The 65,650-nt window shown below is 32.8% G+C and overlaps 3 protein-coding genes across 3 annotated transcripts in view; all 3 read left to right on the top strand.

Moving 5' to 3' along the window:
* Positions 1 to 4,193, top strand: part of LOC128164379 (uncharacterized) — a 4,694-nt gene extending 501 nt beyond the window's left edge. Inside the window, exons 2-3 of the mRNA XM_052828171.1 lie at positions 2,552 to 3,139; positions 3,560 to 4,193. Coding sequence (XP_052684131.1) covers positions 2,552 to 3,139; positions 3,560 to 4,026 — 1,055 coding nt within the window. The 3' untranslated portion in view covers positions 4,027 to 4,193. The remainder of the gene's footprint in view (positions 1 to 2,551; positions 3,140 to 3,559) is intronic.
* Positions 4,194 to 9,559: 5,366 nt separating this feature from the next.
* LOC128163076 (uncharacterized) lies at positions 9,560 to 15,491 on the top strand. Its single transcript, XM_052826547.1, has 3 exons — positions 9,560 to 9,752; positions 12,282 to 12,869; positions 14,956 to 15,491. The coding sequence occupies exons 1-3, from the start codon at positions 9,599 to 9,601 to the stop codon at positions 15,420 to 15,422; spliced, it is 1,209 nt and encodes a 402-aa protein (XP_052682507.1). The 5' UTR covers positions 9,560 to 9,598; the 3' UTR covers positions 15,423 to 15,491.
* A 21,345-nt stretch (positions 15,492 to 36,836) lies between these two features.
* LOC128163074 (calcitonin receptor-like) lies at positions 36,837 to 64,574 on the top strand. The gene is made up of 12 exons (XM_052826543.1): positions 36,837 to 37,549; positions 49,322 to 49,435; positions 51,496 to 51,605; positions 52,130 to 52,230; positions 52,731 to 52,857; positions 54,667 to 54,820; positions 56,596 to 56,662; positions 57,329 to 57,392; positions 58,969 to 59,048; positions 59,684 to 59,822; positions 62,980 to 63,021; positions 64,014 to 64,574. Exons 1-12 carry the CDS (start codon positions 37,441 to 37,443, stop codon positions 64,167 to 64,169), a joined length of 1,263 nt encoding a protein of 420 aa, XP_052682503.1. The 5' UTR covers positions 36,837 to 37,440; the 3' UTR covers positions 64,170 to 64,574.
* The last annotated feature ends 1,076 nt before the right edge of the window (positions 64,575 to 65,650 follow it).

Raw genomic sequence — 65,650 nt, 5'->3', positions numbered from 1 at the left:
TCCCGAGTAAGTATGAAGGCCTAAATATGTGATACAGGGTTTTAGTAAGCCCTTTGAGGTAATGCCAGGTATGTGGTATAGATGTATATGACAAAGCTGGTATATTTTTCACGAAATCATTTTTTAACGTTTTGCCCATTTGCTTGTCTCATTGCAATTTCCTCACCCAGGTCCGACTTTTGATTCACTGTGACTGACTGTACTGACTTGCTAAAATCTGAAATGGGCTAAACATGCATTTGGTACAAATTGTGGCTCCTACCGCCATTATTAAAATCTACATCCTCTATCTTTCAGATAAGCTTTCAATAAATGCAAAGCCTTCATGTTGCTTTTTATGGTTTCCTTTGAGTTGATTGGTTGCTTCTTTTTTGTATCTACTCTGCGTCTAATGATGCGTACTGTTTCTCCATTTTTTGTTAACAAAGAAGGATAACCCTACTGACCATATTGGTAACCGGTTATAAGTACTGCTTTCCACTCACGTGACAGACATAAACCAATCATAACTAAGAATTTTATAAAAAAAATTTAGCAGAGGTTGGGTAATGTGTGTCAATGTTTGTGTTAATCAAATTCTTTTTTAGGGCCATTATCAACTCGACTTTTCCTGGTCCCCATTCTGACCAAATATTTTTATACAGGATCTTAGCCAGCCCCTTGAATGCTTTCACCACTAAAGCTTTGCAATAATGCCACAGGTACATTTGCTTCCTCTTGATGACTTTTCAATATAACTTGTTAAAAAGAAAGATGTAAATATAGACAATGAAATGCTATCTTTAACGAATCACGCAGATCATTGAAGAAAAAAAGTACATAACGTGGGTTAACATTTATCTTCAATGCTCGTTACCTTCTCATCTGCATATATCACCCTTACCCCCCCCCCCCCCCCAGAAAAAAATGCATGCATTTTATTGTGTAAATACGACAGCATTAAAATTTTCATCATATAAAATTGCTGATACACAAAACTTTTTCCTGCACTATACACAGTAAATGATGTAAGAATTATTCTTTTATTTGTCGGATTTTATCTTTAAAATCGAATGTAGAGGCAATAAATAAAAATCGTAAGCTCAATTAGAGGCAAAAAATAAAAATTGATAGCTCAATTAGAGGCAATAAATAAAAATTGATAGCTCAATTAGAGGCAATAAATAAAAATCGAAAGGTCAATTAGGCAAAAAAATAAAAATCGATAGGTCAATTAAAGGCAATAAATAAAAATCGATAGCTCAATTAAAGGCAAAAAATAAAAATCGATAGGTCAATTAGAGGCAATAAATAAAAATCGATAGGTCAATTCTTATACAGAGGGTTCGATGGCGGTGGCTTTATTTAGACAGTGTTGATCTCCTTAATGATACTGTGTTTTCATTAATATTCAAGGATATCATTTTTAATAGTTAAAGTGAAAAACACAGTTTCAAGGACACGTAAATTCGTGGCCAATGATCCTAACAATACAAAATGTTAGTAGAAATTGCGCTTCAATGAACAGATATATTCATGGATAACGTAACAACGAAATCCACGAAAATTGGTATACAACGAATATTGATAAAACCAAAGTAGTAAAATACCCAAATTTAGAAGGTACAATATATGGATTCTAACTTAACTAAATCATAGTTTATTGCTAAACTTAAAATTGAATGTAAATGTGGTGGCTATTTTGTTGACTATCCTGTCTCCTTACGTTTAAAAACGTGTTCTGATGCAATTGAAAACAGTCTTTTGTTTGAAGTTTGCAGCCTAAAGCCCGCTGTCTGTTATCTGAGATTCCGGAATAATACTTAAACTTCTGAATGCCTTAAAGTTCAAATTATCTGAGTTTGCTTGAAAAATGTGATGTTTTTACCAAGTTGATGAAAAGACGTCATGTGGCAATATGCATTTCTCACCCCCTCCTTCCCACAAAATAAAGTTCTATTATAAAGAGCTTTAAAAATAAGGTTAAAATAATTGAAATTATGGTCCTAAAAGTAAGTGCGTTAAAATGTTTACCACAGTGACAACATAATGTAGAAATACCATCATCAATACTGTCTTGTTTTGATAGATTTCTAATTCGGAGAAAAATATGAGTGCTTTCCGATGGTTTCCGACTGAGAAACATCGAACGCATGCTTGATTAATTACCAATTTAAAGAATGATGATGATTGAATATGATTTTCTGAACAAAAACCTTTGTAAAATTCGTACTTGAGCAGGTTGTGATCTATATTTCCAAAGACAAAATATGAAGGAAAATGACAATATTTTCTTTTTTTGCTAATTAACGGGAATTATACAATTTCAGTGACGTCAGAGATAAACAGCTATTAGACAATGGTAAATTAAATCAAGATTGCTCTGACAGACATCCCCTCACAATATATTATAAAGATTGAAGAGAAACAACAATTTAAAAAGTTTACTGGAATATAAACGTGGTTGAAAATGTGGTTAAATCCTGTGAAACAAGAAAACCAAGTTTGACATTTCATCATTCAGCTTTGTCTTGATATATTTTAATCCAATATTTTATATTTTCCTTACTAGAAATAATGAGGACCACCATTTTAGCTGAAATAAAATCGGACAACGCCCTATACGCAAAATACATAGTCCCATACAACAAACTGAACATGTGTCAAACTATTCCAGACACAAAGAACTGGACATTTCAATGTGCTGTGCAGTGCAAGGAATTAAACCTGGCGGACATCCCAACAACCAAAGTGGATGTCAATGCGTCTTGCTCCAAGTTGAAGGAAGGGGTATCGTGGTCACTCGTTGCAAATAGGACACTGTTCCACGTCCCATTCAAATCAAAATGTCTGAAAAAATTGATCAGAGACTATTGCTCAAATATGAACGCTGTACCAAGCATTGTCCATTATGTATGGTTTTCAAAAAAGGAAATGAACTTTTATCATTTTCTAAGTTTCATAAGTGCTTTAAGATATATAAAACCTTGCCTACTTCTGGTCCATGGAGATGAACCTTTCGGATTGTACTGGAAATATATAGTGGTCATCGCAAATAATGTCATTCATGTTAAAATGAATCCTCCATCGACAATACATAATAAAACCATAGGTCCCATACAGCATAAATCGGATGTGGCCAGACTTCTCATCTTGCAAGGTAGATTTTTAAAATAGTTCAAATATGAACAAAATAAAAATCAACTAAGTTTTGTTTATATTTGACTCTATTTTACGATTTACCTAAGATTGATTGGTTCGGGAAGACCAAACCTTATCAAAATATGTGTTGTAACAACAATCATACGATAAATATGTTTGCAGTGACAATTAATCGCGACGACGAGACTCTTACGAACCTCGCAAAAGTTTTTGGCATGCAAATAAAAGTTAGTTTTCAGAATGTATCTCTGTCACAATTGAATTTACTGACCGGCAGAGCTTAACCGGTGACTACATAAAGTTTGATGCAAAAAATCTTATACATTTACTAAGAACATATTAATGATATAAGTAATCTTGTTATATTTTTTATTCATTCTAACTCTTGTACAAAGCATATTTTTTTTTCTTTTTGCAGAATATGGAGGGATATACCTAGATACAGATGAAATCATTTTACGACCTTTTGATAATCTTATGAATTTCACCTTTACGCTCAGTCACGAACTGGACGACAATCTAGGAAATGCGCTTATACTTTCATCGCCAAATGCAACCTTTATTTCACATTGGCTAAACGGGTATAAAACATACAACAGTGCTCAGTGGGGTTACCATTCTACCTTTTTACCATGTGAACTTTCTAAAAAATATCCACATTTATTGCACGTGGAGGGTAAAACATTTATTCGACCAAATTACAATCAGCTGCCTCTTATATACCAAGGAAACTTTAACTGGTCGCGGAATTATGGCATACATTTATACATACGAGTCCGCAAAGAAATATTTACATTTAGTGACGTCAGACGATTGAATACAACCATGGGCTCGGTTGCTCGACATGTTTTATATGGCACAAAAGAGCTTTGTTATGATGACTAGGTTGAACAGTGCTACGGTCAATATATATACCACATGTGTGCTCAGATATATAAAACATAACGTTCATTTATGGAAGGGAGCATTATTATACACTATCTTTATTATTGAAACCTAATTCATTTAAAATACACGTTTGACAAAGTATCATTGAATTTTAAAGCTGATATCAATTTACATGCAATAAAAGAATTTTTGTATAAGTATATAATAGATTTAAGTCGTTTTAAGCTCAGGTTCACGCATGTCACGAAGCCATCCTAGGACCGAGGTGCGTCCTAAGTACGTCTTAGGATACGTCTTAGTCTTAAGTCTGTTTCACGAAGCTCTCGGAACTTCAAGAACCGTCATAACTTTGTCCTAATTTTTGGACATCACTTACCGTGTCCTAAGGTTGTAAAAACATTTTTTTGGGGGGGGGGGCATTGGAATTGTTGTGAATCTTTTTCTTAAGACCGGTAGAATAATGCAATCTTTTCTACAGTTCCAGCATTTCCGGCAAACCTCAAATTCCCAATCAGTCATTCTATCATGTACGTGTCATTTAACATAATTATGTGGAGAAGGATCTCGAACTCTCCAATCCCTTCCCTTGATTAAAAAAATATTTTATTCAGAAATATACACAGAGTATGATATATAAATGGATATGGATCGAACAGCTGGCAAAAATAGCCTATATTAGTTCTCGTTATATCAAAGACCATGGTACATATACATATATATTTATAATAGTAGCAGTGTATACATTTTAAAGATTTACATTATACATTTGACTAACTTATAGAGAATACAAAGATAAATCGACTAGTTAACAACAGATTAAAGGACAGAGACGAGGAGAAAAAAATATATGTACAGCAGCTATGATGGGCTCAAGAATAGTTCTACATTTACATGAAGAATACCTTTAGCACATTGATTATTATTGGTAATAAGTTACATTCTAAAAGTGTATTCTTTTCTTTTTTTATATATAAAATCATGAACTTAGTACATGTAAAAAATGACATATTTTCTGAGAAAGATCTATTAATTAGAAAGTGAAAAAAGTTATTTTTGCGTAGGTGGGGAGTGATTATGTGAAAGTGGTAGACATTGTTCAACCATATCATACTTGTATTGTTTAACAAAATGACTTAAATGTTGTTGGTTTATTTAAATCCTAAAATTTTACAAAGAAAATTTCTGAAGTTTTAATAAATGTAAATCACTACATATATCACGAAATCAATGGATAAAAAGTGGTATCATATATATGTTAAAGATATGTTTACAACAGATGGTAATCAAGATATAAATGATATTGAAGAGAATTATCAATTTAAGAATTAAAAAAAAACTATTAGAAAGTTGAATGTATATTATTCCAATGTTTACAATACTGATACATGTATTTAAAAGCTATACTTCCTTTTTGTGGAAAAATACAACAGCCTGAACTTGAAAAACCAGGTTGCTATTACAAAATTCTATAATTTAAAAAGACACAATACAGCATTGAATGATTAATTTTTGACGTCGTCGTGTCAATAAATGCGGTCAGTTGAGCAGACAAATTGAATAACGCACGTTAGCGCGTTATTATAATTTGTCTGCTCAACTGACGGCAGTTATTGACATATGACGTCAGGGGAGCAGACAAATTGAATAACGCACGTTAGCGAGTTATGATAACTTGTCTGCTCAACTGACGGCAGTTATTGACATGACGACGTCAAAAGTAAATCATTTAATGCTTATATTTACATTCCCTTAGTGATGAAATCAATTATTTACGTAAATAAATCGATATAAATTGCAGATCACGGAGGGAGTAAGTTACAGCAAGAACAGCTGTTTTATAAAGCTGGTTTAAACTGGTTATCACATAGACTGTTGTATATTGAGATCGACGAGCTTAAAAATATTATCAATGAGAAATAGCTCTTAAAACTTTTTTGTTGAATAATTTTATAACATGGTGTTTCGACAACATTTATGAAATATATATATATATTCTTAACCGATAACATAGAAATCACTGTTTGAGAACTACTTATTTAAATTACATGTAGATTCATACGCAGTGATTAGTTGTTGCATTTATAGACATTTAAAGATCACAGAATTTAAGAGAAAAAAAGAGTAGAATGTAACTATGAAACAAAATAGTCAACAGATATCAATATAACCTTCTACACAATCAGTTTAATTGTAATGGAATAAAGATGTTGAAAAAAACCTGTAACATGTTGGGAACAGATAGAAAATATTAAACATTTAACATTTGAATATCCCGAAACAAAAACAATGTTAAAAAGAGCATCAGGAAAATTAAAGTTTATTTAACATGTAAAACAATTTTCGTAGGACGTTTTACCGAGTTAACAGATACAACAAAACCTTTTAATAAATTTTAATAATTTGTAAGATACAAAATATACAAATTAAAAAAAGAACAAAAGACTACGAAACTTCGCTGCATCCTTGCTCTTTTATAATGTTTTGCTGTTCAATTTTACACCTTTTTTCCCTCTCCGTCACAAAGGTTTGAGCAAATATCGAGGCTGCCATTTTATTCTACCCAAGACACAAAGTTACGTCAATTCAAAGGAAAACATTTGAGAACTTAAGGGTGTATAAATGATGAATGAGTAGCTGACGGACATATCTTTATCCGGCATACACGTATCATGTTTTCACCCAAAAAATTGTCATATTTCAGTCAGGGTAACAAGTATGTACATGTATATATGTACCATGCTTTTGCGTTTATAATATTTTGTACATTTTAAATATATGATTCATTCATACAAATTAACATTACTGGCCAGGGGGCCCTAACACTCCAGGTAAGGTACCAGCATATCTTGAACGCCTCTGCAAACTCGTATGCATGGAGATAAGAAAACATATGTGTGCATGTGAAAGAGAGATTACTACAGAGCACAGTTTTATCTTCCCCTTGGCTTGATTGGCGATCGATATAACAGAAAGGCCCTAAATATAAATGACGTTTACTTCATTTTACCATCTTTTTATAAATTCTAAAATTTACTGTTTTGTTGCAGCATACAGACTTGTAATTTCCTTAAGAGAGCAATTTTCGTTAAAGGGCATGGTCACGATTTTGGTAAATTTCTATTTTTTTATTTTTATTGTTTACAAAGGTTTAGTTGCATATCTAATGATAAAACGGAATTTGAATGTAAGTAATAGAGTGATAAGATATAGACCTCAAAATTCTTTTTGTATGTTTATTATATGTAAATAAGGTGTGTGGCACTTTTTATTTGCATTGGCCAAACACACAGGTGAAAGTTATTTTTCAAACTAATTTTTCTATCTCTTTATTCATTTTCAACTCAATTAAATAAGTTAAATAAACAATTGATAGCATCTGCTACATTCAACTTAGAGCTAAACCTGAGATTAATTTTGATTTTCATGATTCATCAAGCCGAAACCTCTCGTCATGCATTTTGTAAACATGATTTGTATCAGATTTCCCGTTAAAAAAGATGGAAAGATCGTTGAATGATCGGGGAAAAAAGTACATTGCCTATTAGTTAGCCTCATACATGGACTTAAAGCACCATCGTGTAGAAGTAACAACGTACATAAAATATGATACGGACAAAACAGATTTAAATAATTTGAAAGGGTCTTTATGTTTTTATGTTGGTCGTCGTCATTAGACTGCGCAAAGTAACAGATGTCTACTCTTCAAACACGACAAATCAAAATTTTGGATCAATGTCTTTTACTTTGACAAATATCTATAAATCTTTTTTTTTTACTTTGACAATGAAATTCTGATCATGTTCTTAACTGCGAAGTATTTCTTTCTTTTTACAAAACAACGCCAGCCGTTATATAAAAAGATTATGACATCACATTCCCTATAAATCTTAGTTACATGTAACTCGTTCAAAGTTTGTACGTTTACCAAGCGGGTTTCCGATTTTCGTTATAATTTTCATTTTCTATTCCCATACATTTTTTTAAAAATATCTCAAGCAACTTTTTGGGTTGAATTAAAATACCACATGCTCACAGTCTTGATAAATATAATGAATTTGCAAATTTTAAAGTTAAAGAAAAATCTGAAATTGTGCTCGAGATATCTCTAATAAATTTTAACACTTTTATCGCCTTACCGAATTCGATAGAGTAAACATAAAAAGAGATAAATGTTTAATATTTCTTTTTATACTGGTTTGTTTTACGACTTTTAGAGTCTAGGACAGACAAATGTGCATATATTGCATTTTATTTTTTGTTATCTTAACAATATAATTAAATAAATGCATCATTATGATAATATTTCATAATATAAAAACAAGTTTGAACAAAATCAATTTCTAAAAATGATTTTTGGGAGTTGATTTTTAATCAACTCTCCTATGCAGTCACTCGGACAAACCGAAAGTGAAACAGTGTTTGGACCTCAGCACAATTCATTGCTCCTGACAAGACTTAGTTCTTGAAAATTATTGGTGAATTCGATGTAATGTATGCTAAAGCATTGTTTTTCAAGGAAACTTATTTACAAATACCTTAAAAATAGTCAGATTTTAAATGGTACGAACAATTTAAATATTTTTTGTAGTCGTATGTATTCCTACGCCAGAGTTCAATATAGTCTCGTTCAACTCGACGCTCGGCTGTCTCCGTAAACCCTTGTCGGAGATTTACGGTGGCAGCCGAGCGTTTGGTTGAACGAGACTAGAGTTCAATATTGCTTGGATCCATACAATTTTCGAGAAATATTTCTACCACTGATACATAGTTTGATTGAATTAATTTTATCTTTAAATTTTATTTAACATGATTCATATGGAGGTTTTTCGACATTCTAGTCGAAAAAATTCAAAAATTCATATTATAAAAATATGCGTAATTCAAATTACAAACTACGTATACATGTTCTTGTCATGCAAAATAACATATCATTGATTTTAAAATAAATAAACATCGAGAAAATCAACTCCCGTCAGTTCTTCAGTACTTTGATTAAAGTAAACTTTAAAAGGTTTGAGTCAAGCCTCCGTCACATAATATCTGAAAATTTCGACAAAATCCAATGAATTGTTTTTGAGATATGTAGGGTAAAAATGTCAGAAAAATTAAGTAAAAAGTATTAATATATAAGAAAAAAGAGAAACAATAGAATAACAAAAGGGTCTTCCGTTAAAAAGGAATACTCAAATAATAAATTCTTTATTAATTATAAGAAAAAGAAGAAGATGATGAAGAAGAAGAGACTTTCGTTGGAAGAAACAATAGAATAGTGAGAAGGTTTAATATGGCAACGAAAGACTTTACAAAGAATAAAAGGGGCTATGTCACTTTTTTGATCAAACATTATTTTTTCAATTTAAATGCTTACAATGCTACAGGATGGTAAATGGTAAATAATTAAAAACAGAAAAATAGAATTTGACCAAAATCGTGACCATGCCCCTTTAACCACAGATTCAGTACAATGTCTTCTGTTGAAAACGGAAGACATTAATAATGACATAGTAGTTATACCGTTCACTCCCCTGACGAGACACCACACTGAACTGTCAGGTTGCTAGATTAAGCCATGGATTTGCGGGTGGTTTTCTCAACATTAGTGTTGATCATCATGACCATTTTCTTTCTGATCATTCGTCTTGACTTTACAAATGACCATCATTTTCTTGGATACAGAGTGAAGAGTGCACACGCACGGCCAGCAAGCCGTTACAACTCTGAAGGTCTGTATTGCTTTCTTTTTTTTTTACCCCTTCATTATTCTTTTAACAAATGTGTCTACTACTAATACCATGTTTAAGTCATATGTAAATTGAGTCTATTTTTTATTCAATAGAAAAATTGTAAATAGAACCATTTTAACGAGACCTTGGACTTTCGATTAGATGAAACTTTATTTTTCTTTCATGAAAACAAGTTAAATTGACGCTTGTTTAAAGTGACACATACACAGATTGCGTAGTCTTTGCTCAAAAGCCAGACAAATATTGTTGATTTTGAAGAGCCATGGCTAAGTGACCAGCAATGAAATAGACAGGCCTAGCTCACATTGCTGTTTGGCACAACTGCCCAAAGTCCAAGCTCCTGTTCAAATGATTCTAAGGCAAACGTGTAGATATTGTACAAATGTAACAACACACTACAATTTTACCAAGAATATTTGCTAAAAAAGAAAGTAGCAAAATACATACTACATTTCTGTTTTAGACGTTAGTGGTAACAACGTTATTGTTGACAAGCCAATCGTGTTAAATAGTTCGTGTACCGTGGGTGATCGTTCGTGTAACGTGCGGGGTCGTGCGTGTCAGGAGAATTGGTTTGCGTTTTTTACCGTGCGCTATCGTGTGTTTTTATCGTTTTGTAACTTTTTTTTCGGAATGTCAGGGCTTTGTAATCAGAATGTTTTATCAAGCATCCGTGCTATCTTGAAACATAACTTAAATAATTTTAGCAAGTAAGACACTTTGAATGAAAGCGGTCAAGCTTGCCCATCCCTCGTTCAAAACTTAACAGTTATTCCGTAACTTTTCTTTAAAATGAAAATACGATACGCGTTCCTCTCTCTTGTATAAACATTCATTAGAACAAAAATCTATTCAGGCGCTTTAAGAATTAGATTTACAAAAATAGAATTCAATCAATTCAATGTGTAAAATCGAAATTCTTTGGAACAAGGTAACTTGTATCTCTCATAATTAAATCGTACGTAATAGAAACGGATTATATTAACATTAACTCGTATGTAAATAATTTCGTGTAGTTTATGCATTATCTTCGTTTCTTTTGCTCTTATTTTCTTTTACTTATGATAGAAGTTACTATTTTTGTGGACACAAAACAATTTAATTGGTATATAAGATCATTACTTGTTAAAATAAAACAATGGATGGGTAATGTTCATTCCGCTTTTCAATAAAACACAAGCATATCAAAATAAAAGGGAAGCAATGCGTTTTCTTAATTCTAATCTTAAAAAATTATTTTGATTTTGCGTGGTAAATGGTGTAGGATCGTTCGTTTGCGTGTTTTATCGTTATTGTTCGTGTATCATGAAAATTCAGCAAGTTAGTGATCGTCCGTGTATTGTGCGTGATCGTTCGTGTATCAGAATCGTTTGTCAACAATACAGTTCTGCTTATTACTTAAAGGGGGAAGGACAGTTTAAAAAAAATAAGAACACTAAAAACAAGGTTAAGATTATTACATCTTGTCATGTTGTCTTGAAAATAAACTTCACATTATATAAGTTTTAAAGCACGTATAAAGTTAGAGATGTTGCCATTTACCTTAGGATGTCATGATGTAAAACTCTTTTGAATTGAAAAGGAAACAACAAAAAAAAAAATAATAATTTTGACACCATTTATTCCGGTTTGGGTTACATTATTCAATATTCTAGATGAAACGCCGATTTACGCCTTTCTGTTACTTAAGTAATCAACTGAAAAGAAAATTGATAATTTTTTGTTCACACGTCAATCTAAACAATAAAACCACGCATACATAAAGATAATAATGCATTCTTATTGAATAAATGACAGCTGTTAAACCTCTAATAGACATGGATGTTAGCAATGGTATGCATTTATCAATATTTGTTGTAATTTAATACATGTAAGAAACAGATAACGCCCTAGCAGGGACCTTCACAATTTAATTTGTATTATTGATGTATTGCCCATCTTCAGTTTATTTTACCATATTTCTATAAAACAATATTATATTGACTTTCATCAAAGTCAGTATCAATAGATTCAAATGAAACAAAGTTGAAGTGATGAAGTGGTACTAGATTTTTCAAAAACTGATAATGATCGTTATGCTATCGGAAAAAGCAAACCAAAGCTAATAATAACGCTATACAGCCATACCGTTCCAAAATGTCAAATGTTCAGGAATTCTGCAATCAGCTGAACGAAATACAAATGCTGCTTTCTAAATATTGTCATTTTGCAAAAAATCATTTACATATAAATGTACAAACGTTAACAACTTAAAAATAAAAGATTTTCTAAGCAATATAACAAATCGCTTTTTAAACAATAGTTTTTGCAAGCGATTTGCGTAAATCATACCTTTTTCATTTTAAAACCACAGGACAGATTTATTACTCATGTGCAGGAGAGATTAATGCATATTTTTGTAAGATTCTCAAAAAAACCCCAAAATGTTCAATTAAAACCAATTTTTGAAAATTTTCATCTAGATTCGTTTCGATATAGTTATAATATAATATATATTTTCCTTAGTAGAGATAATGAAGGCCGCCATTTTAGCTGAGAAAATATCAGACAGCACCTTATTCGCAAAATACATAGTCCCATACAACAAACTGAACATGTGTCAAACTATTCCAGACACAAGGACCTGGACATTTCAATGTGGTGTACATTGTAAGGAGTTAAACCTTGCGGACATCCCAACAACCAAAGTAGATGTCAATGCATCTTGCTCCAAGTTGGAGGAAAGGGTATCGTGGTCACTCGTTGCAAATAGGACACTGTTCCACGTCCCATTCAAATCAAAATGTCTGAAAAAATTGATAAGTGACTATTGCTCAACTATCAACGCTGTACCAAGCATTGTCCATTACGTGTGGTTCTTAAAAAGGGAGATGAACTTTTATCATTTTCTAAGTTTCATAAGCTCTTTAAGATATATAAAACCATGCCTCCTTCTGGTCCATGGCGATGAACCTTTAGGATTGTACTGGAAATACATAGTGGCCATCGCAAACAATGTCATTCATGTTAAAATGAATCCCCCATCGACCATACATAATAAAACCATTGGTCGAATTGAACACAAGGCGGATGTGGCCAGGCTTTTTATCGTGCAAGGTAGATTATTTCATATGCATCCATTTACATTTTCCAATTTTGTATTTGTCTGTATTAATACCACGAATCAATTTTGTAATGCATAGTCAGATACATCTGATCTATTACTATTTTAAAATATTAAATCGTACAATTACTAAAAAACATATAAATATAAGATAAAAGGAATCATTCTTTGAATATTATGAGGTGATCAAATACATTCGGGCATTATTGGATTTGATCACCTCCGACCGTATAAATCAATCCTTCTATTCTAGGTGCAAAGACAATGACAATATACGGTCGTGTAATAGATATAACCTAGAACGTAACAATGGGTAAATTGCCAATGTGACAGCAAACTGGGTTTTCTTTTGTGGGAACAGTATTCGTAATCCATTTGTCAACCCGGGATTGATTGTAAAATGTTACACTACCTACATGTAAAGCCGATCGCGACCCGAATTAATCATGGTCATAATTTCGTTTCAGATTTTTTCATACTTATCAAAAATCAAAGTATGATGCTTATCTCTATTGTGCATATCTGTACCATAGAACTGCAAAAAAACTTCATATAATAAAAACTGCAAGAAACAAATTATGCACAAATTTGTACCTTATGTGCAATATAATGGGTAAAATTGCTACCTGTAATAGCTGGCATTTCACAAATACAAAATACATGTACAATCAATATATACACATCTTGCATATCTGTACAAAAGAACTGCATAAGGCAAGTAATTGAATCAATTGTAAATGGAAGGAGGAGTTATTCGGCCAAATGAGTAACTCAATTCTTATGCAACACTTTGTTAAGAAATCAACAGCTTGTATATTTCTCACGTTTCCTCAGAAAATAACACACAAGTAAATATGAACATCTTTAAAATATCTAAAAAACTGATCTGTAAAATAAAAAACATCTTTTGAAAAATGTTGGAGGATGAGTTATCCGGACAAAAGGGGTATCCTATCGGCAACATCAGCAAATAAAATGACAAATTAATTCAACAACTGGTATTTTCCGTATGAATTATTAAAATCAAAATCTTTGAATATGTTCATCTCTAATAATACCACATAGGCAGCCTTCCGCCCGCCAGCTTAATAACCGGATTTTTTTTAATACGGAAAACTCGGTTTGAAATATAACAAGTCCACCTAAATATCTCTGAAGCAAATCCCGCTTTTTATCATCTAAATCGTTTATATCCTAAAAACGTGCCAGTCAAGAAGAAAAAAAACCCACAAACTGCACTAAAATGTTTACAATTTAAAAAAAAAAATAAGTATCTATACTTAGTTATCACTTTTATACAGGCCGAGAAGAACATCGTATATCAATAAGAGTGTATTTATTTTTAACGAGAGTATTTACATATGTATTTAGCTGTCTATCTAAAACTATATTTCATCTATAAAGTTTAGGGACGCAAAATATTTCCATTTATTGCTTTAGTGCTATTAAGGTTTAAATTTATCCCAGTTGGAAAAAATGTCGGAAGTAAAAGAATTTTTTAAATAGATATCTGAGTTCTCCTGTGTATAAAATGATGTCTCACTACGCATGCGCATAAACACTTGCCCCAATCTCGAATATAAGTATGGATCGCCTGCATCATGAAGTATTGACTCTGGAACTATCCAACATAATTATAAAACGTAGTTACAGAACTAAACTTTTGGGTTGACAGAACTGCAATTTAGGAAAAATATGAAAATTAATCCAAAGAGTAAGAATTTTGGGTCAATATACACCAATTTCTAAACTTCTAAAAGAAAAAAACCACTTTAAACTACCGTTTTAAATGCTGTCTCTACATGATAAACTATAGTTTATTGCGTGTAAATTACAACACAGAGGGAGAAAATATGAAATACGACTTTTTAAATTATATTATAGCCTCTTTAACACGTAGCTTTTGTGCCATTTATTATTGTTCTCACATACACAGTCATTTGTACATTTATTTACATAAAATTTAATGCAGAAAATGCCATGCAAACTACAAAGATCATTATAATGATATAATCGATCTTGTTATCCCTTTATTCAATTCCCCTATTCTACAAAACATGTTTTTTTCTTCTTTTCCAGAATATGGAGGGATTTATCTAGATACTGACGAAATCATTCTACGACCTTTTGATAATCTCATGAATTTCACATTTACCCTCAGTCACGAACTGAACAGCAATCTAGCAAATGGACTGATACTATCATCGCCAAATGCAACCTTTATTTCACATTGGCTAAACGGGTATAAAACATACAACAGTGCCCAATGGGCTTATCATTCTACCATTTTACCACGTGAACTGTCAAGAAAATATCCACAATTATTGCATGTGGAGAATGGAACTTTCATTCGACCACATTACGGCCAGCTGCCACTTATATATCAAAGAAACTTTAACTGGCTGCAGAATTATGGAATGCACTTATACATACGATTCCACAGAGGAATTTATACATTTAGTGACGTCAGACGTTTGAATACAACCATGGGCTCGGTTGCTCGACATGTTTTATATGGCACAAAAGAGCTTTGTTATGATGACTAGCTGGAACGGTGTAACGGTTAATATATATACTGCATCCGGGCTCAGATTTATTAAACATAGCGGTATTCATAGAAGAGAACATTATCATAAATTATCCTTATTACTGAAATCCTAATACATATTAAATACATGTGGGAAGTAGTATTATTAACATTACAAGCTGATATCGATTTTCATGCAATAAATAAATCTTTGTATACAAGTACATTATGTTAAGGAGATCTTAGCTGTTTTAAATTCAGACGGCACAGGTGAGCTTTTCTAACCAAAAAAGGTTTGCGTTAATTAAGGTCAAGATCTAGTAAATAAATGGTAGCTACAAGTACATTATATGAAATTTAAGATATAAACTCTTTTGATAATGCTTCATATCAGTAGCTTTATTTAATAGGTGTACCGGGGCTTTAATATTTGGTAAATACTCACGAATTAGGCAGGATATTTTATGAAAACGTTAATAAACTTGATTTATAATGAGTATAGAATGATTTTATTTAAAAAATTCCGAAAATTGAAAAACATGCGATATGTCCTTTAAGGAAACTCATGTTTTAAACTGCCATTTTCAATTAAATATGAAGCAAATAAGGAACAATTGTCAAGAATTTTGTCAATTTTTGACTGAGGAAATATACCTAGAATGCCTACAGTCTCTTCAAAACGGAATTAAACTCTTGGCTTCCTGTTTAGAATGATGTCAAGTTAAAAATTGGTTTCAGAATTACTTTTCCAATAATTTCAAATTGAATGTCAAGAAATTGTTTCATTTCTACATAATTCCTTAAAAGTCGTTTATTACAAGAAAAGGACACACTGGAATCACTCACTTAATCTAAAGGTCAAGATCTAGTAAATGAAAGATACCTACTCGTTGATAAATTTTAGCCACCCTTTCAAAGAAAACCATTGTTATAAAGCATTATTAAACGAATTCATGTCTTAAATTTCATAAACCTGTATGCACCTTTTATTTACTAGATCTTAACTTAAAGGTCAAGATCTAGAAAATGATTCCAAAGTGTCTTTTTGATAGATAAACCAATGTGACGTCAAAATTGATGTTTTTATTTATTTATTTTTTTGTCGTACTGAAGGACGTTATAGAAATTTTGTCGTAATGGAAACAGCTTCTTGACATTTTTATTAAATCGTAAAAAAGTAATCCCGATACCTATATTAAATTTAACATAATCTTAAAGAACAGGTCAAGATTTTGTTTGTTATCGTTTTAGGAGAGATTGTAGGCATTTTAGATTTATTTCATCAGTCAAAAATAAACAAAGCTGTTGCTTATTTCGTATGCAAATTGACAATTAAAAACATGATTTTTTCGTTGTGTTTTCAAAAAACAAAAACCATGATACATCCTACCAAATAAAGCTATTGTTATGAAATATCATTGAAAGAATAAATAACCTAAATTTCATAAACCTGTAGAAACATAAAATATTCTCTATATTTTGACCTTAAAGGAACTATAGAAAATGAATCAATTTATTGAGCTTCTATAATAAATCATGAAAAAGTGATCCCGATACAAGAGATTGTATGCATTTTAAAAGTATTTCACTAGTCATTAATGGACAAAATTCAGAGATCTGTGACTTTTTTTCCTCAAATTTCATAAAACAACGACAGTTTAAAAGTTTTTCTTAAAAAATCAATAATCTAATTCTGGTTGTAACGCGCTTTCTGATTGGCTAAAAAATTATTTTATATCGTATAAAGAATGTTGCCTACGTCATAGTAAGATTAACGTCAAAAACGTATCAATACGCCTGACTTTACGTTTGAATTTTGTACAATTTTGCGTCATTTTAAAGGTCAAATAACCGTTTTTATCTACAATGAAGAGTAAAAAAAAAATTAATCAGCCATTTTTGGCATAGCACCACGGGTGAAAACAATGGAGAGCAATTTTGTTTGATGAACTGTAGGTTTTGCTCGTTCTTTTTCCCGCACACACTGGTTCTTAGAGCTCGCTTCGCGGTTTATAAAACGTAAAGTGCCCCAAACCATTTTATATCGTATAAAACAAATAAATATTGAATTCATTCCTTAAATAAAATTGACCATGGATATTGCAGAATTTTAGCTTTTCAAAGATGTTTTTCTTTATTTCGATATCTACCATACTTTTTATAAACAAAGTTGACAATATGGCACTGTTTTGATAAAAGAAATTGTAAGACGAACTTTATTTTTTCTAATGGAACGATAAAGTAAGGATAAAACTTCGCATGACTTGATTTTGAAAAAAACTGAAGATTTTATTATAAAATCAAAATGTAACGGAAAGCTGAAATTCAGTTATTTTTTAACATTTCTCAAAAATACATGAATCGTTGCTTCATTGTCAATGATACATGTACATGTATGTCGTTGCATTGAAATACGTCGATATTTTCTGCAATCTTAAAATGCATAAGGTAAGCTGAGCGTGTGCAGTGCTTCATGGGGTAAAATAATTGCTTTTATCACCGTATTTTCATAAATGCTTTTAGTTCCTGTGCAGGGCCGACAACTTGTTCATGCTTGTTCGTAGTCAAGCGTTTTTGAAACCATGAATTTGATGTACATTGCGCTTATAATCAAGCCTCTAGACAAAAGTGAAACTGATTCTTCATATATATAGTCAATCTGCAAAAATAAGATGGCCGGACGTCATGTTAATTGTTTTCAAAGATTAAGATCATGCCGCTCTGTTACAACGCATTTAAAAAATTACGTACTTTGAAAAACAATTTTCAAAGAGCGTGAATTTTGGAACCAAGTCAACGCACTTTGAAAAAAAAAATATATGTTTTATTCAAAGTTCGTTGATATCGTCGATATTAACGAACTTTGAAAAAAATGTTCATGGTTTAGTGAAAATAGTTGATAGTTTTATATAAAATAAATGTTGGTTTTTACCTTGTTTAGCTTAATATGATATATTTAAAAAAAAAAACTCATTGCATTCTCAGCTAACGCTTGATAAACAGTTTCTATATGAGAATTTTTTTCTTTTCTCATAAAACAATATCGACAATTTACACCAAAAAAAATTTGGGACGTTTCAATTATCCAAACATGACGTAAACTTCATCGCTTAACAACTCATTTTCCTCCTTTTTTTAGAGTATGCAGCAAACTTACCTCTTATCTGGTATATTGGGCTATGCCCGAACGAATATCAGTGCGAGAAAATTAACCCACATCCTAACGCTTGTTTCTAAGTTTATAATTACTTAATGTTCGTAAATGTTAATATTCTTTTATTGAAGTGATTTATTTGATTAGAATACGAAAAGAGGGTTAATTTTGAAACACACAGATTCTTTAACATACCATTGGAAAAATTATAATTGTTCTGCCAGCTCGTTTTTTCAACACTGCATGTTCTAATACAGTGCACATTTCTTTCTCCGATCCTAAATGTTCACCCAAAGTTACACACAGATTCTTTAACATACCAATGGAAAAATTATTATTGTTCTGCCAGCTCGTTTTTTCAACACTGCATGTTCTTATACAGAGCACATTTCTCCGATCCTAAATGTTCACCCAAAGTTACTTAATATCATATGTTTTGGAATGGAAAATGAGGGGTAAGGGACCTTCTTATTTTTCAAAGTGCGTTGCCGCACCGCTCATATTTAAACAAGAGATGTTTGTGAAACACTTATGCCCCCCTCCCTTGGAAACATCCACAAAGAAAATGAACGTAAACTGCAAATAACTGGAATTTTTCCAAGTCCAAGGAATATAACTCTGTCGAAAATCATACCCAAAATCAAACTTGATTTTAGACTAAATATTATTTAGATAAACCTGTAATAGTGTATACCAAATTTCATATCAATGTGTGAACCATATGCGAAGAAAATGAGCAGAAACTGCAAATAACTGGAATTTTTCTACGTCCAAGGGCCATAACTCTGTCGAAAACTGCTTGATCGTACCCAATATCGAGCTTGACGTAGATATTATCCTGATAAATTGTATACCAAATTTCATTTCAATATGTTCATTCTCTGCGAAGAAAATGCTGTAAATAACTGGAATGTTTCTACGTCCAAGGGCCATAACTCTGTCGAAAATGGCTCGATCGTATCCAATATCGAACCTGACCTAGATATTATCATGATAAACCTGTATACCAAATGTCATTCCAATATGTTCATCCTCTGCGAAAAAAAAATGAACGGAAACTTTTGGTGGACCGACCGACTGACAGACCGACCGACAGACAGCAGCAAAGCAATATGCCACCCCTTCTTTAACAAAGCTTCGAGGCGATGCGAAACAAAACAACGGACCCGTGGACCAATATGTCAGCCACGAGGCGGTCCGGCAGGACCAAATCACAACTGCAGCACTGGGCCCGTCATCGTTTTAACTGATACCGTCCAAAAAAATTTTGTCTTCTTACTAGGTAATCACTCCTATCATATGAAATACATAAGAGAGGAATCAAAACTCAAAACAATCGCTATTTCGGGTTTCGTTTGCCTTGTGTTAATTTTTCTTGAACGTTTAATCTTGCATGCAAGGTATTAATAGATCAAGAAAGGACAATAGATTTAGTTTTTAGAAATACCTTCACCAGTAACCCAGGGATTAGCTAGGTTCTTTTTTTTGTTTGGTTGGGTCTGAGCGGTACTGTATAATAATGTTTAAAATCTTCTGATAAAGAACTACACTATTACAGAATTTGTGATATTACACTTTGCAAGCAATCCAAGATGGTGTACTAGATTTTAAATTGTAAAACCCACCACGACGCCCGGACAAAAACTGGATTTCAAGTTTAACATAGAAATATGTAGAAAAATGAAGTTAACGGGTCTTATTCTAAGCACCATGCAACAAAATATCATTATTGATCATTATTACCTGAAGTCTTTATTGATAATTCGACCCAATAAAATAAACAATCACCCAAAATATGTGCACATCGAAGACAAAATTCATGATCAAAAATTCATGCGTACTCAATCTAATTGAAATTTAACAAGATTTAACTAGATTTTGAGACATCGACATATTTGCATACAATATTTGCTATCTGTTTACTTTTATTGACAAACCAATCAGGTAAATGAGTTGCAAGGCATTGTGGGCTTCTACAAGTTTCAATGTGTACAAAGCGTATTGAAAATACATATCATTTTGAATTGTTCTTTGGAAACTCATTTCAATTATTTTTCAGAATTAATTAAATAAATATGGAAAATCATGTCTGATCTTTCATTTCTATACTCACATTTGAAAACTAGTGCCTATGAAGCCTTATATCAACATATTTAAATACCCCATTGTCTAAGGAGGGGGGGGGGGTACGTTCTAATATAATAGAAGCAGTGAGTACGTTTTTCATGTGATAACCAAGGTTTAATTATTGAAGAGAATTCATTTTGCCTTGAGCCTTTCCTTTTGAAAGTAAAAAAAAAACCAAATGAGCTCAGAAAGATTTGACATTCTATTTTTTTTATTCACAACCCCTTAAAAATATATTGATGTTTTGGAATTCATTCGATTTACTATATAATTTCCTACGAGTTTATCCATTATTCTACTTGTTTTTACATGTATGAATACAGTCTATTTAAATCTACGACAAGACTACATGTTCAACAATATCCACATGCTACTTCTTGGCTTTGAATAATCAAATGTAATCACGTATTTTCAATATGTGTTTGTTAAAAATTTTAAACTTAATAAAATTATTGACTTTATGCAATCTTTGCTGTCAAATAATTACCAACAATATGTATTAATATCTCTCTCTATTCCTCCCCTCTATCTCTCGCTTTCTCTCCCTGGCTAGAGATAGGTGTCGGCCATGGTCTGTGATGGAGCAAGGGCTCTGAGCTTTTAATGTTTATTGTTATGATTTGCAAAGAAATATCAGAGAAACACATTTAATAGGCAAAGTGACCTAATAAGTGATAAAAGCGAGATTTTAAAATCTGTGAGATGTGCTTCTCATGATTTTGAACAGAATTCCTCGCATTTATGTAGGAATCTTCAGTACTTTCTATTGGCACACCCTCTGTTGTAAAGATGTTTAAAGCATTTCCTATAGTAATTATGATATATGTTTTGTGTAAAGTGGCGAGATCTCAACCTACCGAGAACCCTGCTATATAAAGAACGATATTTTAACAAATTACAAACCAAAGTTACTACACATCTTATCCTACTGTAAGAAGTTGTTTTCGTGAGTACTTTTTCCATTTTGAAAATATTGATAATCATCTCATATGGCCATTAAAACTTTAATTTATTAAAACGTTTTCATAATCAAAACCAGAATATCAGAAAAGAATTTTAATAGTAATATGTGTAATGTACATGTAATTTGATGTGGCTTTTTTGTCGTCAAAGTTTTATAAGTGTCATTTAAAGATATAAGATTGGCCTGAAAAATTATCAGTCGATACAAACATGTAATCGATTCAATGAAATTCGGTTTCTGCTTTGACTTTCTTCTAGATTTCAAAGAAGTTTTCAAAATTTTATGATATTTTAAGATATTAGATACGAAAGGTAAATAATGTTTTCAAAACAGTTTCGAACAGTTTAGCTTACCTAATCACCAAAGCAGAGAATAATAATAGTCTTCTTTTTCTTTGAGTTCTTGACGTTTCATAATTTACTTGCATACAGAAGCTATATTTCAGAACAAATCTAGAAAAAAATGTACTGAAATAAGGCTGTCATAAACCTATAAATATGAAACGCCAAAAATAAATTCGAAAAAAAGAAGACTATTATTCTGTTATTGCTGATTTGATAAATAGACTAGTTCAACAAGACGAAATAAATGTAGAATGTTTAGAAATAAATTTTTTTCCGTATTTCGTACAATAAAAGATGGAAAATTTCTCTGAAATCTTTCAGAATGTTTTCACAAAAATCTAATTCAGAGTATAAGTTAGCACATGATACTATTCCTTGACAATGTTAGATCTTTGAATGTTGTCACATTTTGAATAACTATTAAATGTTACACTTTAGAGTATCCTCTAAATAGGGTTGACAAAACATTCAATTGAAAGTAAGATTCCACATCGCATAACTCTGCTTATAAAAATGTTACAATTAAAAAAGGAACACCATTTACAATTCATTCATTTTAAAAATCAAAGTCTACCAATTCCAGAGTTACACTTTACGTATCTTCTGGATAGGATTGACAAAATATTCAATTGAAAGTAAAATTCCACATCGCATAACTCTGCTTATAAAAATGTTACAGTTAAAAAAGGAACACCATTTACAATTCATTCATTTTAAAAAATCAGTCTACCAACTCTTTTCTGACTTTAAGATCAATTTGAAAACAATTTTCCAAAGTTGATAATCAATGTTTTCGATATGGAAAAAGTACTCTGTTTACGAACAAATCTTATTATACTCACGAAAATTAGTAGTATCATACTTACCTGATAGTTTTATGTAAAATCCTCTGTTTAATTTTTGCGCTAAGACCTATCATAATTTACCCTCTTGGGGTGTGTTGCAGTTTTTTGTAGATGGTTTTTGTTAAAAGTATCATTATCTTTGAAATTTAACCATTTTGCTTTATCTTTATACAAAGCTATTCTTCTAGAGGAGATTGATAAGTATAAAAATGGCCATGAACGTCCAGTCCTCTTTAGCTGTATGTGAAGAACAACAAAAAATACTATAAAAAAAACACGTGAAGGTTTTGTCGCAGAATTCAACTCCTAAACATAACCAAGATTACGCAACCACTTGGCTTTGATAACATTTAATTAGTATACTGTCAGGACGTGATGTCCATTAAAACAGTTTTAAAGTCCTTGGCCGTCTTTGAAATTTGATACACGTTAATCAAATTGATTACGCAATTCTTAAATTATTACTTAAGTTACGAAACGCACTTTCCGAAAACACTGAAAAATAAGTGGATCTTCTTATTTGAAAAACAAATTGCCGATTAGTAATGAAATTTTTTTTATATTTCCATCGATGATTTTCCTTTGGGAAATTAACATTACCTTGGGCCAGTTTGTTGATTTCGAAAGAAAATTGTCTTACCATACGTTTATTTTTTTATAAGAAACCCAATTAAATTCCCTCCAATTGTAACTTCCCGGAACATTAAGGAGGCTGGGTGGTCAACAAATTAACCATCAGGCCCTGGTGCCATAAAACTTAGACGAGCTCACTTTTGATCTCAGTCTCACTTTTCCACTATATATTTCTTTTGTAAAAGTGAGACTGAGATCAAATGTGAGTTCGTCTAAGTTTTATGGCCCCGGGGCCTGATCTACCTTAAACTTTCAAAAAATTGCTTGTTCAGCACCTATAAACTAATAATTAAGTTCTGAATCACAACTGGTCTTACATGTTCCTACGGATTGTATACGGGTGGATTTTAATGAAAGTCTTGCGAGACACGTAAGTGCATCTTATGTTTATGGAAGGACGCTACCCGCAAGCACGCAGTTATTGTTTGGTGTTGGGTATGCACTGTTGCAACCACCAAGTTTCCTAGTGAGATCTGGCCCCGGGGCCATAAAACTTAAACGAGCTCACTTTTGATCTAAGTCTCACTTTTCCACTAAATGTTCCTTTTGTAAAAGTGAGACTTAGATCAAAAGTAAGCTCGTCTAAGTTTTATGGCCCCGGGGCCTGATCTGAAAACGTACGCTGCAGTTGCGCTTCACTCAAGAAACCCGTAAAATAACCGTTCGATTTGACTTGCACGAATGACGTTGTGAGAACTAACGTGTTCCTTGCGTTACACTTACGTTGATTGCAAGCTGTTTGGCAATAAAAGTTAGACAAGCTTGTTTGTCTTGGACAACCATTGTCACAGTGGATCCTTTGTCTGCTGTTCTACTGACTATGTCGTCCCTGTTTTTTAACCTTCTAAAGCAGATATTTCTTCTTTCATCATATTTTCAGGTACGACATTTTGCAATTGGTTGGTAAGACGCTTCTCAATGTCTTACTGAACAGCATCAATTTCAGACTCAAGTGTTCTCCAGATGTGCCAGGTGCCGGTTCCTAGGTACTTTTTGGTTGGTACAACTTATGTTCCTTTAAGTTTTGCAAGGACGAAGAAGGTTTATCTGCGTGATCTTTGCTGGGGTCTTTTTGCGAGAATTCTTCCTTTTATCTTAGCCTTCGAAAAATGCTCTCGTGACCTCTCTTACCTTTTTGTCATCGACCTCATGCGGTGTTTGGCTGAAATTGAGACCTTTAGATAGAAGCGACATCTCAACATTTGTGAAAAGAACCTTAGGTGCATTCAGAACTGGGCCGGAGTTGGTGTCGGTCAAAGCCTCGTCTTCATCTTTTGGCTTTTTGCGCTTAAAGCGTCATAAATTGAGCGCATAGTTTTAGCAGAAGGACGAAGTTTAGGTGATAGGACATTAGGCATAGTTTCACTTCCTTCGATTTTCTCGAAATTATACAAATAAGTTCTTTAGGAAGGGTCTTTATTACTCAATAAAGGACACGCCGTATGCAGGTAAATGTATGGTTTCTGTGTTTCCTTTAAGCACAATAACCTCTAATGAAACACCATCCTCTAATGACATATAGTTTGTGGACAGTATCATAATCATTAATGGTATAATTTCTTTCGTTCACGTACTACCAAGGCATCCATTATTGACGCAGTTTCAAAATTATATATATAAACTTATGGTCAAGTTGCATGTTCATATCAACTATGAAATAAAAGTTCAAAAAAATGAAGTACATTCATTTGTTGACCTTTAATGTTATCATAATTTCTTTTTTGTTAGTTGCTGGACTCGAACCATTGATTGAACCCCTCTTTCGATTTCTTTGTTAGCTGAGAGTATTGTATTAGATGGATTATTAACAAAGTAGGCAATGATAAGTACACTGTTGACCTATGATGATAAAATATATAATAATAAGGGCATTGTTGACATAATATGATAAATCTTCATATCTTTATATTGCATTAGGTCACGTGGATAGCCTTGGCTAAGAAAATATGAGATCATAGATAATTTAGAATGAAAAAACAATTCTTTTAAAAGGTACAGCATTCACCAAGAATGATATATTCTTATACATGTTTTGCATTAGTGATAGTGGATAGTGTTGCCTAATGGATGGCTTTCAACCATTAATGAAACAATTCCATGTATGAAGAGGTACATAATATGTACATGCAAAATTTAAAATACATGTAGTACCATATAACTGTAACTTTACTGGTTGTTGAAGTTCATCCTCATATGCAATAAAAATTATGTCCTTAAGTGTCAACAATAATAGTAATTATCATTAATTATTTTGCGGGTTTTTTTAAATTTCATTAGTAGACGTGAATTTTGACGTAGATGATATTAATATAATATCTATATTATATATAATTATATAATTATATATAATCATATAAGTAGGTCGTTAATGATAGAATTACATCATTAACTGTTCGAAATCTGACCGGTAGCTTAAGACCTACTCCAACCGTATCAGAGGTTAGACTCTCTAAAATTCTCCCTTTTAACCTGTTGTTTCTAAAGGCACCTGACGTTAATTCCAGAATACTTGGTTTTCAATTGCAAGATAGATAACTTGAATATCAAATTAGAGACGAAGTACGATAGTTGGAAATAAGAGTTATTTTGCCTACTTGCTTACTTGCCTACAGTTATTAAAAGATATTCTTTTAATTTTTAAGATTGTCATAATTTATTTATTTAAAAGAGAGCTGAATGTAATGCAGTTTATCAGTTTTATGAACGGTTCTAGGAAGAGCAGATGTTTAATTGTAAAGTTCTATCTAATGATATTTGACAAAACTTTTTTGATTAGAGCCGAGTGATTTTTTTAAAATTTAACCGAGTACTGTTTTAATACAACATGCAGTTATTGAATTGGTTTATTTCAATCAGGTGAGCGAGGTGGCCTACAGGTCAATAAGACGTTGTCTGAAAAGTAGACCCCAAACCATGTATTACATCAGTGGAAAACAGTTGCAACAGATGATCTTTCATTCTTGCAAAAAGGCTGAACTATACAATTGATGAGAGTATGAAGAATACTTTTCTATGCTGGAACTGAAATTGCTTTCCACCAGGGGACATTGAAGTCTTACAAAATTGAGAGAATGAAAAAGAATCGCTGTACTCGATTTTAGTTAAGTATGGCATTTACTTGGAAAGAAAACAAACCCACTGATAATAATGAAAAACTATCTACTGTATGCAATAGACTTTTGATTGTAATGCTAATTTTCTTATTTAAAAAAGTAGGTCAATAATCTACATTTTGAGTTGGTGGTCAAATTCCCTCTGACCGTCGATATTGTGTTAAGGTGCTTGGAAAAATAGAACGTGTACGTTGGAATCAAAGGTGTTTATATAATTATAATTCTGTAAACACATTCTGACCGGCTAAGAAAGTCCAAAAGTTAAAAATTTTGACAAAAATCGTTGATTGATCTCCTTTGTGCCGCTTCGAAAGCATACACCCCTATGTACAACATAGTATACATCCCGCATGCTGTGTTATACGTTGATTATTTTTGAAGCTCAACTAAAATCCTAGCAATGGTTTGAAAAAATGGTTTGGAAAATGATTTTATCGCGAATAATTTTCTACAGCAAAAGGTTACAAAGCTACCTTACTGGCGGTTTATTGCACTAAATTGGAAAAGTTCAGAATCTTGATTTATTTCCGTTAACTTGGCAACAAGATATTTACATTAAGATGTCGGACAGAGATATGGAGGTATGTGTCCTACATCAGTTTGACTCGTGGATATATATAAAAAATAATCTTAACGAGATTAGAAAACTTGTGAGTTTTCGCGCAAAGTGTAGCTAACAAATATATTGCATTCGATAGAGCATCGAACAGAGCAACAGCAAGCGATACACATGTATAATTATATAGACTACAGAATTAAGAAGAATTTATCGAGCAAGCATTTATCCTGATATTCTCGAAGCCATTTGACATTTGATTATTAACAATGAAGTAAAACGATATACTACTATCATATCCCTAATCGTAGGTACATGTAGTTTGATTTTCGATGAAATTAATGATTTTAGAATGATTTTCATGGAGCTATTGATGTATTGCCATTTGGTCGACGGAAACATTATTATTTGTTTGAAGATAAATCAAAAAAGTGTTATTCCAATTTAAGAGGGCGTGATTTGAAGATAAATTAATTTTTTTAAATCCAATTCAAGAGGGCTTGATGGTCATGACCATTTTTAGGCAATATAAACCTCCTTACGAAGAAGAGCTCTGAATGAAAATATAGGATAACAATTAAAATTTTGAAATCAAAATTTCTTGATTTTTTTTCTTTACAAATTCATAGCATATAGCTCAACAAATCATTTACAGAAATTTAAGTTAGGTCTGATGCTTAGTTTTGTTGACCGCCAGCCTTCTCAGTTTCTCAATTGCAAGATTTTGAGATGGGTGATTTTTTTTCGACGAATTTTTGTTTTTTCTATGCAGATACTTTTTGATACATGCAGTAAATATTTTTGATATATGCGTTATTTTTTTTCCATGAACATGCATGACGTCATGTTCATGGAAAAAATCACATTTTTTACCTCACCTTTCTTGTAAAAATTAAATTTAAAAATTCAATTAACAGGAGCGTATGTTTTTTAGTTGTTGTTGTTGCTGTCAATAATTCTAATCTATTGTTGGATATCTTATGATAATATTATCTTCGTATTCATCGATTTTTGATTCACACAAAACATGGTATTTCTTCCCGGGATAATACACATAAATACCACATGACGATTTGTTGGTGTTTTGTTTTGCAAATTGCAATTTTTTGCTCCATTTTGCTGTACCCTCTGAACCAAACAAAACAATTTAAAATCTAATCGCACAAAATGTTTGTTCAATAACATCGCAAAAAATGAAATAAGTAAAGTGTTCCCATATCAAAAACGAGAAAAAAATGCCACCAGCAGACAATCAACTCTGATAACCAAAGAAACAGCATATGGATGATAGTAACAGCAATACATGAGAACGAAATCAAAAAGCTCGTATTCTAGAATTATAATAAAATTGTATCAAATTTATAGACATGATCTAACGATTTATAAAAAAAATCTTTAAATTTTCAGAGGCAAGTGAATTTAAAATCATCGGTCAATTTTCCTCAGTTTGACACCCTTACATGTATGAATAACAATGTGTGCATATAAATTGTTTACCTACTTTCAAATTAAATCTCATAAATTGTACGTATGATAGACACATAAACCGATTGTAATGGTATAAAAAATGACTTTTTTAAACAATGTATAATTCTTTAATGATAAATCAAGCATTTTTCTACCTGAGTATATGGTACGCTATATTTTAGATTGAATTGTGAAAAAAATGGTGAGTTTTGTTTTACTCTTTTAGTATACCAAAAAATACTTAATATTATGGAACATAATATTAAAGTAAATGTATAAAAAAAACTGTCAGCAAATACAAAGCCACCGTTGAATTTAAGGAAATACGAAATGGCTGCATTTAATTTAATGTAGAAAATGTTTGACATTCTGTAGCCGCAAAACATGATATCTTAATCTGAAAAAAATAACCAATGTTTGACATTCGCCAAACATGATATCTTAATCTGAAGAAAAAATAAAAAAAAAAAATAAAAAATAAGAATAGCCCAATTTTCCTTTGTGCCCAAACAATCTTTTGCCCTTTGATAGCGAAAATCTTGGATTGTGATAGATTATGAAATGCGTAAAAAACAGAACATTATATCAACAGAGATGCTTTTATATTAAGATTGATTCGGACTAATCATGTCATTAGTACACATCTTTAGACATTGGTATCGCAGTTTGCACTATCATTTAGTGGTGAGATAAAAATCATAAAAACTAATCACGAAGGCACTCTGCATCGCGGAGGTCTGACGTCATATCCTTTTTTTTCTTTTCGTTGTTTTATTACCAGACTCATTGTGTATTTACATAGCTCTCTCTCTCTCTCTCTCTCTCTCTCTCTCTCTCTCTCTCAATAACAATTCTATTTTAACATATCTCTACTTTCGACTTGCGAATACTTACCTTCGCTGAACGACTATTAATTATTTGGTTGATATTTAATACTTTAAGAGTGTGACTACATTTTTAGCTTATATATTAATGTGTGACCATTTTTTGTTCATATAAGTGTGAGTAGTTCCAGTCTTTAAATGAAAGTCATTAGGGCCCCGATCTGCGGGCGCTTTATAGTGATCAGTCTGTCCGTCCGTCCGCTCGTACGTCCGTCTGTCCGAGATCTCTCGTCCGGAGCATATCTTCTCTCCCTTGGCCCAATCTGGCTCATACTTTGCCCACAGAGTGCCTTTGGGTATGGAGTGTGAAGTGACCTTGAATCATGTTTATATCTTAAACTGAAGGTCATAGCAGAATAATATGAAAAAATCGTTGTCCGGAGCATATTTTCTCTCCCCTTTGTCAAATTTGGCTCAAACGTCACTTACAGAGTGTCTATGGTCAAAGGATGAGGAGTGACTCTTTTGTTTGTAGATCAAGGGTCAAGGTCATATTTGATCATGCAAAAGTTCTTTGTTTCAGAGCATATATACTTTCCACTTAACTTATTTGGCTCATACTTCATATATATAGAGCTTTTAAGTAAAGGGTGTGCAGTGATTTTGAACCAAGTTTCTAGGTCAAATGTAAAGGTCATAGCATCATTATATGAAAAATTATTTTCCGGAGCATATCGTTTCCTCCTTTTGGTCCAGTCTGGCTGATACTTCACGTACGAGTGCATACATGACCAAAAGGTGTGCAGTGACCTTGAATGATTTTTGTAGGTTAAGTGTCAAGGTCGTATTTGATCTTTTCTTAGAGTATATATATACTCTCCACTTTGCTTTATTCGGATCTTACTTCACATTAACAGAGCGTTTGGTTTATTGGTGTGCAGTGACTTTATAATTTGAACGAAGTCAATGTGAAGGTCATAGTGGATCTTTTTATAATCAGTTTTAGACCGTAGATTATTTCCCATTTTCTTAATCTTGTTCAGGTTGAACAGAAATGCCTTTTTGTAAGGTATAATGAGATTGAATTAAAAGTTTAAAGCCATTTGGAAAGTTTCTAAGTTATAGGTTAAGGTCAAAGAAAAATTCTCTGAAATACTTTTCATTCTCTTGTCTATTATTTAAGCGGACCTTTTGAGATGGTCACTATCATATGATATCTAAACAACCGCTACTTCTTCGACCTTCCAGACAGTGCTCGAACGTAAAAAATATCACCTGACATCATGCGCGGACCCAGAAGAATTTTCCAGGGAGGGGGAGGGGGGGGGGGGGTCCGACAGTTATTTGAGTTTGACAGGAATCTGAGGCATATTTTTGGTAATTTTATAATGTGAATTTAAAGAAATTTTAATATTGCAGGGGTTGGGGGGTTCGACCCCCCCTTTTTACATGTAGATCCACGCATGGGCATTAAAATATCATAAAATTGGAATGATAGCTTCCCTTTGATTTAATGACAGTTTTCAATGCATCATCTGTCGTATATCAAGGTCAAATATTGGCAAATTATTGATACATTGCCCTGCATCTATTTCAAGTTTTATACGAAAATTTGAGTTATTGTGGACGCGTACCTAATGCATTATGGGTTAAACACCACTTATCGAAAAGGCCCGAGAGGTTACGATTGATGATTGAATTGTTTTTATCAGCCGTCTACGAGTACCCAATTTCCGGGAATTTGCTTTCAGGTTTTTTTTCGGCACAAAAAAAGACCGGCAGATGGGGCTGTTACAAATAATTGAATGCAAAAATATTATTTGTGTCTTCTTCGAAAAGATCAGCCCTTTAAAAAAAGTCACCTGACATGAATTGACCTCTCCACTTTTGTCTGGCCCTTCAAATCAATGTTGGGTGTCAATACGTAAAAAAAGTTGTTTTGCTTTTCCCCACAAACAAAATGATGTATGTTTTTTTAATGTTGATTTCAACACGGGATAGGAATGCTGAATAAATGGTCAATCAATTTTGTCTGCTTTAAAATATTGTCCCAAGAAGCGATTCCAGCTTTGCTGAGCTTGAATTAAACTGATAAATAGCTAGCTAGATTGATGCTAGCAGTGCTATCTTAAAACAGAGCCCAGTTATGTCATATCAATTTCATTGTCTCTGTCTTCAAAATCAATTTTCATTCAAAAGAAAGTATTAGAATAGCATTCAGCTTGCTGAGGCCAATCTGTTCTGTGACATAGTTTTGGTTACATGATATCTGTATTGACGAATGCTAGGCCGATAAAAAAGAAATTCAGGCTTGTTATTCAAAATGTCGCAGTTTCTTCCGTTGGTTTTGTGGCTTGCATGAAGGACACGTCCCTGTATTTCAAAATGTTTAAGAACTTTTCACAATTTTTTTTAATATTTCAGTCTTGTCATATATGTTTTGACAGCAAATCAATGGCTTCTGCACGTAAAATACACTTGCCACATACGCACGAAAAACAAAACCTTTTGGTTAATAAACTTTGACTTATATGGTGTCGTTTTTTCAATCAGCATTCATACCTGATAACAGCTTTTATCTAAAATTAAAGTTTGTTTTCTATGGATTAAAATACTGGGGCTAAGATACTGCATCGCATATCAAAACAAGGATTTTTCTTTTAAAGGAGTGAACGGTATATAGGTCCTGGATCAATTGTTAACAGCATCATGAACTGTTTTTGTTTATGTATTTGTTTTTTGTTTTGTTTTTGTTTTTTGTTCTTTTGTTTTTGTAATGCCAAAAGTACAACATGTTATAAATAGATAAATCGCGAACTTTTCCGAACTGCAAAGTTACGAATGTATAAAAGAGAGGTGAAAAAAAAAAAAAAAATAGTGACAGATGGCTCTCTCAGTTATGACTAACTGCGACAATATAATTTGTGTTCTTCTCTCCAAAAGCATTAACCTATAAAAGTCAATTTACATGTAACCACCGGTCGCTGCAGACACTGGGTGCTTATACTGTTTTTCTGCCCTAAATAATTGTTTTTCAATGCTCTCATTTCGTTAGAATATTTTCCAATTTAAAAACTAACACCTCAGCCCCTTTAAAATATCAACACAAAACTCCCCTTAAATTATTTTTTAAATTTTTTATGAAACATTCATAATTTACATGTATGTCTATTAATAGTCTGATATTATGAGGACCAAGTATGCCACTCCATCTTATTATCTCCTGCGATCGTTTCATGTCGCCATTTTAATGTATCACGGAAATCTGTTGTAGACTGGTTCCCTAATTTACCATTCTGACTGGTTCTAGGAAAAAAATAGATGAATGTGCAATACACGTATTAACCGATTGTTATGGTAGTCGACTATTTTTTGGTCAATCAATGAATTTTTAAAAAATATTTGATTCGTTCTTATGCCAGCTTTAATGCATCAAGACTATACCTGCAGAGTAATCATTTTAACTTTAGTTAACAAACTTTCATGAAAAGTAACGAGAACTGCATCAACAGTAGCATTGGCAATGTCGACTCTCAGTACTTTGATTCTGCAATTATCATAATTATCGAGAAGACAAGGGATTTGGGTATATCCCTCTAAGTATTTTTAAAATCAGTAGGACAACAAAGTAGTGCCTTTAAGCAAAATAGTTCCTATACTTGCAGAGTGTATATACATTTATTGGGACATTTTAAAGCAAAATGCTTGACACATGTCAGAAAAGAGGATTTGCAATTTTGAAAGCAAGTGTCAATATTGAATTATCATTTAAAGAAAATAATTGAAATTGTTTGGTACACCCTTTCCAAATTTGTGAAATTCCCTACTTTTACTTTCATTTTCAGAGTTTTTCAATACAGATGCATTTTGCCGGAAAACGAATCTGACTTCACACCACGAAATTTTAACAGGAAAGAGACAATTTGATGAGCTTTCATTCAAGAGGTCCCTCGTTGCTGAACGAAAATTAGGGCCGGAGCTATGAACCCTAACGTTAACATTACCGCCTATGGAAAATGCATTAGTGGAATATACCAATTTACCTAATATTCATACTACAGGGACGTAAATGTGACAATGGTTCTGACCTATCCAGACCTTTCAAAAGATACATGCATGTATTTATAGAAAAATGGAGCTATGTAAATAGAACCGGCCATTCCGTTTGCATGGCCTGTCCTAGCTTCCACTCAAGACTGTAATATGAACAGATACTAGTACCTAGTACCTTGTTTCGCGACACAGGCTATGCTTGTATAATCCTGAATGTTTATTACAAAATTTGATCGGCATGCTGAACAAAAAAGCTAGATCTATTTTTCCTGCTGTTAATGTACGTGTACATAAGACATGTAAATGGATATATTACATTTAAAGTTCAAAAACGCTCCAGGGACTAAGATTCTGATTATCAATTTAACACGTGACAAAACATGTGACTTTACTTTTGCACCTGTCTGTCTCGTATACCGAACAGTTAACTCATTCATTTGACGGAGCGTCTGATTAAGTGCCACCGGCTTCCGGTTCAACTCTAAGTTGACGCCCGATTTCCTACCATATGTGACTTTTAATTGAAAGAAAACTTTTATATATATATATATTGTTTTACGCATTATAAAACTTGTAATTACATTGTTATCGATTTTTTCAGATTAAAATTTAGAATCGTTATTATTGTTAAAAATAAAGAATATCTATTAAAAAGAAATAAATTTAAAAAAGTTTCTAATTTGAGGATTTGAACCAAGGTTTTTGTATATAGGCCTATATGTCTTTGAGGTAGAGCGCATTTTGTTGATTGAGCCATATTTGCTAACAAAATGCAAGCATGTTCCGTTGCTTTACTGGATTTTAACGAATACAACTTAATTCATCGTAAGAATCCTTAAAGCTATTAATAGTTATTTTTACTCTCCAATTTTCAGTTGGCCAACGACTGAAAACTTCCTTTTATCTTACATAACATGCAGGATCTAAAAGGAGGGGAGGGGGGGGGGGGGGTTCCAAACCCCTTTGGAAAATTGAAATTTTTTATATGACCTAAAATCTCTCTCTCTCTCTCTCTCTCTCTCTCTCTCTCTCTCTCTCTCTCTCTCTCTCTCTCTCTCTCTCGTTCGTCATGAAGCTGACATATATTAGCAATATGAGTAATGGCAATAAAATATATTAATAATATTATATAACAATAAAAAACCTTATATTCTGGATCAGACAGTCGGGGGTTTTATTTCTTGCTCTCTAATGGATGATACTCTCGATCATGTAATGAAAACAGACGCAACAGGAAAATAACAAAACCTTAAGTTTCCTTTCCAGGAAACTATATCAAATTGGACGGCGTTAATTAGGACAAGAAAAAGGAACCGAAAATTGGTTTATGTAAAATAATTGATTGATGACGATTTTTTAAAGGAGTTGGGTCAAGATGTCTCGTCGATGAAACAGAAGCACCTGAGAATAACCGTTAATAAATTCTGTTATTTCTAATCCAGTCGCCATTTTACAAATATTTCAGTACACTGGGCGGTCAATATAATGACAATATACTATCTCAGTACTTTCATTCTGATGTATACATCATTAATATAAAATTTACGATATAGGCATTTATCAAGGTAGTCGTGTTTTATCATCATTACCTTTACTTGTAAAAGGAATTCAGGAATCAAAACAAAATTGTAAATCTTTTTGTAATGGGCATCAAACACAAAGAGAGAAAGATGGATGTTACGAACTTGTTTTTAATCTTATATGCTTTTAAACACTATCATATTACCTTTTGCGTACATGCGTTCCAATTTACTTGCAGGTAAGGATTTTTTTTTTCTCTGAAGAAAACGATTTTTTCGGAACATTTCAGTTCACTGTGTTTCGTGGATAAAATAAGTTAGTATTGTTTTTATACATGTAGATATTCAGATCGTCGATCGTCGCAATGATTCAGATCTGGATGCCAACACAGGAAAACCAAACATCATTTTAGTGAAATTTAATTTTCATGATGTATATTAACAAACAATTTGATTGGTAATGATGAAACAATCTACTAGAGGCGATTTGCACTTAAGATCGGTAAGTTAGATTTTACCTAAATTTGTGTCGGGTCATCAAACTTACATGTAGATGTTATTTATTCGTTATAATTCCTCAAATTAAAAGTTGCTTTTTTAATTCAAGAATAAAAAATCGCCTACATGTATGAAAATATGCGATCCATTGCATCAGATTTGATAGCACTGTTGGTAGGGGGCAAGGCACAACTAGATTTTATCTAAGGCTAGGAGACTGGGCGATCAAAAAATTACCGGTCAGATTTACTTAAAACTTTTCAGAGATTTTAGACTCAATATCTTAAATAGTAAAATAAAAATCCAAACATTGTAGTCTTAAAATTGAATATATTTTTTTAAAACCTTTATAAATAGCTCGTCTGTTATGGGGGGGGGGGTCAATATTGATTGTTTAAAACCGGCCACGGCCATCAAACTCTCTTAACAGACAAAACGCAAAAATAAATGTATGAAGAATTCTTAGAAAAGACATTTGCTTAGTATGCTGAGCTGAATTGGCATTTAGAAGGGAGGGGTCGCATTAAAAAAAAATCTGCGTATGACTTTGCTAGATATTCAGAGCCCGATAAAGTACATGTACCAGTCCCATTCCCAGAAAAAACTACTCTGTTCCCTGGCATTTTAGTTCTAAGTTTAAGTCTGAGATTATTTTAAAGTCCTAGTAACAACTAGGCAAAGATTAAAAACTAATACATGTACTTGCTTTTTGCATAAACTTCAGTTCTTTTGAACAGTGAGATAAATTATTCAAGAAAAGGATGTCCTGTATTTTTTTTTTTGAAAAAAAAATCTAGAAAAATCTAGATAGAAATTATTAATGTACAATAAATAAAATTAGACATTCCATCTTTGTGGAAAGTTACACATACCGCCTTCAGTTCCATTTTTTAAAAATATCTCGGAAAATTTAAATCAAAGTAAAGGAAACAAATTTTGCAAAAGATTCGCTAATGATTCTCTTGCAGTTCAATAAAAAAATCATATTATAACCAAGAACTTAAGAAATCGCCTCGATATCAGTGTTGTTTACGTTCTGAGGATCAATGAAAATTCATAAACTGATTTAAAGTTAAGCCTTATCATATCCTAGTAACATCCTTAAAGCTTCCAGTTCAATGAAAGCACATTTTTAAAACTCACTACTTGAAAATGATATAAATCTGATGCAAAATTCACAAATCCTCCCGTAACGCAGGATTGGTCTAGTTTCATGACAAAAAAATCTTCAATTATCAGAGCCAAGATGCCCCTACCCCTGATCGTTGAAATCTTAATTATAAACTTACGATAATTTCTTTCAGACCCCGTCCTCAATATATGTATATACCGGTATATGTTCTATTGCGGCGTGACTGGGCATATTCTGATCAATAGAACTGATAGAACCCAACCCCCCAGCATACAAGTATATAAGTCGGCGAGAGCGTGAGATAGTGGGGATATACTATCAATGGAAGCTATACGGCGCTCTCTACTGCTCCCGTATTGATGATTTGAGATGCATATATTTCTCCTCGAGCTTTCAAATTGATTTACGAGATTGTTATGGTTTGATATATATTTTACGACTTAATTTTTATTCACCTGATACTGACAGTGTGTATAATCTCGCTCTTGGGAGAACAGACGTTTTTATTTATTATAACGATTTTTTGTTTTGTTTTTTTTTCTCTTCGTTGGATTTCGTTGATTGTGACCACGTGCTGAAAGACGCTTTTTAATTGTTTCACAATGCAAACATTATCCATTACAAGAAGAGGCACCCGTTTCAATACTTGGATTTAAGATTTAATATCGTGTATTAAGAAGCTCAGAAGGAAGAAAATAAACAACTTGAGGGAAACAAACTATCCAAAGAACAAAAACAACGAAAAAGACAGGCATCGATATTACGCTATAGGACGTTATATTTCTCAGCGCTGAACATTTTTCAAAGATGATGGGCAACTTTTCGTTGTTTGAAAATCGGATATATAGACAGTATCATGCCTGGTCCAAAATGCTGTGTATGAAGAATGTCATGTCAAAGCCGGCCCCGAATGATGGTGAGTACCTTAAAACTTAATTGCTTCACTAATCTGCCGAACTATACTATATGCGGTTTAAATTAATTTTCGTGTTTGTTCGCTAATTTTGACCGATGCACTGTACTCGTAAATGAATAAAAATAATACATATATAGAAACGTTGTTTCAATTTCTAAAGCGTTAACAATATAGTATGTTTATATGTTGGAGAATTTTGAATTTTCCTCAATTTCGATTCCTCTTCCCCCCAGTACAATACCCCAACCGCCAACCCCTACCATTACAACACACTTTTATAAAAGAAACTTCAAATTACCTTATTTTTGAGACCAAGTCAACAAATGAAGGGCTGAAAAATGCACTAACCACAAATTCTACAACCAGTTGTATTATGATCATTAATTTTATAATCGTCGTCGTCGTCGTCGTCCTCCTCCTCCTCCTCCTCCTCCTCCTCTTCCATCAATGTGATCGTCATAGTCATCATCATCATCATCATCAAAGTCTTCGTCGTTGCCGCCGTCGTCGTCCTCATTGAAACTCCATCAATCTGTGACCTCTTTGCACTGGTTTCTGCAGGCATTGGCCACAGTCCGGAGATATGATTAACGGCATATAACAGTGCGTTTGTTATTCTTACAAAGTGCCTGCAACCAACTATGTTTTCTAACTCAGCATTTCCAACACACCGAATAGTCGTTTTATTTGCCAGTCATTCAATACAAGGCCAAATGCAATACATTTTCCTGTTTCAAAAAAAATATGATGAAAGAGGCCTATTTAATAGCATATTACTCATTATTCAGTAAAATGGTGGATTTCTGTAGGATTGCATTCTTTTTCTTCCGGTATGTGTCTTCTTTCCTTCTCCTGTCTGCATGCTGATAAAAAAAAAATAATTAATTAGAGACAGAGTTTTGGAAAAAAAAAAGAAAGATAATGGAGTCCATCAGCAAAGTTACTGAATAGACAAAACGGCACCGCAATGTTAATAGAGTCAATGAGAGCCTTATTGAAAAAAAAAGTGACAAAGCAAGGAATCCCCACCAGAGATTTGATTTTTTAAACACTAAAGTATATGGCAGCAATATAAATAATCAGTGCCCTGACTCGACAAATCTTCAGTTAATGCAACTATTGGAAAGTGCACGGTGGTGACCAAGTATATCATAGCGCATTTATTTAGGAATCTCGCCTCCTTTATTAACAGTATAAATGCAAGGTGTTGGTTTTATGGGATTGAACCCCCTGCCCCGCTCACCTTTCCCAATAATGGGAAATGTCTCTTCGATTAAATCTACAAAAAAGTATGAAAGAGAAAAAGTGTCTCGTAACACAATATTTTTATCTCTTAATTACGCGAATTCATGATTACGGCATAACCTCGTAATTACGACATAGCTATTTCGCATTTTCGATTGTTACGTACGAGGTAGTTATATATAAAGTTCAAGGTCTTTTCTCGTAATAACGAGGCATAATGATTAATTGTTCGTTTTTTCAAAATCCTAAAAGCATTATTAAATTGATGATGAAGAGTCACCATCTCCATTTTTTGTTTATATTTGACTCATACTTTGTAATCTACTGATTAGTTATTCAAAATACGAAATTTGGGAAGTGTTGTCATAGTAACTGTTGCCCAGCAACCTTTAAACGAACATTCGAGAATTAACGGCATTTTCATCATTTTTTTTTATTAGAGAATTGTACTTCCTTCATGCTGACATGCAATGTTGATCCCATATTTTCCGCGCACATGCGTAGTAAAAAAATCATTATTGGAAATCCACGATCCATCTGACATACGCTTGCTGATCATGGGCCAACTCATTAATATTTTCTCGTTTTTATGAACAATTTAAAATGATTAGTAAGAAAGTAAGAATGTGTTATCAGAAATGAAACGACGACCATGCTATGATGATGTTTATAGATTATATGTGTAAGCTTGAAGGCAATTTTTTTTAGAATTTAAGATTTTTTCAAAAGGTAAGAATGTAAAGGAGCCAATCAGAACAAAGTATGCATAATCAAGAAAGACGAAAAGATTTGCTTCCTTATATGTTAAAGTTGTTAAATATCATGAAACGCTCAGGTGCTACGATACAAGAATCGATGCTTATATGTGGTGATCGTAGGTATCGCTATGGTAACCCAAGGACAATCGTAACTACTCGGCCATTTCCGCTGGCGAAAAATAATTATATTTCCGCTGGCGAAAAATAATTATTTTTCGCCAGCGGAAATGGCCGAGTAGTTACGATTGACCCAAGGACAGAATGCCAAGGTAACAACAAACGTCCTTCACTTGAAACTGGCGACCTCTAAACATCAGTGAAATTATCTCGATAGGGCACGGAATAGCAAACAATAAATAAATTAAATCAAGCTCTTAAAAAGATAAAATTGAATTGAATACAACAAATTGTTTTGGTTTTTTTCCGGGGGGGGGGGGGGGGGGGGTTGGTGTTGTATCCGATTAATATAGTCGAAAACTTTGAAATCTGTGGTAATGATAGCCTTAAAAGTGAAATCGAGTTCGGAAATAATAGTGATGGATGCGAAATACAACACTGTCGACTGACTAAGGAAGCCTAAATAGAGTCTTACTCACAATTAAAGACACTTATTGGAGTAATTTTTCACTTGGATAAGTAATTTGATTGTTTATCTCGATGTATCTGAAACTTTAAAGGATTAATTACATGTATCTTGTCAGTTCATACTTGATTTATTTTTTTCCTTAAAATAGATTTAAAAAATTAAAAATAAAACCCACAAGTCATTGCACGAGGATTAAAAAGTATCGGCAGCAATCTAAATTTATACTGTTTGTAAACATTTTTTTTCCCGTTGAGTGATGAATACTGATGATATATCAATTCAAGCGGCGAAGTGCTTAGAGTAAAAACATACATCAAAGGCTCTTAATTTTGATAAGGGATTAATCACAGCGGAGATAATAGCCACCTACTGTGCAAACGAAGTATTTTTATGAGCGAATTATTGTGTGTGTGTGGAGAGAGAGAGAGAGAGAGAGAGAGAGAGAGAGAGAGAGAGAGAGAGAGAGAGAGAGAGAGAGAAGGATAACAGCGACAATTACGTCAATAAAAAAGAAATTTAACAACAATAAAAAGCTGTTGCTTCAGCTGTTGTTGTAATGCTATCTCTTATCACTAAAACCTCATTAACACAATAAAACAATTTTGACCGGTTAAAATCTGTTTTTTCAAAAAAACATTTTCGCCAGCAGCTGTTGACAATCAAGTTGTACATAAGCTATTCGTGTTACAAACGCCGAGCTCTTGAACACCAATTCTGAACTGCACAAATACACGTACATGTAAAGAAAGGTTCGGATGCTATGTTTTCTGTTTCGTAAAGAAATTATGTAGAATAAACCTAAGACATGTGAAAATAATATTATTTATAACCTTTCCGACATAAGAAAATGAGGGAAAGAAAGGGATGAAAAATAGCTAACAATAAAACGATTTTTTAAGAATTTAACTACTGTGGTTTCATTAATTTTCGAGGGTATCAATTTTTGTGGATTTTTGAAAAACCACAGTTTCAAGGATACGTAATTTCGTGGCCAATGATCCTATCAATACAAAATGTTAGTTGAAATTGAACTTCAATGAACATTTAATTTCGTGGATCAACTTAACAACGAAATCCACGAAAATTGGTATTCAACGAATATTGATGAAACTACAGTATTTATTATATTCTTTTACGACTTTTACTAGTATTTAAAAAAAGTCGATTTTTTTCCCAAAAGCTCATTTGATAATTTTTGCAATTCTTTCAACAACACGTGTGAAAGCAGGTGTCATACCACGAGGCAATGAAATTTAATATCGGTAAAAAAGAGTAAACATTGATATTATGATATTGTGCATAAACGGATGTTGCAAAAAATGCGGAACGGATCAGAAAGGGGAAAACACAACCCGGAAACAGAAACTACATCTAAAGCGGAACGGAAACAGAAAATAGGACACTACCGTTTAAACCACAACCACAACTCATTAACCCCATGTTTTGCGTCAATTTCATACAATAGAGCATATCTTGGGTGGGGGGGGGGGGGGGGGGAGCTGGCCGATTTTGACAGTCTTTGAGTATTATTGAGCTTCCCATAGCGAATTTGAAAAAAGGGAGCCAATATTTGACAGCTTGTTTTGATAAGCAAACTTGACAGTAACATCCTACCGAAAGTCCAAACTCTTGTTAAAACGGCTCTAAGAATAAAGGCTCGACCAAACCGATCCACCATGACACTTGCTTTAATTTGCTTTTGCTCCTTTTCGAACACAAGCAGTATAGAATTGAAATATGTTCTAGTATTTGAAAACAGATCCATATCTATCGTCTCGACCAGAAGTAGTTATTATTAAGTAAAGTGGATTCGATATACATTTCAAAATAACGACTATAGAATCTGGCATTAAGTAGAACTATTTACAACATTTGCTGACACCCTGCGGTGTATTGGAATTACTCATTTGTTCGCCTCAACACGAGTTGCTATTATCATTCGGGATTATAATTAATAATTTTACGGCAATGACCTTAGATCAAAAGTTCAGCGTTATCAACTCGAATCAGAAATGAAATTTAGATATGGTATAAATGTAAACATCCTATGGAGTCCTTCACACGTTCAAAGAGTTTTCAGGAATCAGATTTATGAATGGGATATCTTATTGATTCTTAGTCACTTGAGGTTTTAGACACCTAAATTACTTCCGTGAATGAACAAAGAATTTCAAAAATTGGATTTGAAATATTTTACATTTACAAATTAAAGAAAAGTTCAATTGCATGTTTATACATGTCGTGACATTTAATTTACATTGAGCTATTAATTTACAACTTACAACAGATGTTTTAGCTTATGTTCTAAAATTGCATGTACATGTATACCTTAGAAATTTGAAATCAAGTACGAGAATTTTCCACATTACGTATCCACAACTGCATGCAGATGTGGATACGTTAAGTGGAAAATCCAAATACATTTTGTAAAAGTCATAAAACAAGACTTCCACTTGATCGTTAAGCACAAAACTATTTTTATGATAACTGTCCCCTAACAAATAAAAGGAGAAAAATGAAACAGAAAAAAAATAACATTTCATATTTATTTTCACTAAACATTACACACTGTATGTAATATCAGACATATCATCGTGTTAAACATATAACCAAGAAATTCCAAACGGATTGATCGAATAGAGTAAAGTGTTTGATATTCATTCCATTGATGAACATTATATACCCGTATGCCATCCCTAACAAAATCATAAATTGCATGATAAAAAAAAAACCTTGAAAAGTTTGAATGAATGCACATGTAAATTGATAAGCTTTATATCAAAATTATTTCTCCTCGATGTGTACCTCGCAATGAAAAAAAAATGAAAGATGCACACAATCTACGCTCTTTTATATGTACATGTAACTATATATAAGAGTTCTGTATAGATACTTCTGCATTATATACTGCGAAGTACCTGTGGCACTCGTAATCAAATTCGCAGCGACGTTTCGCCACTTAGCACAGCCTCTGAAGCTGTTTATAAACATTTGTTTGACTAGGAGCGATTAATAACAGAACCACGTCTTGAAGGAAATTAGTCGCAGTAACAACGGACGCGGGGTTTCTTGTATTGAATGACGACCTTAATAGAAGAATTGTAGTTGATTGCGTTGTGTACTGCACATGGCGTTCTCACTAATCTACTGTGTATAAATAATGCATTGTCAGACAATATGCAACAGTTATAGCTTGAACCTGTATCTAGGGAACCGAACGAAACCCCCTAACCCCGACCCCCTCCCCCCCCCCCAAAAAAAAAAATTACAAAAATAAAATCAAACAAAAAAACCCCAAACGAATCAAACACAAGAATCCCTCAAATTGAATATGAAACCATTTCTTAACTATGGGATTATTTTTCATTATTTCCATAAAAACTGAAATAATAACAATGGAATCATTTATATTCGCGGATGCCAATGTTCGCGAATGGTTTTGCAGGTTAATGCTGACTTTATTTCAGATGAATCGACATATCAGACGAAACAAAATGTTATTAACGTAAAAATCTGAGAATATAGCAAAGAGTGTATCCATTTAATTAGTTCTCTGGCATATTTTACTGTAGATACAGAAACCATTGAGAACACTTGGTAACACAGTTGTTAAGCTTGAAATGGGGGGGGGGCATATTGATGTTTAAGACATTAAATTCCCACATTTCATTTCAGAACGGCTGTAATAGCTGAGGGAGGCCGGGGGGGGGGGTCTTCAGGATCACCTTTCCGACATTTTTCAGTGTGGGGTAAATTTTTATATTTTACATCCTTAAAAAAATTACATAATTTTCTTCCGGAAAAGTTGACCAAGATCCACCCATGCACTCACTTCTAACTGGAGCTTGTGATTAATTTATTGACCACCCACCCACCTAAAACTTGGAGATATGGAGACACCGTGTCTGTAAATCTGTTAAACCTCCATCTTGTATCACGCAAACGTTGTCCGGATTTGACAATTTTATGCGATTATAACTTCTTTCGAGGGAATTTTTAAACGTTTTTTCGCCTTGATGCTAAAATAAAAAGAAAGCGAAAGACAAAAAAAAAAATAAAATAATAATGATTCTAAATCACGTCAAAGAAATAAAAGGATTCTATCAATTTCTTTGCATGTGTTCAACTTGAAAATACATACTTTGTCAAGTTTCAAAAGTGAGTTTTAGAAAGATATAAATTTTAAGAAAATTCCTCTTTTCTGATAATACATACCCGTATGTTTTATGCAGGATGAAATGAAACTTTTAAATTGTTTTTTGTGTAAAATATCGATCTATGTTATGTTTTCCATATCTGTTATATAAAACATGTTTCCCTTGTTTTTCAAACATCATGTTTTGATGTCCACTTATTCTGAAACAGCAGACACTAAAAATCATAATACTTGTTACAATCGACAATAATCTTTATGGCAGCTGAATCTTCAAGTTATGTCACACTGGAGACATTAGTATGCACATTTATCTGGCCAAAAAAAAAGAGAGAGAGAAAAAGAAAGAAAGAAAAGAAAAAACCCAAAAGATCGTACGAAATATGTTGCCCTGCAAATAACCGCGACGCCCCGTTGGAAACATTCCTGTGTAAGTGTTATAAGGTGTCTACATAATCTCTCTTTTATCATCTTTCGCTGAGATTTTTTGCGCCCATTTCTACGATTGCGAAGCACTTCTCTGCATCTGGTTTTTTTCTCCGTGCGACTAAAACGCAACTAGAGAAATTTTGCATCTGTCTATCTGTCCAATGTATTTTGTTTGTATATTTCAACAAGTTTTGTTGATCAATTTGTTTACTAGATAGAGAGTAATCAAATGATACAGTCACTTCTATTTTCAATTCTTTATTCACTCAAGACCAGTTCATTGGTATTTGAGGTTCAAAATCAGTATATACAAATGTACACAAAACAGTCAAGGATCACTGTACACCCCTGCGAATGTTATTGTTATTTAAATTTTAGACCACGTGGTTTTATTTGACCCTTTCAGTTTCGCAGTAAAAATCGTACCTCGTGTTTATAGTCTAGTTCATAGAATCTATAGGTACTATAGTAGTCAGATATTAAATCTAGAGGTTTATTGATTTTGAACTTTATCTTTATTAATTGGTGAATAAAATGTGTTCTAGAAATAAATGTGACAATACAAAAAATAGTTTTTGTCAGCTGTTGCAACAATTAACATGCTAAGTAGAGATCCCCCCTAAGGATTAATTTTCGATCCACGCCTGTCCTAGTAATAGCATCAATAGTGAAACAGACTATACAATTTTATGCAGAATGTTCCTTGAAAATGACTCGATATACTAAGTTTTTATGCAAAACAGACATCCATTATTTTTTTTAAAACATGGTATTGCACACCACAAGCATCAAACATGGATATGATTTTATTAAGGCACGCAATGTTTATATTTTCAACCACACAACACGTGGTTGAACACGAACGATAACTCTGTTCTGAATATTATCGTTTAATATAAAAAAAACCCCTAAATGGTGAAATAAGACGAACTTATTAAAAGAATTTCATGTTTTAACATAAACCAAAGTAGGATACGATATGAAAAACGACCAGTACTTACGTATTTTGAGAATATAATCCGAACACTTATACTTCCGCTCGAAATTTCACAGGAACTGAACAAATCTTGGTGAAGTCTCGTGAACTTTCATTCGAGCACCTCTGGATTTATTACATACTTAGCAACGATAAAGAAAACATTCCGAACACATTCGCAGGGGTGTGTACAGTAGGAGTAATAATGATAAAAAAAGGTTAAGTTTACAATACAGCAGGTTGTTAAAGTTGGTTTCTGGAAGAACAGACTTTGAAAATTTTCTTAATAAATCTTGACAAGTTTTTTTAGTTTTTCTACATTCCACATAACTTTGATTATTGGAGTTAAGTTTAATTGTTAAGTTAAGTTTAAAATTGGAGTTATTAAAGAAATAATTGCCGCAAATTGATTACTTTGAAACCCTGGGAAGACGAACAAGATGATTGAAATTTTCTAACATCTAATTAACTTTCAGTAGAAATAAAATCTTCTCGAAAAATGATATACCTAACCAACCACCCATCTCCCTCTACCCCCCCCCCCCCCCCCAAAAAAAAGGAATTTTAAATTAAAAATTGTATAAATCTTCACAATTATGTAACCTATCGGGCGTGGGCTTTCATAATCTAAACGAGCGTTACGAAATTGAAGAATCCTCTTACACATTTGTTTTGTGTTCCATTGAAACGAAATCGATGATGGCGAAAAAATTAAAATGCCACTTGTGTTTTTTCACCTGATGATGTTATATAAGATGATTTCAACCCAGATTTTTGATTAACTGTTATTACATACTACTCCGGTCAACTCTTTGTCTTTAGTTAGTCAAAATTGATGACATAAGCACTTTGAGGAGGTTGGATGGTCAACAGATTAACGATCATATCTACCTATAATTTTAAGACATGGTTTGTTTAGCTATGAACTATTGTTTGGTAAAGAAAAAATCTATAGATTTTACCATTTAAATTTGGATATTTTCCTTTATTTCCATATAGAGATCTTCTTCTAAAGGAGATAAATACAGTCTAAAAATGGCCACGACCATCGACCCCTCTTAATGTTACTGTAACGTTAATCCTAACTACTAGTAATTTTTTCTCCTGGAGTTCAAATTAAATCAGCAATTTTCATGTCAATGTATAAAACGAAGTCCGAAGTTTTTCCATGACTTTGATTTAGGTTTGATTATTACCTCCTAATAGAAATTGAGGATTATCAGGTTAATCCCCTGTAAGATCTCCTGCTTAATCGTTCTGTTAATCGTTTGGGTCGGTAACTTTTATCTAAATCGACAATCAACATTTGATGACATTTTTAGCTGCAGTGAAAACTTCTCAAAATGAATTGTTACAGCAATAACACTTTATGGCGTTATTGCAGTGCTTATATATGTTATTTTTAAATGTATTATGATACTACAATTCAAATCGCTGCTTTCTAATAGCTGTCCTGAAAAATGAAAGCATTAACATTTTGTGCAAAAGACATTTACATGGATCTTGAGATATATCCACTTAACTCTAATTTCAAAATTGAAATCAAATCGTCCTTATAGTTTAAACGTATTCTTATTGAAATAATATAAAACATTATATAATTTACCCCTCGTTGTATAACAGGTAAAAAATAACGTGTAATGTTCATGCATTATGAAATAATTGCAATTCAGCAAAGTTTAACATGTACCATATGGCATGCGCGTGTCTAGATGATCCGCGCGTGTTAGGCAATGTGATGGATGGATCGTGTTACTTTGACACCTCAAAAAGTTATAGGTAGTTAAATGACCTAAGAGAATACATTCACGAGTTTCTGTTAAAATATAAACTTGTGAAACGACAACACTTCATTTACACATGTAAATCGTGCCATTATAATCTGATTTATAAATGCAGATATATTCTACAGTAGCACAAAGCTTATTTTTATCGGTCGGGTTGACCACTCCATATTCCAAGGGTCATATAAGATGTACTTCACGATTCCCTTTCTGTTTTCGTGACAATTTTATCTTAAATCGTTATAAATGCGTGTAAAATCTATTAAAAATGGATCATGTTATGACACGTATTTACAAGATTAATGCATGTTTACAACACGATCGAGTATATTGTACATTTAGCTATGTAAAATAAAAATGTGTCAGAATTTTTAGATTCTTTGTATATCAAAATAATTTAATTCTGACTATAACGCGCTTTCTGATTGGCTAATTTTTTTTTTTATTTTATATCGTATAAAGAATGTTGCCTACGTCAGAGTAAGAATAGCGTCCAAAACGTAACAATACGCCTGGCGTTACGTTTGAATTTTGTAGAATTTTACGTCATTTTAAAGGTCAAGTGACCGTTTTTATCCACAATGAAGAGTAAAAAAAATTAAATTAAAAGCAATGAATTCAGTATTTATTAGTTTTATACGATATAAAATGGTTTGAAACAGTTAATGCCTTTTTATAAACCACTTCGCGGTTTACAAAGCGGAAACTGCCCAAAACCATTTTATATCGTATAAAACAAATAAATATTGAATTCATTCCTTAATTATTAATTTGCACTTTTTTCTTGGTGTTTCATTCAGTTTGTTTACCTCATGGGACAATGAACGTTGTGCGCGAAAACCCCCCATACTTTTCACCTACACGGTATTGTTTGAGTTTTGAGTTGATGTTTTAAAAAGACATATTTTTATGAACTATTCATTGTAACACGAGCTATTCTGGTTACAATGCACATTACAAATTGTGTAATTTTGCATTCGACGTCATGGTTTTGCTTGATGCATGTCAAAATTAAGTTAATTATTCAGACACCACGCATTCAAAAGTATCTATGCTTAATTTGAAATTTAAAATTTAGTAGAATATTTTGGCTTTGATCAGAATTTATACTGTCTATTGAGTGTAATTGAGGATTACCTCGTTAATTGGGTTTTAGTCATAATTAAGCTATCAATACGTACGCCGCTTAAGCCGATAATTTCTGTAAAATGCAAACATGCACATAGGATATAATGTTAAAAATAATTGCGCAATTTACCGAAAGTGTTCTTTGTAAGTGTTATTTTGCGATCGTCTGCCAAAACAACTTATTCAGCTGGTAATGAAAAATCGTGTTCGATGTAAAAAATTTTCATTTCAGCAAACTTGACCTTAAAATTATAAACAGATATTGTTGGTAGAACCGATCAAAACTCAGTTTTTCATTTTGTTTGAAAATAAGCTTGCTTGTCTCTATATATTTTAGATCTTTTGCCCTTGATCGATTGCGTTGATTCTTTTATCAAATCTTAACTATGTTGATATACATGAACAACAGTGTAAACCCAGTTTTTTGGTTTTGTTGTTTTTTTTTCGCCAGTGTTAAAATTTCGTAATATTCATGATAGCGACATAATTACAAATAATTCTTCTTGCAATACAACTCTTTAAAAATCAAAATCTCTCTCTCCGCGATCCTTTGATGCTACACACATTTCTCTTTTTTCTGAAGATTACTTTTACCTAAGACTTTCGTTACGAAAAATGACTTTCCACTGCGAACATGTTTTTCGTTGTGAGTCGCGAAATGAAGTCGCTTGGGGAAAAAAAATGTTTTACATTTTTATTTGACTTTGTTGTAGGTAAGCTGTATTGCAGTCCACGACACGATCATTTCATGGGGTGCTGGAATTACACTGAGGCGGGGACCAGGGCCTTTCTCCCTTGTCCAGATATACCTGGATTCGCGCCCGACCGTAAGTCTGTTACATCACTTTCTAAAAATAGAACAGTTATATATAGCCTTTTGATTGTTCCTCACTGCTTACTTTATAGACTTTGGGATATTTAACGAGGGGGACGTTCCAGTTACGTTCATGGCATAAACTAAAAAATATTATAGTCTTTTGATTATATGTTATTACCGAAATTATAAGGCTGTAAATGTATGATTATTTTGGATCTGTAATTGCTGTTAAGCTAGTCATGTTAAATAAATCTGTTTGATGCTTCATTGTGTTGTTACAACGATCTATGATATGCGTTGTAAGAGATAAAAGTAGACTAAGTCCTCACTTATAATTCTCTTCCTCTCGAACTCTGTCCTTCTATCATAAACAATAAAAGTCAACTTTTTTGTAATCCAAACTTAAATTGCCACATAATGTACGTTAACCTTCCAGAATGTATATACATACACTGTAAAATCACACATTTTATCCCAAAATACATCGATCTTCTAGTTTTGCTGATTTATGATTGTTACAGCGAAAATTCTTATTAATGGAATCACAAATACTGTATACAGTGCAATATTCGCCCTAATTCAATTTTCGCACCTTTCGTGCTCGTTAGCGGAAGAATTTAAGACTGGGATAAATCAATAATTTTTTAACAAGACATTGGACTTTCGGTAGAATGTAAGTATCTTTTTCTTGGATCAAAACAAGATAAAAACGACTCTGGTTTCAATCAAAATATACCCCAGTTGCGTATTTCAAAGAGCCATAACTGAGAGGCCAACAATGAAATAGACAGGCCGACGTCAAATTGTTGTTTAGCATAAAAACCAAAGGCCAAGCTCTTGTTAAAATGGTTGTACTATGTAATAGAAAGAGTATCACCTACTCGTATCTGGTTGTATTGAAGACGGGCGTTGGAGGGCGGAAACAAAACATGGTGCGAAAATAACCCAGTATGCTCATACTTCACATACATTGTAGCGTAGGTCATTGGAATTGCTACATGTAGATGTCCTATCGCAACTTTTCGACCCTGTCCGATAGAACTTGGAATGTTTTTTGAGCTCTACCGAAAAAGGCCCGAGAAGTTGCGATTGATTAGACTTTAAGATTATGAAAAAAAAATGATTCCATATGATTGTGCTGAATTTCATTCTTTGAAAGAAACTACGTCATAATACGAAGGTGTCTCATATCTTCTTAAGACACTTAATTTCTGTTTTAGCGCCACCTTAAGTATTACCAAGACACGTTGGATTCTCTCTTAGACTAACACTTCACCTTTTATTCACTCAAACTCAGCTATTTTTGCGCTGTTTTGGCATTTTGTTGATCCGTGATTCGATTGTTATGAAATATTCCAGGTGTTAATCGATGCATCAGTAACATCTTGCACAAGAGTATAAACACACCGTCTTTTTTCCCCCTCATTTTTTTCATGGCTTTTTTGAACCTAATAATCTGGGATATCTCAGTTGCAGAATTTTTTTTATTTAGGCAAACAAAGGATACATGTTTTGTTCATACAGCTGTATAACAGAGGCGTATCTTTAACATAACAACAAAAATGATCTTCATAATTTGTTGTTATACATTTATAAAGACAGTATTATAGCCAAAATAGTTACTAAACAGTCAAATAACGTCAGGTCAGCAAATACATTCTTTACCATTGTAACTCATTTGATGGGCGTGCCAATCCCTACAAGTGACAGGTTATCCCCTGCCAAGTACACCTATTTTTCAACTTCAGTAATTAGCCTAATTGATTAAAAAGCGTCCATAACATGCAGTATTGCAACTTTTAAGGAGGCTTAATGGTAAATAAAATACTCATAAGATCTTGGAGTTTTAGAAATGTTTTGAAGCAATAAACGGTCGTTTGGTCAAGAAATATTCGAAGTATTTGAACTTTTAGATTTAAAAAAAAATTCCTATACAGGTATCTATATTTTTACAGAACTCTCCTTTTGGAGATAAATTTTGTTTTAAAAATGGCTACGACCATCCAGCCCCTTTAAGACAATGGATATCGAACTAGAGAGTTTACTAACCCATTTATACATGTGTTTCAGATTCAGCTTATTTTGACTGCTTGAGAAATGGTTCTTGGTACGTTCATCCTACCACTGGAAAAGAGTACTCAAATTATCTGGGCTGTCGAAATTTCCAGAATGTCTTAACGGTAAGCATAAATATATTGTTTCGGGGTCAATAATTGTTTCAGAAAATTATCAACAGTGTTTTTGATATTTATCAATGAATTATGGCGGAGATAATTTGTTTGACATCATGACTTTTTCTTTTATCTCTATTACATGTATATGACAATGTCATTTTGCTACAGGTACAATTAAATACCAAACTGTATTCAAGTGTTGATTGGTTTTTTTTAACATACATATACGTGTATCTATACATATTTTTTATGATTTGTATAATTGCAAATATTTTGATTTAAACACTTTCACAATTAGGCAAGAGCAGTCAAATGCGCACAATCATTGCGCAGCCAGCATAGTATTTGGGGGTAATTTCACGTACATGTAACTATGTAATGAATTGTTGACCATTGTTACGTTTTAACATTCTAAAAATACGTGTGGTCATCATAATGATTGAGGGGGAATCAATATTTACCAGAGAGTGTAGATGATATAAATTCAGATGGTCTGATTTGATAATATGCTATGTTTTTCTCTTTCATAGGACATTGAAAAGAATTTCGCCCATGTTTACGTTTCGGTGGTCGGATTCTGTGTGTCATTGATTCTTCTGATTTGTTCTCTAGTCATTTTCTTCAAATTCAGGTAATTGATCGTGCAATAGCCAAAGTGTACTTGAATTAAGATATTACGATAATTAAAATTTCAAAATGTAACCCTAAAAGATGAAGTCAATTATATCAATCAAAGAATCTTTGAGTTAATTTATCAATATTTTACACCTGCATAATAATTTTTCCGTTTTCGTGTAAAAATCGTCATGCATACACCATTTTAAGCGCATATAATTATCTAGCTTAACCTCTAGAGAAAAACAAAACTTCCAATATAAAGTTTACATCAACTTCGCGAAAAGCTCGTACATGAGACAGTCCTTTGACTAGCTCTCCTTTTTGCTGAAAGATTTATCTGGTCGAGTTTCCTCTGAGGGATTATAGTTGATGCGAATCCTTCATGTATAGATCGTAAAAACTATATACTGCACTCATAAATGAAATATCAATGCGAATATTTCTAAACACTTCACAACATGCTTATTAACTGCTTTCCAGTTTTTTCAGTACTTTGATTTTCTCTATTTTTAGACAATTACGCTGTGACAGGATCACGGTTCACAAGAACCTATTCGTCTCTTACATCATCACTGCTTTCTGTTTCGTCATCTATCTGTCTGTGGTCAGCTTTGGGGATGGTGTTCTAATGGAAAACCCGGTAAGTGTACGAAATTTTCTACATACGATGTACAGCTGTAGATTTGAATACATGAATTTTACATACTGTTTGACTTGTAAGTCCAAGAATAACTCCAAAACACAATTAATAAGCTTAAGACAGACAGACGCGATATTTTGACGACAAACGTCAACACTGTTTATCACAAGCGACTCTCCTCGGCAACGCTCAGGAAAAGTTAATAAAAGATCCACGTGATTTCCTGTCATTCTTATTACCCGTGAACATAAAACTATAAAACGTTTAAACGTCGCGCGATACTGGTGTTACATAACGTAACGCTTATAACGTCAAACGACGCTCAAACGCACCGTCGCATTTTAAGAAATTCAACTCCTTAATAGCCGTCAATCTTGAAACTAAAATAAATATTCATATCGCCTATATCTAAATAGTTTTCTGTTTACGATGACGTAACATTTTTATCCAACATCTTTGAGAGATAGAGAACATTTGATACGTTCTCATTAGATTACATTAATTGAAATGAATCGCTGAAAGTTTATTAAAACATATGAACCTTCCATTAAAATAATGTACTTAAATCGGAGTTAAAGTCTTACTTGAAGCGAATGTTTACGCTTCAAAGGGGGTCCGAGATTGAGCTTCAGTAACATTATGTGACGTCACAATATAAAAACAGAATATCAAGGAAGTACAAAGCAGAAAAATCTATCAATGTAGTTAGAACCATTTTAACAAGACCTTGGACTTTCGGTAGTAGGTAACTATTTCTTGCCTCAAAACAAGTTAAAAATGACGATGGTTTGAAGTGAAATATACACCGATTGCGTAGTCTTAGCTCAAAAGCCAGACAAATCTTGTTGATTTCAATGAGCCTATGGCCGAGTGGCAAGCAATGAAATAGACAAGGCTACGTCTTAATGCTGTTTGACACAACTTCCCAAAGTCCAAGCTCCTGTTAAAATGGTTCTAAACATAAATTTGACATATACTGCTTATTTTATAAACGATTTCATTCAATTTTGTGTTTGTATTCATAGCAAAAAATGAAATTGCGAAAAAAAAACCTAGGGCTTCAAATCTAAACTTAACAATTTACTTCATGGTAAAATATTATTGGTGTATGTTAAAAATGGTCCAACAATATCAGACAATATATTGTAAATTCAATAACAGTTATTGATTAGATTTCAGACACATGTACCAACCTTGTACTGCCTTTGACCTCAGTATCGTTTCCCGTGTTTCTGAGGTGCTAAAATATTGACATTATATTGCTTTTTTCACACGTTCATAAAACGAGCAACCAGTTTTGACATTTTGATGAATTGTTTTAAGCATTGAAGGTACATTATGCGTATAAAAAGTCATTAATCACTGATGAAAGAAAAAAAAACCCGAAGTAACTGTTCCCTATTGAGATATTTAAATAGACTCTGAGATAATTTGGTCGGTCTCTAATTGCCCTTCTGTGTAACTGTTTCTTATATGATGTATTTGATTATACATTGAACGAAATTGGTTTCACCTTTTTTTTTAAACTTATCTAATTTACAGTAAGAATTATCTATTCCTGTTAATTGGATTATATGAAGCTGGACAGTTTGTTAACGATAATTATTGTTTAGAATTGATTATTCAATTAACTAAAACTTAATCATTATAGCTGAAAACAGTTAATCTTGTATATATTTACATGTATAGTTGTATATTAGAACACACAAATTTTACATATCTACTGCATTTGCATTGTACCTCATGTATAATCAATAGCATGGAATAGTAATAAATCAATTGAAATGAAACTTGGTATTACCCTTTCAGGTGTGGTGTCAGGTGCTGCACGTGATCACACAGTATGCCGTGGTCAGTAACTTTTCCTGGATGTTTTGCGAGGGACTATGTCTACATACGCTCATGATGCACACGTTCATTTCCGGCAACTCACTCATCATTGTCTGCCTCATCATCGGCTGGTGTAAGTAGATCTGTATCTTAAACTTTTACACTAATTAAGGCAATATATCTTCATGCGCCCCATTTCCTGGATTCTGTATAGAATTTAATCCCATGAGGAAAAAATCCCAATACAAAATTTCAATGAAACTGAAGTGCACAACAACTAAGCATTGTCTGTTTTATGTGGCAATATTCATAGAATTTAATTTTTAAAATTGAAAAGGGATGTAATGTAATGTATTTGTTATTCATTTTTCAAAAAACGAGGTAATTACTCTAATTAATTTGACATTGTACCTGATCAGTTACACGTAGTTATATGTCAGGGTGGTGTCTTCCCACTTAGCCAACATTTTGAAAAAATACAGGTAAAATACAGGTGAATTTGTGTTGGCTAATTGGGAATGGGGTGCAGGTGGAGAACAAAAGAATTAAATTACAGGTAAGCTATAGTCTGTTTTCAGATATAAGTCGGAGAGATAATTATATAAGCTGCCTTTTAAACTTGGCATTGAAAAATATTGTAATTATAAGAGTCACGTTTGAAATTTTATCTATAAATCATATGGGTCATATTTCAAATCTTTTTTTTTTTTTTTTTTTACAATTTTCTTTGGTTCTGATTTGAACATATTTTATTCTCAGGTAATTGATAACAAATACACTTACATGTGAAAACAGACTATAGCCTGCTGATCACTTAGGTGTGAAAATCAAAATGTTGGCCAAGTGGGAATTGAGAATTTCAGAATGTTGGCTAAGTGGGAATAAACCGTCAGGGTTTCAGAGTTTTATAGATTTATTTGAAAGTAAGAGACCCCCCCCTTCCCCCCCCCCCCCCCCCCCGCCAGCCACCGGGATAATCCCTGCCAAAAATATCCCAAAGTTTATCATTTTATTCCATTAATTCCAGGGTGAACTTGTTTTTATTACTACTACAACCCTATTCATGAATTCCACTTGGTGAACACAGATTCGCGCGTTTCTGTCTTTACCAAATGCCGCCTTTTGAAGTTTTCTTACAGATTTAGCTTCTAGTCATTTTTTTGTCGATTTGATTTCCTATGATGGTTAGATTACGTTTTAGTATAAGACGAAAATAAACAGTAACATCCTAAATTTGTAATTAGTTTTTCCTCTATTGACGTAAAAAAAATCCATTTTAATAGAATTTGCTATGGTTAGATTGCAATTTGCCTCTGGGTTTTTCTTGATGCACAAAGCATTGTGGACTGACCCAAGACCCCTTCCGGTGCGGTAAGGTCAAAGGTTGAATATGTTTAATCACATAAACAAGAGTGCTTGCATTAAGCTTAAACAGTCGTGCTTAGCATTGGTGTACTTATGATGTTATCCTAAACCATATCCTTATCTTCTTAATATGTTATCCAAAATAACTCGCTAACCAGAATATTTTTGTTAATGAAGAATTAATGATTCTTCAGCTTTTCTACGTATGAACAGGTATCTGTTAACAATAATTGCCCAGAAATTAGACAGAATCAATTATATTAGTACTTTATCTGGAAATAGTATAATATATTAATACCTTATTTATATCCAGCAATCAATTGCCAGACCATTAAGTATTTGATTAAGAAATAATTTCTAAGATAACATGCACTTTTAGAGCAATATACTTGATCAATAAACGAAAACTCTAAAACTCTAAAATTATTGCCGACAACGATTTATGTAATACTGTATATTTTGTCATGATTGAGCATAATACTGTATATTTTGTCATGATTGAGCATAAACATTGTACTATTACTAATTGGATTTTTTCTTCAGGTGTACCATTGGTTCTAACAGGGATATACGCAGGATTAAGGGCCACGTTGACAGACAACACAAAATTGTAAGTGGTTTAATTAATTAACTTTAGTTCCCGCACGTAAAAATTCATACTTTTTGCATCCACAATTTTTTAACACTTCATTGGAAAGAGCAAAAGCTAATAAATATAAAACAAAATCGTGTTTTAACAATTCGATCAATCACTATTTTAAAGCGCAATTTACCTGAATATGAACAACAGACCAAATGGCCATTGCGTCAATCAGGATAAGCCTCCGCCAATAAGAAAATAGTTTAATCTGTTTTTATTCAATATCTAGCTCATACATGTATCTGAAGTCAATATTAGTTACTCTTGGTAACAACATCTTAGTCCAGGAAAGTTTGACGGTTTCCATTTCATTTTTAAGAATTCTTACTAACTTCTTCCTGTTTCATTATTATTTAATGTTGACCTTCAATGTAAAATAACCAGTAAATATAAGGATTGCTTTTGCAAGTCCGGTACCGTTTAACAAAAAATTACTAAACTAGTACTATATTGCTTTATATTATAAAGAAAGATTTAAAAAACCTATGATTTAAAGTATACATTGAAGTATTGAAATTATATCAATGCCCAAAAAAAAAACCCCACTCTCAAGGATATTTATACATGTACGTAAAATCTTTTACTTTACGTAAAATAGTCATTATCCGTATAACGATCCCGACGTTTATTTGACAGTTGCTGGTTGTCAGAAAGTTCCCTGCAGTGGATCATGTTTGCGCCAGTTGTGTTTTCCATGTTGGTATGTCTTAAAGTTGTTGTTTAATTACTCATGCAATTAAAATTTCTCAAAAACAACTCTAATCCTTTTGACTGCTCTATCATAACCTTGAAGTTCTCCAAATGAGGTATTTCGTTTGACGAGTTTTGATAATCATCTTCGCCTAAATAATTCCTTTGAAATATGTTCACTTTTAATCATATGCATTTGGAATGTTTTATCATAAAAATTTCAAAAGCTTAGGACTCATGCTGATCGAGAGGAGAGGCAATTAATACAGGGATAAAACGTTTTGATAAGCATTAATTTCATAAAACGTGGCATCTTGTTTACAATTTCTTAATTACTAGATGATCTTCATGGAAAAGTTTGTAAACAAGTGTAGGAAGTTATTTAGAACGATCTTATATAACTAGTCTGGCTCAAACCGGGTTTTGTTTTCAAGTTGGTTAAAACAAGTGCATGTGCTTTTGGCAAAATATTACAGAATACGAACACACAAATCAAGAACAAGAAAACAGAATTTAAGGCAAAAGTTTAACTTTTAGAAGGCCAGCAGTCTTAGCTTAAGAGCCAGACAAATCTTGTTGATTTCAAAGAGCCATGGGTGAGTGGCCAGAAATGAAACAGATAGGCGTACGTCACATTGCTGTTTGACACGACTACCTAAAGTCCAACCTTTTGTTAAAATGGTTCTAAATCATACGTACAAAGAATAAAGAAACAATCAATAGCGGATGTTACTTTGATTTAAAGAAAGACAGATGACATAAGTCAAAAATCGGACACAAGTTAATGAAAGTGTAAATGAATGTAGGTGTGCGCAAAGTGTAACATAGACCAGATGTAAACAATGTGAAGCCCTGACAAAGCAGATGTAAACAATTTGTAACAGAGAGGAAATGTGAACAAAATATAAAAAATAATACGAGTGGAAATTATGTAACAGTTATTAAATAACAGAGAGCACATGTAAACGTTCTTAAACAACAACAACAAAACAAACAAAACAAATGTAAGATATTGTAACTGCAACACATACCATTGAAACATTCAATCTTACTTTTTATTTGAATCTCAATTTTTCATAAAGAAATACATGATTGTACATAGGAGAAAGGCTCGGAAAAACACCACGAATGTATTTACATTGGCGTCCATGACTACCCCCCTTTTTATAAAACTTAATATAAATACAACACATATTACGATGGAGATATGAGCTTGAAATCATTAAAGTCAATGACATACCCTAAAAGATACTACAAAGGCGACATACACTGCTGTTTAGCCGATGTCTATTTTAATGGAAAGCGACTCCATTTTGTATAAAATTCTAACATCAAGTAATGTTAATACATTCGAGGTGATTTTTTGAGCTTGCCGGAAAGGCCCGAGAGGTTGCGATTGACACAAAGCGGAAGTGACGAAAAGGTTAAAGGAGACCGGAAGTAATGAAAAACACGATAGCAGAAGTTACTTTTTTCAATTGTCATACTGCCGCATACGTTAAGGTGCAAGTCAATACGAGTAAACTTGTACAATCATATAAGTCTTGAACTAGATCTCATGACATTTATTGTGTTTTATATTTCAGATCAACATAATTTTTGTGATCAACATCATGCGCTTGCTCGTAACAAAGCTCAAACAGATGCCGGAGGCTGCTCAGACAAGGTAACCACGGGTGTTACTAATTACTCAAAGAGGACATTATCCAATCACTTTAGAAGTCTAGGTGATCAATAAATTATCAATCAGAACTTTATGAAATCTTTACAAATATGTTTAAGCTACTTTATAAATATTTTTAAAGCTATTTTTATAATAAACTATTATTTGAAAAAAAATAATATTCTTTAAGTTTTAGCTTTAAAAATGAAATATATTTCCTATACTTTTTTGTTTTATAAGTTCTTCTTACGGAGACCAACATATAGTCTTATATGGCCATTATTATTATAATAACCATCCAGCTTTCTTTAATTTGATCAAAGATATTTTTTTGAAATATGACTATCAAATGAATGCCCTGAAGTACTCAGTATACATATGATTGACATCAATGAAGAAATTACACTGTAAAAGTAAATTAGTGAATAATATAAAAGTTTAATAATTTTGCATCTTTAAAAATGAAATGTAATAAAATCCTTTCAAATTTTAATCATTTAATGTGACTTACTTTCTAAAGAAAAATAGTGAATTAAATGCTAATAAAATCAATACCATTTTGGGATGGACAGTTATGGAACTACTCAATTTTTTATGAATTTTTTTTCCAATGTCATATTTTCATGGTGGCGTTGCAGGAAGGCAGTCAGAGCTACGGGAATATTGATTCCGCTTTTGGGTCTGCAGTTTTTGGTCTTCATCAAACGTCCAAATGACAAGGATTCCACGCTTTATGACGTCTACACATATGCTGTAGCAATTGTTGTTTCACTGCAAGTAAGTATCTGTAAAGTAGGGATCAACTTTAGATTCAATCCACAGCATGCGCGAATCTTGTGGAAGTGGGGTTGGGGTGGGGGGTTAAAGGGGGGGGGGATCCAGACACCTTCACATTTTTTTTATTTAACATTATAAAATTACCAAAAATATGCCTCAGACCCCCCCCCCCTTTTTTTAAAAAAAAAAAGATATATGGGGTTAAAGTGTAAAAAATCTGCAGTAACAACTAAACTCCAGAAGTTAAGTTCTCATAAAGTTCTGATCAATATATTCATTTTATTTTATATCCATTTAACCACCACCATATCAATACTTGGATCCAGGTAATTTCCCCCGGAACGGGAGTGGGGGAGGGGGGGGGGTAAGGTCGAGGTAGAATTGTGTTTGCCGGGTGGATTTGTGTGGAGGGGGGGGGGGGTTCTGATACCCTTTCTTTGGTTCTTACTATGTAAGAAATTAAATAAATCTGGATTTTCAAGGGAGTGTGCTCTGGAACCCCGCCTTGCGACTCACCTCTCCCCGCGATCCTCTCTCTAGACCTGCGCATGGTACGAGACATCGACAAATTGAGCGTGCAACCATCTGTGGCGTCTGATCAGCAATGGATCAATTTACAATAGCATCTCAAATTTTTATTCACTGAGGTGCAATTGCGGTTTTTTCCCTGGATTTTCACCGAGATTCTTTGCTCGATAAACAAATGTGATATCTCACTGATATGCAAAGGTATAATGTACATGTATGACACCCCCCCCCCTCCCCCACACAATCGTGACAAGTTTCCGTATTACATGTAGTTGTTATAAATACTGCGCAATTCAATATGTTGCATTGCACTTCATAACTCGAAGGAGTATTGGCAAAATAATTAGCAAACAGATAGTACGGTTATTGTGTATTCATAAGATAATGAATATTAGTGTGACACATTTCCATAGAGTAAGAAAAAACTCTAAACAATCAAGTTGATCTCGCTAGCTTTGTGTTACATCTATGATTGGAATTATTTTCTTTTGTCACGGCAGTCATACGTTACCATTGCATTGTTAGGAAATTGTGAGGAATAATTTAAAAATAATTACACAAACAGCCGTTCAAATGGACATATTACACCAATTGATTCGATTTTTTTTTAGAGAAGTACCCTCGAAGAAAGACAACTTTGTTTTTAATCCTTCGCTTAGAGAACGACACGCGTAGAATATATTTGATTTTTTTTCTGTTTTGGGGGTGGGGGTAGCAGTCAGTTCTGGTTGGACAAGTGGCTCGATGTTGGAAAAGCAGCTTGACCCCCCCCCCCCTCCGCAATAAATTAAAGTTAACATAAAATAGATTTATCGTAGTTGTTTCATTTCGTAAAGCGAATAGGAATTGAGTAAAATATTCTAGACAAAGTGTAAATTAAAACAACTGGCACAAATCAACAAATCTCAGTTCAGAACAATGGAACAATCGAAATTGGTTGAATATGTGAAATCACATCTAGGCGGAAAGAAGATGGGGGAATAAAATGGCGCAAATGCCCATTCGGTTTATTAGTGAAATACAATTTTGAATTTATTTTTCCCCAATTAAATCTATTCAAATATATTATAATACAACTTTGCAAAAGCAAAATTTCTAACTATAGTCAGTTTTTAATATATTTTAACAAATATTAAGAAAAAAAATATCGACGGAAATTTTGGTGGTATCGAACCCGTAACATAAAAACCCTAGATAAATAAGGTTAGCTTATGCCAGGTACTCTAACCACTGAGCCATTTCAGACACAAAAAATGGGCTTTTAAATATTATGTGTGACTAAGGCCACGAACTACCGGACTTGTATTATTTTTTCAAAACGTTCAATTGTTGGGATACAAAATGATATTTTTAATGTATAGTGGGTCATCTCTACACGTTTTTGTTGATTGAAATCGGTTTGTTTTCCAGTAGACCTTAATTAGATTATGAGAAAAAAATGGAGCACAGACCCACTCTATAAAAGAAATTGCCTTGAAGTTCTAAAAAATGACAGTATTTGCAGGTTTTGATACGTATATGCCTGTTCGAGTCAAAATATTCCAAGTATTGAACCTACCTACAGGTTAAAAATCAATGATTCGTTAAATATATATTGTTTTAAATGATTTTTAAAAAACCCATCAGATTTATTGATACCTTAATTTTCAGTAGCCTGTCCGACCGCGTATGGGCATTTTACACGCCTTATCCACCCATCTTCTTTACAAGATCAATAGGAGCCGTAGTTTTTTTTATCAAATATTTTTAAAGTGAAATTGTACTTAACTACAAAAAAGGAAGAAAAAGATTAATTTTTGTAAACTTGTTTGTGGAAAAAATCTATTTAGCGGCAAAGATTGAATAAAATAAAGTGATTTTTAAAAATCTCATTCATAATTAAGATTTCAGGTGCGTGAAGAAATAATTACAAAAATAGGTTTTTGCAGCAAAATAAAATTAAAAAATAAATAATTCATAGGCTTATTGAACTTTACAACCCACACCAGCCCCCCCCCCCTAAAAAAATAATAAAAATGAATAAACAGACAACCAAAAAAAATCCTCTATAACCCCATGCAATTGGACTACATAACGTATAGCTATTGATTTGTCATTATCGGATAAAACATCCTGCTCGTGAATTAACTAATGAATCGTGGACAATGATTTGATTGGCTAGACGGTAGTTCATGAAGGATGTCCGTAAAACTCAGATGTTGCCATACCTGTTTTTCATTTAGAATTATGAAAACGAAAACAAAGTTTCACTTCCCTGTATCGATTATAACGTACGAGACACATTATGTTTTTTTTTTTCATTTTTATTATCATAATGATTAGGTTTTTATGTTTTCCTCTTTGAATAGTATTGATATCGATTTTTTAATTGTATTTTTTTTTTTGGGGGGGGGGGGGGGCTTTTATAAATTTGTCGTTTATCTTTAAAAGAAAATAATACAACTGCCATGCTAGTCTGGGTTGTCTGTGTTTTCTTTTTTGTTATTAGCACTGTTCATTTATTTCATTCATGTACCTTATTTATTGTTTCTTTGCAGGGTTCATTTGTTTCCATTATTTACCGTGTTTATTTTTTCTTTGCAGAGTTCATTTGTTTCTGTTATGTAAAATTTCTATTTTTTCTTTGCAGGGTTCATTTGTTTCTGTTATCTACTGTTTCTGTAACCACGAGGTGAGTTTCTAAAAGTTTTCAATTAACAGATGTACAAAGTTTAATATTTGGAACTTTAATAGTACAAAGTTATGGTCAAAGTGAAACCGGGACTATTTCGCTGCATATCGACGGTATCGCCGCCTAGCGATTCAAGGGCATTCACTCGGGATAGCGGTAGTGAGCGATTTATACAAGCTCGTATATATGTCAAAAATGTATAAAAAAAAAACCAAAAAAAACCCCATAAATTATGAACTACTTCATCAATTAATATTAAAATGGGGATGTTGTCAAAAACATGTACAGTTTAACACGGATAACGCATGCACAGTTTTAACGAAATCCCACTTACAGTGATATCAATTTCATTACTTATATGTGGTTAAGGCTACTTCGATTCATTCTATTTAGAGAACACACTATTGTTTAAGATCACATGACCCGGTGTTTTTGTATACACGTGATTTTTAACCCAACGACCCAAGTTTGTTTGAAGTGTTAAGTTAAAAATAATAATTTAATATTAGTTATTACTGTCATTAACAAAAAGTTATATCATACAGTGTAATCAATTTAAAAGTTTCAAAATAAGATCAGCAAGCCTGTTAATTTATTTATTTGTTTTGAATATGGTATCAAATACTTAAAGTCAAATTCACTTGTTTCTGGCGCTTCGTTATATTGCGTTCTGCTGAAACAAGACATGCATCATTTAAAGAATATTTGAATTTTTTTTTATCATTTATATAAATCTTTTAAAATGAATTAACACAAACTTACTTGTCGATCAACTACTTACTCTTCAAATATAGTGTAATTTCAACTTGATTCGCAAAGAAGCAATCAAGTTGAAATTACACTATATTTGTGTAATTTCAACTTGATTGCTTCTTTGCGACGTATTTTCACTACTATTACATACATTCCTAAATTTAGAGGTGGAATATTTTAAAGGTTCATTCAAACATTTTTAACTTTTAAATTACATCTTTTTTTTAATGACCTTCCAGGTTGTAACTCTCCTGAAACGGAGATGGCATCAGCACCGAGCCATGTTTCGAGGGAAACATGCGCGCACCCAATCGTCCACGAATTCGAGTACAACTTACACATTCATTGATTTCGTGTCCAACCAACCGTGTCTCGACAAAACCAGCCGTTGTTAAACATGACTGACCTTGAACTTGTTCACTACAGAGCAATCGGCAATCATCGGCTGTCTCCGCTATGCTCAATGTGGGAAACCCCGCGGTCGAGGAGTTCCAAGTGTGCTCAAAGCGGAAGCCTTCATCAAATTGTTGCCGTTTTGTAATCATTGGTTCGTTCGAAGCGATTTCTTGTGAACATATTTAAATTTTTATCTGCATTTAGAGACAATCATTCCAGAACAATGTATTGTTTTATTTATGATTTAACTGTTGTCTATTTTATCAAAGTAATTATCATTATCATACAATGTTTGTTGACTATAAGAAATGAGTATTTTTATTGCACCTTTTTAACTCTCTTACAAACTGCATCTTTTGGTGAATTTCTCAAAACTGTACGTACATGTGAAATAAATTATTCAAGTTGTGTTTCATTTTCAATTGTGTTATAAAAGTAATTTTATTGGTGTCTTTTTGTTCAACAATTCAGTTAAATTTCAAATACAGTAATTTTGAAGCTACTCAAAAACAAATTAGAATTTTATACAAAATGGAGTCGCTTCCCATCATTTAATGTATTGGCTAGTCGGCGTTGTATGTCGCTTCTGGTACAGTTTAGGGAATATCGTTGATTTTAATGAAGTCTTAGACTAGCTCATATCTCAACAGATCGTAATATGATTTGTGTTTGAATCAAGTTTTATATTTAAAAAAAAAAGGGGGGGGGGGGGGGTCATGGACTAGGCACATTCGATGTGTTTTCCGAGCTCTGTGGGAAAGGCCCGAGAAGTTGCGATTGGACTCTCGAATGTGCCTAGTCCATGACAACCCTCTTTTCATATACAAAACATTTTGAATTACGATCTGCTTAAAGCAATATGAGCTGTATTTTTTAGAATTCTATTTTGCTGCAAAAACCTGCTAGTATAATAAGTCTGCCTGTAACTTAAACTTTTATGAAAATAAGATTTGTAAAAATCATTAATTTTTGTCAGGAGAAAGATTTCAGATATAAGGAATGTATACATGTAGCAGATCAATTTGTTGGGTCTGTTTAAGTTATAGGCTTTCTCAAACTCCTTTAGTTAAAGAGCTCTGTAAAATGAAAAAAATATTTAAATCTAAAATCTAAAATGTTTGCAATTGAATGTTTTCCTTTACTAAAAACTAGTTTATAGCCGTATTTAAAATTTTAAGGCAGATATGATGATTTTAAATCTGTTGATCATCCAGTCTCCTTAAATAAAATATCATTGCTGTATATCAAGTATGTATTAAAGCTTTGTTTTGTTTTCTCTCTCAAATATTTTACATTTTTACAATCGCTCTCATCATAAGAGTTACCTTTCTTTGCGAGAGACATCAGTCTATAAGCATGGATAGGGTAATTTAACACAAGACGACCTTAGATTGAACCCATTTTGTAACAAAAATATATTGAATACATAGTTATATGTATTTAACCTTTTCTAACGTTGTGACGTTAAAATATGGTACAG

This window comes from Crassostrea angulata, chromosome 9 (assembly GCF_025612915.1).
Source record: "Crassostrea angulata isolate pt1a10 chromosome 9, ASM2561291v2, whole genome shotgun sequence".
Classification (NCBI taxonomy): domain Eukaryota; kingdom Metazoa; phylum Mollusca; class Bivalvia; order Ostreida; family Ostreidae; genus Magallana; species Magallana angulata.
The sequence above is the reverse complement of the archived record's forward strand: the minus strand, read 5'-3'. Positions and strand labels throughout refer to the sequence as shown.

Bases quoted from the DNA above. Each gene is read 5' to 3' on its own strand.
- LOC128163074 (XM_052826543.1), top strand. From the start codon at position 37,441: ATGATGGGCAACTTTTCGTTGTTTGAAAATCGGATATATAGACAGTAT. The intron at 56,663-57,328 runs GTAAGTGGTTTA...TTTATTTGACAG, and splicing joins TTGACAGACAACACAAAATT to TTGCTGGTTGTCAGAAAGTT. The intron at 57,393-58,968 runs GTATGTCTTAAA...TTTATATTTCAG, and splicing joins CAGTTGTGTTTTCCATGTTG to ATCAACATAATTTTTGTGAT.
- LOC128163076 (XM_052826547.1), top strand. From the start codon at position 9,599: ATGGATTTGCGGGTGGTTTTCTCAACATTAGTGTTGATCATCATGACC. The intron at 9,753-12,281 runs GTCTGTATTGCT...TTTCCTTAGTAG, and splicing joins AAGCCGTTACAACTCTGAAG to AGATAATGAAGGCCGCCATT. The intron at 12,870-14,955 runs GTAGATTATTTC...CTTCTTTTCCAG, and splicing joins CAGGCTTTTTATCGTGCAAG to AATATGGAGGGATTTATCTA.